At 35.3% G+C, this 72,089-nt stretch overlaps 1 protein-coding gene across 16 annotated transcripts; it reads left to right on the forward strand.

Annotated features, from left to right (window-relative positions):
- Positions 1-13,157: 13,157 nt before the first annotated feature.
- On the forward strand, positions 13,158-42,007 carry LOC107024437. 16 transcript variants are annotated; one of them, XM_027918596.1, is made up of 6 exons: positions 13,158-13,902; positions 24,132-24,205; positions 37,313-37,368; positions 37,840-37,890; positions 39,319-39,742; positions 39,834-40,455. In XM_027918596.1, the coding sequence occupies exons 2-5, from the start codon at positions 24,139-24,141 to the stop codon at positions 39,739-39,741; spliced, it is 597 nt and encodes a 198-aa protein (XP_027774397.1). In that variant the 5' UTR covers positions 13,158-13,902; positions 24,132-24,138; the 3' UTR covers position 39,742; positions 39,834-40,455. The 16 variants fall into 16 exon arrangements, 4 of the variants coding, with proteins under 4 accessions (XP_027774397.1, XP_027774398.1, XP_027774400.1 ...); XM_027918597.1 differs by having other exon boundaries at positions 39,995-40,455; XM_027918599.1 differs by having other exon boundaries at positions 39,319-39,394; positions 39,508-40,455.
- The last annotated feature ends 30,082 nt before the right edge of the window (positions 42,008-72,089 follow it).

The following is a 72,089-nucleotide window of genomic DNA, read 5'->3' on the forward strand; positions in this document are numbered from 1 at the left end:
CTCTTGGCTTATGACTCATGCTCACCAGGTTGAGGGTGATAAGCTTAGGGAACAGGATAAGGAAAATAAGAAGGCTAGTACTGGGAACTGTGACTATTCTCAATAGAAATCGGGTGGTGGAAATCGGTCGCAGGGTCAGCATAAGTTTTCAGCTCCAGGCCCTTCATCAACTAGTGTTCCATCGTCCAAGAATAGGTATGACCAGAAGGGCAGAGCACCTGGCTCTAAGTCTAAGAAAAGTGTTCCATGCACCAAAACTTACCCCACTTGCCCTAAGTGTGGTAAGAACCATCCGAGCGTGTGTCTTGCAGGAAAAGAAGGATGTTTTGGATGTGGTCAGTCTGATCAAAGGTTGAGGGACTATCCTTCACAGGGTCAAGGAGGTGGTAATGGTAGAGCTTAGTCTACAAATCCAGCAGCACCAGCAAGTCACCCAACTCAGCAGGGTAACTCATATGGTACAGGTGGCGGTCAGCGCCAGAACAGACTTTATGCTCTTCAGGCTCGCCAGGATCAGGAAGGTTCTCCTGATGTAGTCACTGGTACGTTACGAGTCTTTGACCTTGATGTTAATGCATTGTTAGATCCACGGGCTAATCTTCTTTTGTAACTCCTTATATAGCAGTCCAATTCAGTGTAAGTCCAGAAACTCTCTCAGAACCCTTCTCAGTCTCTACTCCAGTAGGTGACCGAGTTATAGCTAGACGGGTATACAGAAATTTCCCTGTCATAGTCTCTTAGAAAGTCACCTCAGCAGATCTAGTAGAGTTAGAAATGGTAGACTTCGATGTCATTCTAGGCATGGATTGGTTACACTCATGTTATGCCTCGGTCGATTGTAGAACTAGGATTGTTCGTTTTCAGTTTCCAAACGAACCAATCTTAGAATGGAAGGGTAGTAGCCTAGCACCTATGAGTCGATTTATTTCTTACCTTAAGGCCATAAAGAGGATATATAAGGGTTATCTCTATCATCTAGTTCGGGCTAAGGATTCTAGCCTTGAAACCCCATCTCTTGAGTCAGTTCCAGTAGTTTGTGAATTTCCAGAAGTATTTCCAAAAGATCTTCCTGGGGTTCCTCCCGAAAGGGAAATCGACTTTGGAATTGATCTTCTTCCAGATACCCAGCCTATTTCCATTCCTCCTTACCATTTGGCTCCAGCAGAGCTTAAGGAATTGAAAGAGCAGTTGAAAGACCTTCTAGATAAGGGTTTCATCAGACCTAGTATTTCACCATGAGGTGCACTAGTATTGTTCGTAAAGAAGAAAGATGGTTCTGTCAGAATGTGCATTGACTATAGACAGTTGAACAAGGTCACAATAAAGAATAAGTATCCCATCCCCAGGATTAATGGTATGTTTGACCAACTTCAGGGTGCTAGTCATTTCTCAAAGATAGACCTCAGATCGGGTTATCATCAGCTCAGGGTCATAGATAGTGACATTCCAAAAACAGCCTTCAGAACTCGGTATGGTCATTATGAATTTGAAGTTATGTCGTTTGGACTAACCAATGCTTCTGCAGCTTTTATGGATTTGATTAATCGAATGTTCAAAGAGTACTTAGACTTGTTCGTTATCATCTTCATTGATGACATCCTCATTTACTCTAGGTGTGAGGAAGAACATGCAAGTCATTTGAGAGTTGTACTGCAGACTCTCAAGGATCACCAGTTATTTGCTAAAGTTTAGTAAGTGTGAGTTTTGGTTGCAATCCATTGCTTTTCTTGGTCACACTGTATCTAGCGAAGGGATCCGAGTGGATTCCCATAAGATAGAAGCAGTGAAATAGTGGCCCAGACCTACTTCTGCTACAGATATCAGAAGTTTCTTAGGTCTAGCATGTTATTACAGAAGTTTCGTGGAAGGATTTTCATCCATAGCCTCACCATTGACTAGGTTGACTCAAAAGATGGTCAAGTTCCAATGGTCAGATGATTGTGAGAAAAGCTTCGCGAAATTGAAAAATAGATTGACTACAGCTCCTGTCTTGACCCTACCAGAGGGTTCAGATGGTTATGTGATCTATTGCGATGCATTCAGAGTTTGCCTTGGTTGTGTGTTGATGCAAGGAGATAAGGTAATAACTGATGCCTCTAGAAAGCTTAAGATACATGAGAAGAACTATCCAACTCATGACCTCGAGCTTGTAGCAGTGGTGTTTGCACTAAAGATATGGAGACACTACTTGTATGGTTTTTATGTAGATGTGTTCACCAATCATAATAGCCTTCAGTATGTGTTCACCCAGAAAAAGTTGGATCTTCGCCAGAAGAGATGGCTTGAGTTCATTAAGGATTATGATATGAGTGTGCATTATCATCCTAGAAAGGCAAATGTAGTGGCCGATGCTCTTAGTAGATTATCTATTGGTAGTGTAGCCCATGTTGAGGAAAAAAAGAAAGGAGCTAGTGAAGGATGTTCACAGGCTTGCTCGCTTGGGAGTTCGCCTTATGAGCATATCAGACAGCGGTGTAACAGTTCATAATGGGTCAGAATCGTCTTTGGTAGTGGAACTTAAGGAAAAGCAAAAGAGTGATCCGATCTTGCTTGAACTAAAGGGTGCAGTCAACAATCAGAGAGTGGAGGTTTTCTCCCAAGGGGAAGATGGTGTACTTCGCTACCAAGGTAGATTGTGTGTTCCTGATGTGGGAGAGGTGAGGCAGCATATTCTTGCAGAAGCTCATAACTCCAAGTATTCTATTCGTCCAGATGCCACTAAGATGTACCGCGATCTGCGGGAAGTCTATTGGTGGAATGGCATGAAGAGGGATATAGCAGACTTTGTGAGTAAGTGCCCCAATTGCCAGCAAGTCAAGGTAGAACATCAGAAACCAGGGGGTATGACTCAAGAGATCGATATTCCTACTTGGAAGTGGGATGTGATTAATATGGATTTCATCACAGGGTTACCTAGTACTCGCAGACAGCACGACTCAATTTAGGTGATAGTTGATAGGATGACTACGTCTTCTCGCTTTTTGGCGGTCAAGATAACATATTCGGCAGAGGACTATGCCAAGCTTTACCTTACTAAAATTGTGAGGTTGCATGGGGTTCCTTTGTCTATCATCTCAGATAGAGGTCCTCAGTTTACCTCTCATTTCTGGAAGTCATTTCAAAAAGGTCTTGGTACTCAAGTTAACCTTAGTACAACATTTCATCCACAGACGGATGGGCAGACAGAGCATACCATTCAGACCTTAGAGGATTTGTTGAGAGCTTGTCTGATCGATTTCAAAGGTAGTTGGGATGATTACCTTCCTCTTATTGAGTTTGCCTACAATAATAGCTACCATTCCAGCATTCAGATGGCCCCTTATGAGGCTTTATATGGGCGTAGATGTACATCTCCTGTTGGTTGGTTTGAAGTAGGTGAAACATCTTTGATAGGGCAAGATTCAGTCCTTATGCTATGGACAAAGTGCAACTCATTAGAGATAGACTTAAGACAACCCAAAGTGGTCAGAAATCTTATGCAGATGTAAGGAGAAGGGGCAATGAGATTTGGAAAGAAAGGGAAGCTCAGTCCTAGATATGTAGGCCCTTATAAGATCTTGAAAAGGATTGGCAAGGTGGCATATGAGTTAGAGTTGCCACCAAAATTAGCAGCAGTGAATCCGGTCATCCACATCTCACTCTTGAAGAAGTGCGTGGGTGACCCAGCCTCTATAGTACCATTAGAGATGTGGCGGTAAAAGATAGTCTTTCTTATGAGGATGTACCAGTTGAGATTCTTAACCGTCAGGTTAGAAGGTTGAGAAACAAAGAAGTCACTTCAGTCAAGGTTTTGTGGAGGAGTCGGTCCGTAGAGGGAGCTACTTGGGAAGCATAAGCAGCCATGAAAGCCAAGTATCCTCACTTCTTTCCTTCCGATTCCACTCCAGCTTGAGATAACAGTTCCTCTTCAGTTTTCCAGTCATTCATGCGTAAATTCAGTTTTAGAATCATGTTCCCTCAGTTTGTACTCGCATTTTTAGCGTAATTGCATGTACTTGGAACTCAATTCAGTTAGAAACTCATTTCTCAGTATGTAGTAGTGGGGTTTGCATCTCTCTCCCTCTATTTCAGCTAGTTTAGTCTTCATTCGAGGACGAATGTTTCCAAGGTGGAGATAATGTAACACCCCGTAACCAAAACAGACCAATTTTTCAGAAAAATGAACAGGTTCTACCAAAGGTGGCATCGACGGACCATAATCTGAACCACAGTCCATCCTGCACAACCGTCGATGGGATCACAAACTCCCAAAAATTCCAGCCTAGAAAAATTAGTTAAGTCTTGGACGACGGACGGACTTACGGTCCGTAGGTAAAACGACGGTCCGTAGTCCGTGACCTTCGATCAAGACTCCCTTCAACCACTCTCTGACAAGAGCTATGGATGACCAGCATGGTTCGTAGGTGGACCTACGGTCCGTAGGTCTGACCGTACGAGGAAAATATGCAGCCAGTTAAAGGGAAATGCAATTGGGTCAACTGAAAATGATCATAAATCTTATCAAAAAATGAATTAGGTCTCCCGTGACCTATCCAGACATAGATAATTGAATTATCTTTCCATATCCACCGACCTTGATAAAATCAGACCTCCGAGTAAAAAGTTATGCCCATTTTAGTAAAGGCTTGTCGAAAAGGCCCTCACGACGGACCCAACGACGGGGCGTCGGGCGCACGATGGACCGTCAGTCCTGGCCGTCGTGAGGCCCGACAGCAACCTTCTCAGGGGTCTTTTTGACCTTTCCCACTCTGTTTAAACCCTAAGTTACGTCATTTTTACCCTAAATCATCATATTTTAGTCAGTTTAAGCCTAGAAACATAATTAAAATATATCCAAGTCAAATCATTAAATCAAAACTTAAAAATTAGAAGCAAGAGAGGAGAAAAAAGCTCAAGAACCCTAGTTCAAGAACGCCACAAGCTCCAGCAGTTCCAGCCTCGAAACTTAAGTATTTTTCCGTGGATTTCATCACCAGGTATGTGGGATTTCACTAGTGGGTTCCTTTCACCCATTGGGTCTCTAGTTTACAGTCAGTTCGTGATTCTCTTATCATGATTGAACCTAGGGTTTCTAGAACATTGATATAACTTCATGAATTTATTAAATATATGTTCCAAATAAGATAATCATGTTATTACTCAATTATGGCATGAATTTCAGAACCCTAGCTTTGTATTTCTTTAGTTCTTGAATTACACATGCTAGGTAATATATTTCAGACACTTCAGATATATATGCCTCAGTTATAAATGCATAATTACCAGATTAATTGTTGCATTCTCAGTTTGCATGTTCAGTTTCGAGCTATCCAGTATTTATAGAAATTCAGATATAATGAGTTAATTTACATAATTCATTAGGAGTAGCATAATATTGAGTTGGACTAGGGTTTAGCGTACCCAATTGTCCCAGAACTACTAGCCTAGTAGGTTGTAAGTCCTATCTGTGGGCAATCAGTTTAGTGATCACGCCGTCATGCCTTTATACCTTTTGCAAGGTATATTGGGTCTTTCCGATGGGGCGTATACATCAGACTCCAAATTTAGCTCATGTGGTTTTATTATCGGTTATTAGTAGCTCCCACAGTTCAGTCAGACTCTCTGCATTGACCATTTATCTTTATATTCAGTATTCAGTTTCAGCATGTTATAAATTGGTCATTGCATCTAGTTAGCTCAGAAATCAGCACCTCACGTTCAGATTATTATCTTGTTTTTGTGCTTGTTCAGTTATGTTTTATTTCAGTTTTACTCTATCCTACATGTTCAGTACCTTTCAAGTACTGACGCATACGTGCGCTACATATTCTCCTGATTTAGGTTCAAGTTCTCAACATCCAGATCACGCATGGATCGATTTCCCGATCTCCAGTTTAGCAGATTCAGTGGTGAGTCCTCATTCTCCGAGGACAACAGTCATGAGTTTCATTTCAGTCTTTAGTCATTTAGTTTCAGTTTTTGCTAGATTTAGCTGGGTCTTGTCCCAGTATTTCTAGTCTTGTTTAGAGATTATTTTCAAACATACTTAGATTCAGCTTAGTATTGAGTTAATATTTCTTTTGTGTTAAACTCATTGTTTTCAAATATCTCATTTATAGAATATGGGTATTCCCCATCTTTTCATTTTAAGTATGATTTAGCTTCCGCAACAGTTTATTATCTTTAGTATGCTCATGATTATGCCAATAGGGTTAGCTTGGGATCAGTTGTGGTCCTAGGTTCCGTGTTTGCGTCTCGGGGGCAGCTCAGGGCGTGACATTTCAAATACTTACGCATACTTTGCGCTACATCTTATCGTGGTATAGGTTCAGGCACTTAGTATCTAGATCACGCTTAGATTAACTCTTGATCTCTAGTTCAGCCAAATCAGTGGTGAGTCCTCATTATCCGAGGACAATAGTCATAAGTTTCTTTTTAGTATTTTTAGTCCTTTAGTTTCAGTTTTGCTAAACTTACTTGGGGCCTGTCCCAGCATTTCTATTCAGTTAGGAGCTATAGTAATGATTCAATTCAGGTCCATCTTGATTGATTTCTCATTTTTCGGATCTGATTGTAACAATGGAGAAGTAGGAAGACTTTGGCGATTCATAATAGAAGGGGGTATCTAGAATATCTATGTCCCAGGACGAACATAAAGGATGAATAATGAAAGATGAGGAATAGTATACTCTACAGTGAGATAGTAGTTCTCCTAATCGACTACTTATTATGATAATGAACATTCCACTTAAAAACGAAAAAACAATTCTATTTAGACATAGTTAGATTCAACTTTGTATTGAGTTAATATCTTCTTCGGAAAAGGGTCTAAAATACCCTTTAAGTATTCAAAATGGTACAAAATTACCCTCCATCCACCTATTGGCTCCAAAATACCCTTCCCACCCACCTATTGGGTCCAAAATACCCTTGTCATCCACCTTTTGGTTCAACATTGACAACTTATTTAACGGTTTTATATTTAAACTATTTAAATATTTTTTAAAATACGTGGCGCTCAACTATTTGTTATAATTTGACTTATTAGTATAATTTATAAATCAATCCATTACCCACCCATTACTAATTAAATTCCTCTTAATAAGCCCGTCACGTTATTAATGCAAGCTACTACTAATTGAGTGTTTTTAAAAATTATAGAAGTAAATTATCATACATTCAAGTGGCTAAATAAAAATCACCGATAAACTTAAAAGTCTGACTATGTTCATCTTAATCACTCTTACGTCTCAATTATGTGATGTTACTTCATAGGTAACTTTTTTTCAAAATAATATATTAAAGGTTTTAAAACAAATCATAAATATTTATAAAATTATACTTAAAAAATGCATGAATTAATTCGGGATGTATTACTTCTTTACCTTCTCATAAATTTCTAATTCAATTTTGAAAGAAAGTGTCCTCCTAAATAAGCGGCTCAACCTAAATTTAATTGGGGCTTCGATTCGGACTCGAATAATTTTGGATGTCATTTTCATGAATCTATAATTTCATCGTGTTTTAGTAGTGTTTATGACGATTTTGATATTATAATTGGATTATTAATTGAGTGAGGTTTAGTTAATAATGAGCGGGTAGTGGGTTGGTTTATAAATTATATTAATAAATTAAAATTATAATCAATAGTTGAACGCCAAGTATTTTAAAAAATATTTAAAGAGTTCAATTTTAAAACAATTAAAAAAGTGGTCAATTTTGAACCCAAAGGTGGATGAGAAGGGTATTTTGGAGCCAATAGGTGGATGAAAAGGGCATTTTGTAGCCAATAGGTGGATGGAGGGTAATTTTGTACCATTTTCAATACTTCAAGGGTATTTTAGGCCCTTTTCCGTATCTTCTTTGTATTAAACTCCTCAATTTTCATATATCCAGTTATAGTATATAGGTATTCCCCATATTTCATTTTATTTAAGATTATAGCTTCCACATAAGTATATTATTCAGTTTATCTTTAGTACACTCACGATTATGCTAGCAGTGTAAGCTTGGGATCACTAGAGGACCCATTTCTGAGTCTCAGGGGTAGATCGGGGCGTGATAAAGTTTGTTTCAGAGCACTAGGTTTAAAAGTACTAGGATTTTCGAAAAGACGCAGTAAGTAGAATCCTTCTGATGGGCGTAAAGTTCAGCACATCTAACGAGATTGAGTTTTGAAATGCCAATTAAGCTTTTGGCTTAGAGTATGACTAACCAGAACAATCATCACGTCCCAAATCCTACTAATAAAAATGATGGATTAGTGGCAACTAGAGTTTTAAAAAAAAAATTGGATTAATCTGCCTATGTTTTTAGGGTCAGAAGTTGGTGAGGACCTACAAATATCATTGATGAGGTTAAGAAAATCTTTGGAGTGATCGAAGTGACTGGTAATGGTAGGGTTCAGTTGGCAACCTACCGGCTTAAAGATGTGGCTCACATATGTTACACTCAGTTGAAAGATCCATGGGCTAATTTTACCTCAGTAACTCCCTTTATAGTAGTCAAATTTGATGTTAGTCTAGAATCACTCTCAAAACCCTTCTCAGTATTTACTACAATTAGTGGCTCGATTATAGCTAGACGAGTGTACAGAAATTTCTTTGTCAAAGTCTCTCAAAAAGTCACCTCAATAGACCTCATAGAGTTAGAATTGGTATGCTTTAATATCATTTTGGGCATGGACTGGTTACATTCCTACTATGCTTCAGTTGATTGTAGAACTACAATTGTTCATTTTCAGTTTCCAGATGAACCAATCTTAGACTGGAAGGGCAGTAGCTTAGCGCCTCGGGGTCTATTCATTTCTTACGGTTAGGCCAAAAAGATAATCTCTAAGGGTTATCTCCATCGTCTAGTTCAGGTAAAGGATTCAAGCTTCAAAACCCCAACTCTTGAGTTAGTTCCTGTGGTTAATGAGTTTCTAGATGTTTTTGTAGAAAATCTTCCTGGAGTTCCTCCCAATAAGGAAATCGACTTTTGAATTCCGAGATACCCAACCTATCTCTGTTCATTTTTACAGAATGGCTCCAGCTGAGCTTAAGGAATTGAAAGATCACTTGAAAGACCTTCTAGATAAGGGCTTCATCAGACCTAGTATCTCGTCGTATGGTGCACCAGTGTTGTTCGAAAATAATAAAGATGGTTCTTTGAGAATGTGCGACTATAAGCAGTTGAACAAGGTCAAAATTAATATTAAGTATCTTTACCCAAGGATTTATCACTTTTTTGACCAACTTAAGGGGGCTACTTATTTCTCAAAGATAGACCTCAAATCAGGTTATCATCAGCTTTAAGTACGAGATAATGACATGTCAAAGACAACATTCAAAACTCGGTATGGTAATTATTAATTGGTAGTTATGTCATTAGGAAAAATAAATGTTCCTGCTGCTTTCATGGATTTGATTAACAAAGTGTTCAAGCATTACTTGGACTTGTTCATTCTCGTCTTTATTGATGATTTCCTCCTTTACTCTAGGAATGAGAAAGAACATGTCATTTGAGAGTTGTTCTGCAAACTCTTAAAGGTCGTCAGTTATTTGCAAAATTTAGCAAGTGAGAATTTTTGTTACAATCAGTTGCTTTCTTTGGGAATATTATGTCTAGTGAAGGAATTTGATTAGATTCCTAGAATATATAAGCAATGAAACAATAGCGCAGACATATCTCACCTATAGATATTAAAAGTTTCCTTGGTTTAGCAGGTTATTACAAAAGGTTCGTGGAAGGATTGTCATCTATAGCCTCTCCATTAACTAAGTTGACCCAAAAAAGGTCAAGTATCACTGGTCAAATGATTGTGACAAATGTTTCGTAGAATTGAAAAATGATTTGACTACAACTCCTGGCTTGATTCTACTAGAGGGTTCAAATGGATTTGTAATCTATTGTGATGCATCCAGAGTCGGCCTAGTTTGTGTATTGATGCAGTGAGGTAAGGTTATAGGTTATGCTTCTAGACAACTTAAGGTGCATGAGAAGAACTACTCAACTCACAACCTCGCGCTTGTAGCAGTGGTTTTTGCACTTTAGATTTGGAGGCATTACATGTATGGTGTTTACGTAAATATGTTCACAGACCATACGATCCTTCAATATGTGTTAACGCAGACAATGTTAACTCTTCACTAGCGAAAATGGCTCGAGTTCCTCAATGATTATGATATGAGTATGCATTTCCATATTGGTACGACCAATGTAGTAGCTGTTGCCCTTAGCAGGCTATCTATTGATAGTGTAGCACATGTTGAGGAAGAGAGAAAGAAGCTAGTGAAGGATGTTCACAAACTTGCTCGCCTAGGAGTTCGTCTTTTGAGCATATCAAATGGTGGAGTAACATTTTAGAATGGGTCATAATCTTCTTTGGTAGTGGAAGTTAAAGAAAAGCAAGATAGTGATCCAATATTTCTTGAGCTCAAGGGAGCACCACCAGCAGAGGGTGGAGGCTTTCTCCCAAGAGGAAGATGGTGTGATTCGTTACCTGAGCCGATTATGTGTTCTTACGATGGGTTAGTTGAGATATCAAATTCTTGAAGAATCTCATAACTCCAAATATTCTTTCATCTAAGAGCCACTAAGATGTACCGCGACAGACGGGAAATGTATTGATGGAATGGGATGAAAAGAGATATAGCAGATTTTATGGCTAAGTGCCCTAACTTCCAGCAAGTCACGGTAAAACATTAGAAACCAGGGGGTATGACTCAAGAGATTGACATTCCCACTAGGAAGTGTGAAGTGATCAAAAAGGACTTCATTGTAGGTTTACCTAGTACTCGTGGGTAGGATGACTCCTTTTGTGTGATTGGTGACAAGGTTACTAAGTCTTTATGATTTTTGGCGATCAAGACTACAGATTCAGCGAGGATTATGCCAAGCTTTACATTAATGAGATTGTGAGGTTGCATGTGGTTCCTTTGAATATCATCTCAGATAGAGGGAATCAATTTACGTCACATTTATAGAAGTCGTTTCAAAAAAGTCTTGGTACTCAAGTACATCTTAGCACAACGTTTCATTCGTAGACAAATGGGAAGGCAGAGCTTACCATTCAAACATTAGAGGACATGTTGAGAGCTTGTGTGGTCGACTTTTAAGGTAGTGGGGATAATCATGTTCCTCTTATAGAGTTCGTCTACGATAATAGTTATCATTCCAATATTAATATGGCCCCTTATGAGGCATTGTATAGGCGTAGATGTAGATATCTTGTTGGTTTGTTTGAAGTAGGTGAAGCACCATTGATATGACCAGATTCAATTCATGAAGGTATGGAGAAAGTGCAACTCATTAGAGATAGACTTAAGACAGCTCACGGTAGCTAGAATTCTTATGCAGATGCAAGGAGAAGGGAAATAAAGTTCATAGTTCATGATTGGTTTTCCTGAAAGTGTCACCTATGAAAGGGGTGATGAGATTTTGCAAGAAGGGGAAGCTCAATCCTAGATATGTAGGACCTTACAAGATCTTGAAAAGATTGATAAAGTGTCTTATGGGTTAGAGTTGCCAATAGAACTAGCAGTAGTGCATCCAATTTCCCATATTTAGTTGTTCAAGAAGTGTGTGGGTGATCCAACATCTATTATACCTTTAGAAAGTGTGACTGTGAATCATAATCTCACTTATGAAGAGGTACCAGTTGAAATCCTTCATTTCCAAGTTCGAAGGTTGAGAAATAAAGAAGTCGCTTTGATTAAGGTTTTGTGGAAGAGTCCGTCCATAAAGGGAGCTATTTGGAAAGTAGAAGCAGTCATGAAGACAAAGTATCCTCACCTCCAATTCCATTCCAGCTTTAGATTATAGTTCCTCTTCAGTTTTTTCAGTAATTCAAGCGCAAATTCATTCTTAATATTATGTTCTTTCAATTTGTACTTGCATTTTCAGCGTGTTTGCATGTTCTAAGAACCCAGTTCAGTAAAAATCAGTTTCTAGTGCTTAGTGGTAGGGATTGCAGCTCCTTCCCTCCATACTCATCTAGTTTACTCTTTATTCGAGGACGAATGATCCTAAAGGGGAAATAATGTAACACCCTGTATTTGAAATAGACCTAAAATGCAAATTTTAAGAAGTTGAATGTGCCACCAACGGAAGCGAACTACGGATCGCCAGTCAGCTCAGTCGATGGGCGAACCAACTTTCATTGCTTAGTTGTGAACGATTGTCAACCTGTAAGGACCGTAAGTCGACTTATAGTCCGTAAGTAAGCCCCATCTAAGGGACAGCCAACTTTCAGTCCTCAATCGCGAACAACGGTCGACCACTACGGACGGTTAGTCGATATACAGTCCGCAGTCAACTCTGTTAGTGATGTCGATAGCTTTTAAGTCATGGGTCTTTGGTATTTTTTTTGTTCGTTTGGCTCCTAGGATGCGTCGTTTAGACCTTAAATCATGAGGTTTTAGTTAGTTTAATCCTAAATATGTAACTAGAACTTACTGTTGTCATCCAATTTTGGCTCTCCACATTTATTAAACTAAAGTTTTAAAATAATAATAATAATAAAAATAATAATAATAAAAAAGTATATGTATATTATGAAAATTTTCTTTATTGTTTAAATTTATTTCATAAATACTATTATTTTTTAATAAAAATTAAATATATTATATAAATATTACTACGTACTATCTCATTATTCAATTTCACGTCAAAAAAGATTTTTCATAAAGGTTAACTCTATTTTTAAATAAAATATAATTTCTATTATTGCGACAAATATTTTTGACTTTTTTTAAAAAAGTTAGAAAAGCTTAATTAATTAATGAGTTACTAATTCATATTATTTTTTTTTAGAAATGACTAATTTTATCAAATAAGCTTATCTTATAAAATAATTATTTTCAATTTGACAAATTATGACTATTTAATAAAGGAAGGGTTACAATTTAAATGAAATTAATTTGAGCAATTTTGACAATTCAAATCTACTTAAACCGGTCGGCCAATTCGTGTGTGCCACGTAGGCGAGCACATGAATTATGCTTCATAACTTTTAATCTCAACATTCTATTTCAATCCAACGACTTTAATTAATTTATCTTTATATATATATATATATATGTGTGTGTTAATCGTTTTATCTCTCGATTAATTTTGACCATTTGATCAAACGATTAGACGGCCCAAAATAACGAAGACTTTTCACGTTCCCTAAATAGACTCCCCCCCCCCCGGGGATACTCTATTTTAACCCAGAAATCAGGTAGCTTCTCTTCCCCAAAGCGACCGTTTCTACCTGCGCACCACGTTGTACCTCAGACTAGTCTTTACGATTGCTGCACCATCGCCTATGGCCGCCCAAGAAGTCCTCTCCCATCAAACCCACCTCGTGATTCCCCAGACCCCCTATGCTTCTACGCCTGCCCCTTTCGATTTGTCCAATCAAGAACGGTCGTGAATGCCTGAAAGCAACAATATCCGACTGCGCTCCTCTGTCGTCCATCAATCACGACCCCCTCCTCTCAACTTTACATCTTCTCCATCACCTTTTTCTGATGAAGAACAGACCCCTACGCTGCTACACATCTGCTCTGCCTAGTTTTGTTTAAAATATTTTCAAAATTTGTAGTCTAAAAGAGTCCAAAAGATCAAAATTTGAAAAAAGGATGATTGATTTTTATATGCGGCGGCAACTCTCTGTTTTCAGCATTATTTTAATTTTCATGTTTTAAATTTGGACTATGTTTTTCACCTATTAAAAGATGGTGTCTTCCCGGATCAGAGAAAGGGACAGAGAAGCAGAGAAAAAAACGGGCAAAGAGATCCTTAAGTGAGAAAATTTTATTTGTCAATGTCCAAAAACAATCTAGAAAGGAGGGAGAAAACAAACAATCTGTTTTGGTTGTTTCTTCTTCGAGTTGAATTTCGTTTAGAAGTTGAAATCGCCTGACGTCAAAGATCTAGTTTGTTTCCCTATACAAGGTCAGTAGTCGTCATTATCTTTTTATATATTTTAAGTTTTGGTCTCTGAAACTTTATGGCCGTTTTAATATCCTCTCTTCATATAATCTGCTATTTCTAAATGTTTCCCAGAATCCATCTCATTTATTTTTCATTAAAATCAGCATGTAAATAGTTTGTTAAAGTTGTGACATTTGTATCCTGTTAGAGTTGTGAATTGTGACTTAAAAAATAACTAATGGCCTGTCTTAACTCTATTAACAATCAGTTAAATTTCAGATGTTTCCCTTTTTTAATCAAGCGGATTTTGTATGAAAATAGATTTCTGTTTCAAGATTGTTCATAGTCGATACTCTCTCGCATAGTATGTTTCACATAGCTGGAAGAATCTTCAACTTCATCTTCATTTTGTGTGTCAACCAGATCTCACTATCTTGTTGGTTCTTTTCAGTGATGATGACTTTTCCTAAAAAAGATATTTCTGTGTGAGCTGTGATCACATATTGCCACTATTTGTTTTTAAATTTGTCATGCCACAATATTTGAAGTCTCTTGATTAAAATAAGTTATGTTAATCCTACTTAGGCCTCTTGTCTAGATACGTATTTAATGCATAGTCATTTTGCTGTCGAGCATAGGGAACTCTTTTCTTATAGTAAGCTGAAGATGAATAACACAATTTGAATAGATGTTGCTGTTTTCTCTCTTTCGATTGTTCTTATATGATAATAATGTTATACAAACTAAAGTCCCTATACAACTACAAATGTAGCCCTTTTCTTTCTCTATTCAACCCAAATTAAATATCGATTTGTTTAGTGGATTCAATATTATTTAGGGGTAGCAACTTCAAATGAGTAACTCTTCAACTGGTTGTTTCTATGTTCACACGTTGAGTCGCAAGCATGAAGTTTCAGTAAAACTTGTTTTTATTTTTGGAATCTATCCTCCATAAACTGAGTTTACGGGAATTAAAGTGCCCTCCCACACTATGTATGGTTTTAATATTTCAGTGGTTATCCTTTAAATGTTATTTTCTGTTTTGCTAGCATGCTCCGATGAATACGGTGCTACAAACAAAGTACTCTTCCTATGTCTAGAATTACTCGTGTTAGACCGATAAGTTTGAAATTCGTTAGAGTAACTCCTTCTTGAGTGAAAATTGCTTTGCCATAATCATGTTTAATAAATTTGGTTCTGTAATATGAGTTTGCACCTATTTTAGCATCAAGGAAGATCAATTTGTCTTTCAAAAGAAATCTTAGAATCCCCCCCGACTCAATCTTGCATTCCCTTAACACTAATTATACATATTATTTCTTGAAGATATTTAATCCTATCTAAATTAATCTATTTGGATTTGGACTTGCTTGTTAAGATATGGTAGTGTTGAAACTTGTGTCAAGCTAAATCTGATCATTGAGTTTGATAAACCACGATTCTTGTAAGTCTCCGTAACATCATACATATTTTCATTTGATAGTTGTTTCTTTTAAAATCCTAACCCATCTTGAATTTGTCTACATGGTTAAATTTAGGAACTTTCAAATATTTTTACTCTTTCCATAGTGACTAGAAGAATTCTCTGTTAATGCATAATACTTTGAATCTGATGTAGTCGAATTTAGTTCCCTCTATTGATAATCAAAGTTATTTGTCGCTTAAGCATCTACAACATATTATTAACTTGACTCTTGTCTAGTGAATTTATCTTGATTGTGCTATAAAGTTTGACCCCACCTTGTATTTTTTACTTGGCTCTATTTTAATCTTTGTCATCAACTCCATGCTCTGTTTCAGCTTTTCTTTTTATAAAAAAAACGAAAAAACTTTTCCTTTCAAATTTTGATCAGTATGCTTACAATTTTTGTGTTTCATGAATGGTTCTGTGTTTAAGAGGATTGAAATATTCTCCTGTTACTAGCTAGTACAGTACTGCAAATATGACATAACAGTAGTCGTTAAGTTTCAACTTTATAAATCATTCAACTGTATGATAATTGTGCTTAACTTTCCCATAAATTAGAACATCTATAATGGAACGAGAACTCATTAATATGTTAGTTACGGTCTTCCTCTGGTTTAGTGTTTTTTTTATACTTTGTTAGCAAGTTAATTACTAGTTTACCGTGGAAATGGGATTAAAGGTGAAAAATATTCATTATCCTTTCTTTAGGAAGTCATGTGTGTTAATACTGTGATAATTATTTCTCTCATTTTTTTTACATGTACACTCGGGCCCCCTTTTGGAGTTATTATATGAGCCCTTTTGGAGTTATTATATGACTCCATCTCTTTCCAAACAGAGAAGTGAATAATAGCCACATAAACTCGTATCTAGCATCTTCATCACGTTAAATAGCGTCCAACGCTTCCTCTCCACTTCAATGTTTCACGTGTTTTATGTATACATGTATGTGTTGCTATCTTGACTAACATAATCCGTATCAATATTTTATATTTACATTTATGCTTGCTTTTATTTTTGATTTATAGAAACCAAATTGAGTGCGATAGACACAATCGTTCATCTCCCATCCCTCTAGATGTTGAGTTTAGTAAAGATCATTTGGCCTAGGAGGTTGCTTTCTAACTTAGTTTTTATTTGTTACTTAACATATCTTTTAGTTGTGAAAACTTTTATCTTTAAAAAGTGAACTTGGGAGTAACCTCTTTTATTTAAGATTTGTTTTAACAAAAGTTCGAAGACATTTTTCGGCAACTTAATGAATGCAGATTTTTGAGATTAAAAGGTGCATGTTTAAGCTTTTAAAATGTATATTTTTGAGAGGTAAAGCGACAACTTTTAAATGCCTGGCAACGCAGAGTTTTTGCTTTAAAAAAATTGGGGATTTTTTAGTGTGGAAATGCAGATTTAAACATGTTCTACCAAGCAGTTTTTTTAGCATAAAAAGGTGCAATTTCAACTTAAAATGCAGATTTTTGAGAATAAAGATGCACATTTTTAGCTTAAAAATTGCAGATTTTTAGCTTTGAAAGGGCGCAGATTTTTGAAATAAAAACATCAACTTTTAGGGGCTTTACAGTGTAGCAAATCATGTTTTGAAATCACTATCTTGAAGATAAGAACACTAATTTTGTAGAACATATAAAATAATAATTTAAGTTGTTAGATAAGTCACAATAATTAGGCGCAATCATCCCTTTATGAAGAAATTCTATTTACTATTATTACTGTCTCTATTTTATAATTCACATATCACTAGAATACTTTAACCTCTTTAACATGCTATTTTAAAAGATTTTAGATATGTCAAGAAGCTCAAAATACAAGGTACATACATATATGTCATATGCAAAAAGGTACAAATATTATGTTTTAGTTTTCTCTAAACGAGCATGACTTATTATTTTGAGACACTTTATATTGTTATATCTACTATCAGTTTTACTAATGTTATTTTTTTATAATTTATAAATCCTACACTTACATATTTTACATACACATTATTTTGTTGCATGTTTACGCTCGGTTACTATCTCATTTAATTTTTTTCTTTTTCTTTCACGTTTTAATTCTGCATTTAAATAAAATGACAAACTTTCATATCTTTTAAACTCTATATTTATTTTGGATACATTTATATAAGACACATATATATTATTCAACATATAAAATTGTCATTATTTTTTGAGTACATTTATTTATTTTTACAATGTGATAAACATACTAATATCAATTGTCGTACCTTATGTTTTACTTTTTTTTCTTAAAACTAATAAAATTTAAATACCATTGATTTTAAAGCAAGTAAATAAACAAGTTTTCCTAATTATATTTTCCTAAATTGAGTTTAAGGACTATCTTGGATAGGCTCTAAGGGATGCATAACATATTCACCTCGAGTGACCAAAACCTTTACTCAAAATTTCACTGGTTTCGCAAATCAAAACATAGTTTATATTAACATATTTAACAAATGGTTTTCTTAAAATATTCCTTAAAATTTAGATGGCGACTCAAAAACAACAATTTTCCAAAAAGTAGAGTGTCAGTCACATGTTGTGAATTGTTTTCGATTGGTTTTAAAATAGGGTGCAACAATACCTAAGTCAAGTCATTAATCAAAATATAGAAAATTAAAAGCAAGAGAGGAGAAAAAAAATCGAAATCCCTAGTTCAAGAACACAACAGTTTTTCTTCAGTTCCAACCCAGAAATTAAATGATTTATCCATGAAATTCGTCACTACGTATATGAGATTTCACTAGTAGGTTCCTTTTACCTCAGTCACTTTCTTGATTTCCCTATTATGACTAGACCTAAGGGTTCTTGAATGTTATAATTTTTGGGTTCTTAGCTTTTAGAATGATCCAAATCATTTTGGTATGTTAATATTCACTATATTGCATGAATACCAAAACCCTAGCTATGTATTTTCTTAGTTTTTCAATTATACATAATAGGTTAGATATCGCAGTTATTGAGTTATACATGCCTCAGTTATTAATGCATCAATATCAGTTTTATTGTTGCATTCTTAGTTTGCATGTTCAGTTTGAGCAATCCATTAACTTATAGAAATTCAGTCCTCTATATGTTAATTACATAATTCATTGGTAGTAGCATAATATTGAGTTAAGGTTCAGCGTACCCAAATAGTCTCAAAACTACTAGCGATGTAGGTTGTAAGACTCCTCTGTCAGCATCATTTCAGTGATCACATCAGATGCCTCTATACCTTTGGCCGGGTAATTGGGTCCTCTCGATAAAGAGATCACGTCGGACTCCCAGTTAGCTCATGTGGTTTTGTCGTTGGTTATTAGTAACTCCAAAGTTCAGTTAGAATCCATAGCATTGACCAAGTTTTAGTTTTTACTCTCAGCATTTTATAAATTGATCATTACATTCAGATTAGTCATGCTCAGTATTTCAACATCCTTATCATGTTAAGATCTATATCATTGTTGTATTTCTTTGTTCAGTTAATTGTTATTTCAAATATAATTTGTCCTGCATGCTAAGTACCTTCAAGTACTAACGTATACTCTTCTCTATATTTTCTTGTGATGTAGGTTAAGGCTCTTAGCATCTATATTACACTTAGATTAGTTCTCGATCTCCACTTTAGCCGAATCAATGGTGATTCCTCATTATTCGAGGATAATAGTCATGAGTTTCTATTCAGTATTTTTAATACTTTAGTTTTAGTTTTTCTAGACTTAGTTGGGGCATGTCAGAACATTCTAGTCAGTTAGAGGCTATTTCAAATATAGTTTGATTCAACTTAGTATTGAGTTAGTATCTTCTTTGTAATAGACTCATTAGTTTTCATATATCTCAATTACAGTGTATATGAGTATTTCCCATCTCTTCATCTTATTTGTGATTATAGTTTCAACATTAGTTTATTATTCAGTTTATCTTTAGTATAATCATGATCATGCTAGTAAGATTAGCTTGGGATCACTTGTGGTCCTAGGTCCCGTGTCCGTGTCTCAGGGGTATCTCAGGGCGTGGCATTTGTGTTTAATGTTTAGAATTTTGTAAGTTTTGAGTTTGAAAGACAAATATTGTTAAGATAATGGTTTTTGGTTTCTTTTATAGTTTTTAGTGTCAAAAAATTCCATCAATTCCATCCGTCCCGTAATAGGAAATCTGATTCGTGAGAGTTGTTTATTCTTTGTTTTGAGCCTTTTCTGAGAATTTGAAGTAATGAATTATGCAATAGTTGAATTTTAGCCTTGGGGTTGACCTTGGTCAACATTCGGTGGCCTGATCGTTAGATCAAAATTCTCAAAGTTCTATTGGATTAGGGGATTATTTTAGACCTAAGTGAGGTCTTGGTTGGCTTTTTTATGACAAAGAAAACCGACAACCGCTACTCTTTGGGTGCCCATAGGTTAAAACCCCATCTCCGATACAATAGCTCGAACAATTTTGAGAGGTCTCGAGCTTATTTTATCCATTTTAGGTGTTAAATTTGTTTCTTGCAGTTTCACATAAGCCAGGTCAAGGAGACCCCAAATTGATATTTCAACAATTCTATTGAGTCTTAATGTAGAGTATAATTTATTTGTCTATATGCATTGTGTGTACAAGGTTTCAACGAATATAGAAGGTTTATTAAATTATTTGAAAGTTGGCTAAATCTTTTAGTGTCTGCTGACTTCACTTTTGTGAAGGTTAGTTTGCTTAAGCTGTAACGACCCTAAAATGAACTAAGTTTATCTAGAGTTTCATCACTGTTCTAAAGGCTTATAAATAACTTAATTAATATGTTTGTGAGTTTTGAAGTCATTTCAATTGAATTTGAAGTCAAACATCAAGGGATGACCAAGGCGTTTGATGGTTAGTTGCTATGTGCTTGCATGTGATTATGTTTGGGTCATGCACTTATCAGGTCCTTATATGGTTAATAATAGTGTTTAAAGGCAGCATGTTGAGTTTGGTAAGTTTTGGAGGTCAACGTCCAAGAACGTCTGATGACATTCGAAAGTTAGCCTTTGGACGTGCTTGTGTGTTTGTGTGTGCCTTAGCATTATTTACGTGTTCCATTTGGTCGAATTTGATTTGCGGTGTTACGAAGACCTAGACGTGCATGTTATGGGTCCAACGTTTGGGAAAGATTCCACCTAGGACCAACAAGGGGCCTAGAAGAGGACCCCAAACTCAAGGTGTGAAGTGCCTGGCAGTGGTAGTCCACGACCCCCAAACGGCGGCCAGTCGGTCAACCGACGGCCCATCGATTGGTGGAGTTAATGGAGCCATGTGGACTTCAGGTTTGGTAGTTGTAGACCCAACCAATGGACCACAATTGACGGGGCGTAGTCCATTCGATGGTTTGTTGGTGAAGGGGCATCGATGGCACCTGCAATCTGCCTGCTTCACTATTTAAGAGTATTTAAGTTATTAATCTGTCATTTGGATCCTAACACCTAGATCAAAACCCCTTCCCTTCCAAACTCTCTCCAAAAACACATGAGAGCTCAAGATGAAGATGGAGCTTGATGATGGATATTTAATGGAGTTTCTTCTTAAATTCTCTTTGTATTCTTCTAATAAGGTATGGGAGTTCTTCATCTAAGGCTTGTTATCAACTTAGAGTCAATTTCAAAGACGATTTTCAAAGATTTTAAAAAGATGAAAAAGTCCAATTTCTACTTCTAAGTCATGGGTTCTTGCATGAAAAGCTTTCAAACATCAAGATATGATATTATTGATATATATTTGATGTTTTTCAATGAAAATCTCCATGAACCCTTTCCTTCTCAAATATCTATATTTGCCTATGTTATGGGTGATGTGATCATGAAGGAATTATGTTAGAATCATGACTAGGCTATCCTATATTGATGAATTCATATTGATTTACTTTGGATTCATTGTACATTATGATTATTGGATTGAATTGGTAATCATGACCATTCGTAACTGCCTTTGAATATTGTGTTGGTTGAATTGGCTATGGATTGAAGTTGTGAGTTTTGATTGGTAGTATGCTTCCCTAACTCTCTTTATATTATTTAGTATAACTCTTGTATTATAATTATGATTGGTATGGTCCACTTATGGTGGCGGTGCTTATGTGATATAATTGTGAATAATGTGGCCTTGTCGGCATTACTTTATGAATTGTGAAACAATATGGCCTCGTCGACATTACTTTATGAACTATAATATTATCATGTATAACTTGTCTATGTGATCATTGTAAATGTCTTGTTGACTTGTGTATATATGTTAAGTTAAAGCATGTGCTCTTCTATGTAATTATATGTGATCATGCTAGGCTATAGTGGTGCCTTATGTATGTGTACTTGAGGTTGAAGTGTGAATCTTCCTAGTTGACTATATGAGACGTGATGACTTATGTTGATGATGTTATGGAAGTGTGTAGGCTGAGTTGTAAGTATGCGTAGTTGACCTGTGTGCTTCTTGAATGATATCCTATATGTTATATGGAGAAGTATGTGTGTGTCTTGTTTAGGTAGACTTGGTGTCCCTTACTTGATACTTGTGTGATGTGAATATGACTTCTTGACTTTGTATGCTAAAGCTTCTTAGTCTTGTATGTGTGATTAATATGTGACCTTGAAATAAGTAAAGAAGGCCACTAACTTGGAACCTTTTTGTTGAAAGGTTATGATATCCTTGAAGTTGAAAGTCGTAATTGTATCCTTCTTGTGTGAATGGTAGACTTAGGGTTGGTTGGCTGGAACGACGCGAAATCATCCTTAGGAAAGTTATTGATTTATTCTCTTGACCGTTGTAGGTAGTCTTAGTGGACCTCTTTGGTAAGGTGTAATGTGATTGGGTTGTGAACAAGTTATGGCACCTCTTCATATTCTCCTTTATTGAAATGCTCTATGAGAACAAAGGCTAGCACCAAGTGACTATGCTTGGGGAGTTGCTCTAACTAAGATGACATTACAGAACAAGGAAATCGTTAGTATTTCTAACCATGCGCCTACATGGGATGTGTTTTCGTTCTACCATTGACAAGTAGAAGACCCTCCATCGCAGTAGGTTATAACTTCGAATTCCATGCTTAGCTACCATGGTATTCCTCGTGTGTGAAGAAAGTTTTAAATTCTTGCTCATTTTAGAGTGTATATTATGCAATGATTGATACGAGTGGCTTAAGTGAGACTTTTCGGAGTCTTATGTGCTGTGTGGCGACTCAAGAATGCTCCAACTTCTAAGGTGTACATGTGGGTCGTGACATAAGCAAACCTTCGCGAAAGCTAAAGGAGCTTAAGTTTTGTGAAGGTTCTACTTAAGCAGGGTTCACTTAAGCAACCAGAGTCTACTTAAGCGAACCCGAGTCCGCTTTTGCGGTATAAAAGAAGGTTTTAGATCATAAATTTTGGGGTTTTAGCCCCATTTCTATTTTTGATCTTGGGAAACCTTGGAGGCGATTTCTGAAGAATTTCTTGTGTTGAATCAATTGGGTAAGATTTTTTATCCCAAAACATCATTTCCCTTTAATTTTTTAATGGCTTTTTACATTAAATTTTGGATCTTTGATATGTAAATGAAAAGGTTTTTTCAAGTAATCAAGGTCTAAACTAAAATTGAGATTTTGAACTGATTTTAAAATCATTTTAGATGATTTTCACCAAGAGTTCCTAAGACCTTGAATAATGTTTTCAAATTTTGATTTTTGAATTCAAACCTTCTTGTGAAATCGGATTTTAGTTGAGTGGCCCATTTATCAAAGAAATTGATGTGGATATTGTTGTTTTCAGAAATCATGGCGCAAGTGTATCTTTTGTGAATCCTTTTAGTTATATGACTTTTGATATCCATACTTAGCGACTTCTTGAGCCCTTCAGTATTTATATAATTGTTGGTGAGTCTATTCTAGCTAAGAGTGTTTATCATAATTGTACCATTTCAGTCAAACACAAGGATACCACGATTGACTTAGTCGATTTAGACATGGTAGATTTTAATGTTATTATAGGTATGGACTGACTTCATGCTTGTTATGCCTTAGTGGACTATAAAACTGGAGTAGTAGAGTTTCAGCTTCCTAATGAGCTAGTTATAACATGGAGGAGTAGTTCAATAGTGCCTAAGGGTCCTTTTATTTCATACCTTAAGATGAGAAAGTTGTTTTGAAGGGGTGCATCTATCACTTAATCCAAGTTAATGACTCTAGTTTTCACAAACACCCTATTAAATCAATTCCAGATTTGATTGAGTTTCCGGAGGTCTTCCCAGATGATCTTCTTGGAGTCCGTCCTCAAAGAGAAATAGACTCTGGTATAGATATTTTTCCTAATACTCATCCTATCTCTATTCCTCTATATAGAATGACTCCAACTGAGTTGAAAGAGTTAAAAGAAAATTTTAAAGACCTTCTTGATAAAGGTTTCATCCGACCATGTGTGTCACATTGGGGAGCTCTGGTCATATTTTCAACGAAGTAAAATGGTTCTCTTAGGATGTATATTGATTACCGCCAATTGAACAAGGTTACTGTCAAAAGTAAGTATCCTCTTCTGATGATGCTCTTTTCGATCAACTTTAGGGTGACTCCTTTTTTTCTATGATAAAACCTCAAATCTAGCTATCATCAATTTAGAGTAAGAGAAAATGACATTCCTTGGACAGATTTTTTGACCTGTTATGGTCATTATGAGTTTCTCGTCATGTACTTTGGTTTGACTAGTGCCCTTATAATGCGTATGGATCTTCTAAAGAAACCGTTTAAGCCTTATGTAGATATGTTTGTTATCGTATTCATTGATGATATTCTAATCTATGCGAGGAATGATCAGGAGGATTATGCGAGTCATCTCAGAAAAGTCCTCCAAACACTCAATGATAAAGAGTTGTATGCTGAAATCTCCGAGTGTGTATTTTCTCTCGAGTATGTGATATTCTTAGGCCAAATTATCTCTCATGATAGGATTCAAGTTGACACTGAAAGATTGAGGTAATGTAGAGCTGTCCTAGACCCACATCTCCAACTGATATTAAGAGTTTCTTGGGATTGGTTTACTATTATAGGAGGTTTGTCGAGGGGTTCTCATCAATTCCATCCATTTTGACTAACTTGACTTAGAAAACAGTTAGGTATCAATGGTTTGAAGCTTGTGAGAAAATCTTTTAGGAATTGAAAATTAGGTTAACTATTGCCCACTGTGACCTTACTAAAGGGTATGCAAGGCTTTGTTGGATATTGTTATGCTTCCAGTCATTATAGAAGAGAGTGAATAGAGTGAAGCGGTAGGAATAAAATTTGACCAAGGACACAAGACAAAGATTCAGCAAGTGATGGTTTTTCCTAAGAGTTACTATAACCTCTCAAGGATAAGTACAAATGTCTCCTTACCATTCCTCGAGAATCTACTTACACTCGGCTTGTATACACGTGAAACCTAGGAACCTAAGCTCTGATACAATTTTGTCACGATCCGATACTGGATGTGATAACACTCATCTTATTCAACCAATACAAGTAAGACTAATACTTAAAAGTCTAATACATTAACATTATGCGACAATTCATAATCGACTTAAATACACCCTGAAACCTTGTTGTCACATGTTAAAGCCTCTAATGTGTTTTAACAAAATTTATAGAAAATAGAAGTCTTAAATGACATTTTTTTCTAGAATAGAACAAGACCATAAATAAGGAGAAAGAATGTTTGAGATGACAAGCAGCTTCCTCAAAAACCTCCACAAGAAGCCTTAGACTAGAAAAGAAGATAACTTATCATGAAAGCCCGGGATAATAACCTAAAAAAATTTAGAAGCAAGGGGTAAGTACCAAACCACACGGCACTCAACAAGTAAATATCTAAGCAAAAGCTAAGGGAATAGAATACAGGTACTCCTTACACCCAAACTGAACCTCCACAACTACTACACACATGAAAACAACTAAAACATAATAGCTTACAATTTACATAGCAAAAAACTAAACAAAATCACTCTAACACTCGCATATCCTCAACAACAAGGTATATTTATGAATCACAAGTTCTATAGAAAGGCACTCACAAGATCAACAACACAGAAGATCAAGTTAATTAATGATAAAAATATGCAATACAATGTCATGTATAGTGATGCATGTCTAACCAAATGATGCACACCCGATGTCTCACAGTCCAGGACCCATGAAGGACATATCTATCCATGCATCGATCGTGGAGTGCGACACAATCTTTTATAATAAAATTCGCTACAGTGTGCGACATGTCCCTATATAATAGAATCTATTGCACCGTGTGATACATATCTTGAAATATAGTATACGTTGTGGCGCGCGAAACGTCCCTCAAAATAATATTTTGCCTTTACTATCTTATTCTTACTCAATTCACATAACACTTATCATTACCATGTCTCTGAACCAATGCAAATGTCACGATCCGAAAGTACCCCCTAGAAGTTAGAGAGGATCCTCGGTTCGTGACAGGCGTACTTGACCCCTTTGGGGTCTTGTACAAGCCCTTTAACTATCGTTTATTACATAAGACATGAAAAGTAGTGCGGAATTAAAAATTTTCAAGGATATTTAATAAAAACTAGTCAATCATAATTATTCAAAAGAATTTCATCGTCACAAGCCAACTTAAAGACATGACATAATATCTTAGGGTCACGACCCTTTACATTGATATAAAATAGATATTAAGTCTTTAAATAAGAAACTAAGAAAAGGACTATGCCCTCGAATATATGAGGACATACTTTGTCTTGAGAGGAACTTCCCCCAGCTTCGCCTTCAAACCTTCAAAAGCTTCCAACCTATACTTATAGTATAGAAAAGTATGGGGTTAGTACTAATAATGTACTAAGTATGGCATATGCAAAAACAATCGAAAAGGGACATTTTAGTAAAATAATAATGCATGCCAAATAAGTAAAACATTCACGAATATAAGAGCAAAACACCATAAGAATCATCATTTAACACTTAGAGAAGAATTTCCATAATTTTAAACTCAAAAGAACACTTTACAGAAAAATTCCTAAACTTCACAGTAAAATCAAGTTGAACATTACATTGAATTACAAGACTCCCAAGTAGTGAACTTCCAAAGTATTGCCAATGAGGAATAAGCATCATTTCTGTCGGGGTTTTCCTTCGAAGGTCATCCTAAGACTCACTAAGGTAAGACATGAAGAAGGTTCACATATACCTCCTTCAATACACACCAAACCGATACTCAAGACTTCCTTCCATTCGGCATACTCACCTCGGGATAACAAGCACCCATTAAATGACAATACAATAGAAGAACACCCAACAACACACCGAAAAATCCCTTTCGGAATGCCTACTTAGTGCAATGAGTAGATGGCGTCCCATACCACCACCTACCCTAAGTAGTACACTATTTTAGAAGACTTAACACCAAGACTCCCCTTCTGGAAGGTCCTACCTAGTGCAATGGATAGACAACGTCCCATACCACTACCTACCGTAAGTAGTACATTCTTTAGGAGGCTTAGTTCGTTCAATTCAAATAAGACTCACCAAGACTCCTTTTGGATTGCCTACATAGTGCAATGGATAAATGACGTCCCATTCCACTACCTACCCTAAGTTGAACACTCCTTTATAAGACTTAGCACATTCGTTTCTTTTGTGGGAGTTATCTTAACCGACATAGACCATGATAACTAGAGATGGAATCCCGATATTAACCCCTATCGAATTAGGGATCCTCACTCGCCTAGATTTTACATGGCTTTCCTAATAGCTACACCTATGCGGGTGCATAGTTAAGGGATAAGGAGATTGCTACTAAGTAACTGATTCTCTACTAACAAGGAGTACTCATCTCAAGAGATACATTGGAATACTACATTTCAATCTCATGAAGTGTAACCACCTCTTCTTCATATCCTCTCGGTGATAAACATAACCCCCATGGATTCTAAACATTTTAAACTATAGGTTAAAGATAACTAGTGAACACCACATCTCAACTCATGAAGGGCATTCATCCTCCGACCTATATTAGAAAGCTCTTAGGATGTAGCGAGGTTGCTACTAAACACTTTATCTCAACTCACGAAGATGTTCACCCCAAACTCCTCTACTTACTCAACTTAGCTTCATATATTCATTTAAGTGTGTGTGTGTGTACTTGTGAGCACATTTTGCATATAAGCATCATTTGATTCACATTAGCTTCTATACATGCTTTAGACCTACATTCATCAGTTCACACACTTGACATGCTTCACAAAGTCATATACTTTACTTAGGCATAATCTAAGCCAAACATGCAATTCAACTTCACAAAACACAAGACAAGGCTTACCTTCAATATCACTTCATTTCATATACTAGGCCTTCAAAGCCACACTCACAAAACATATTAAGTAATATCAAGTTCATCAAATAAACACCGCTACCAAGAAGGTGGACCATACCACTCAAGAGAAATTTATCATAAGAATTACACAATATAAGCAACTCACCATATAATCAAACAGTTACCACCTATAAACGATTTCTCAATATTTCATCATACTAAGGCCCTTAGGGCAGTACCTAAACCAAAATAACAACATAAGAAAACCAAAGTTCATACCTTACCCAAACATGCTCATTTAACCCATTTCTTACCAAAAGTTTTAAATATGAACAAACATGAGTTCATTAGGTTAGAATAAACACATTTAAATCATTAGAACACTTTTACAAGAAGACCCATGCTTAAAATCAAAGATAGAAGGAAATAGAATTTGAAAACCATTTTAAAAATCTTTTGGAAATGACTCCTTGAATGGAAGTGGGTTCAAGGATAGATACCATACCTCAAATGCAAGACAAACCACTAATTTTTTATGAAGAACATGTCCCAAACAGCCCTACAAGTTCTTCTTGACTTCTATATTCCAAAGAGACTTGAGAGAGAATTCTAAGGGAGAGGGGTTTTGGGTTTTAGGAAATGAAGTCTAAAGTTTGATATAAGGGTTTGAAATACTTTAATATATATTAATAACCCTAAAATAAATGTCCAAGGTCCTTAAAAGACATGGGGTGAATTTACCAAATACCCCAAGCCAAGGCAACCACTTAAGAGCTTTTGCAGGCAGCATCCACGACCCACAAACGACGGGCCGTTTTTCAACCAACGCCTCATCGATGGGGTGACGTTGGTTGGAACTGCAACACCCAAACTTGCCGGCTTTCATGTCCAAACGACAGACCAGGTCGATGAGCTGTCGCCTGGTCGACTGGCCGTCGATTGGCTCGTCGATGGGCACTGTTTTTGGCAGTTTTGTCTAAGTGTTGGGGTCCTCTTCTAGGTCCCCTCGTGGGTCCTAGATGGAGTCTTACCTGGACTATAAACCCCTAAACTAAGTCGTCTAGGTCTTAGGAACATTCCACATTAATTTCAATTAAAATGAACACGTAAAACTCACTCAAACACCTCAAGACACACAAGTACTTTTTAAGGCATATCTTCCGAACGTCATGGACATTCTTGGACGTTTGACCTCCAAACTTCACACACTTCCTAAGAAAACTAAAGTAACTCATTTTAAAACAAAATTAACTCAAGAAACACTCACGAGGCTCTAGTTCACCATAGTTCGTTTTGAGGCGTTACAACAAATGACATGTTCACACAAAAAATAATGAGGAGATGACCATTTTCATAACAATGCACAATTCACAACAACACAATTATGATACAACATCAACAATGATTCAATAAGTCTTTCAAACCATTCTCAACACATCAAACACAAATAATAAATCACATTGACTTTTATTACCCCCTTTTAATCATTAGAATTAATAAATATGGATAATTCAACCCATCATCAATTTTCATTATTCCCCAACACATACCAAAAGAAAATACACAATTTTATGCACTTAACAAGAGTTTAGAAATACACTTGCCTCCAACAATCAAACAATTACTTTGGGACTTGAATATTCCTCTTTCATAAAGCCTCAAAGTTCTTTCAATCTATCAAATATATAGTCTTCATAAGAATATTAATCTAGTGACATCCATATTTTTATATTTAGGTTTTGCTCAAAAATCTAGTCAAAAAGTCATCGAAGCAAGCAAAATTTAAATATGAAATATTCTTTCAGATCAAGTTTACCTATGATAAAGTAAACTCCTATGAAATATTTTCGGAGAACCTACACCTATATTTTCTTAATTTAGCATAAATTATACACGACTGTAACCTAATAATCTGCTCATAAGTACATAAAAAAATTAATGAAAATGATGAGAAGCATTATCTCAACACTTTGGGATAAAAATCTCAATTTTCTCCTCCTTTCCCCCTTATTTTCTCCTTTTCTTTTCTTTTTTTTCGTAGGGGTAATTTTCCTCTGTTCTGTTCGTTCTTTTCCATTTTTTCTTCAGCTGCGCTGACTTTTAACATTGTAGGTCATTTTTCTCATATCTTTTATTACAATTTTTATTGTTTTATTTAATTTTCCTTTTCTATTTTTCCAATTATTATTAGCAACAAAATAATCCTTTATCACGTCAGTTATTCTTATAAGTCATAAATTATTTATAAAAGCTACTACAAATATTAATATAAAAATAATGCTTAAAACACATAAAACGACTAAGAGAGTTTTTACAAGACCAGTGATGCTTCAATAATCCATGGATGGGACCCGTAAATAAAGACTTCAGTACAAAAACTATTTTCTTCCTTTTCTATGTTTTTTAGGTGTTACAATATATTCCCCCTGGGGAACATTAATTATCGAATGGGACTCAAGGTAACATAAGAAAGGTAGGGGAAGAGGTCTAATAACGCAACAGGAACACAACTTCATCAAAAACACAATATAAAGGAAAAATGATTACTTTAATCTTAAACATAGTCAAAACATCATTTCATAAGGTATACATGCAAATAATTCTTAAATGCACATAATAATGAAGAAATAAATCAAATTTAAATCAAGATTTCAAAATCAAGTTTTCATGAGCATGCATGCGAAAACATGAGAGTAACTATGACTTGAAGATGGACCATGAGAAATTAAATGCCTCAATCTAGTTTAGGGTTAGAGGGAAAAAGATCGGGATAAAGAGATATCATATCGGCCTCAGTCTCACAACTAGCTTTCTCAACTCTTTTATTTCTATGCAAGACTTTCACGTATTCAACTTCCTTATTCTCAACTTCTTAACTTGCCGGTCCAAAATATCAACCGGAACTTCTTCATAAGAAAGTATTTTCCTTTATAGCATGATTCTCCATTGTCACAATGGATGTTGAATTATCAAATGCATTTCATCAACAAAGAACATGGAAAACCGGATGTACCGATGCTAAATAATTAGGCCAATAAAGTTCCTAATCAACTTTACTAATACGCCTTAAAGTCTTTTATGGGCCCACTAACAGGGACTAAGATTCCCTTTCTTTCTAAACACTTAGTGAATATTTCTTAAGGGTGAAAACTCTCGTACCTTTTACTCTTTTGGACCTCGAAGGAAGAGACGCCCCAACGAGACCTCATAAAAACAATCCCAACTCATAAATGGTACTCCCTTAGCCCTACCTTTCTTTCACTAGTCAAACAAAGTACTAGCAACATTTGTTAGTTAATAAGTAGCTAGCTCCACCAGTTTAACATTATCAACATGCATTACCTCAAATACAATTTGTAGTTCCTCAATAAAATTCTTTGAATTCTCAGTAGTGCTTGAACTCATGAAATTTGGAGGATTCATCCATATGAACTCTCAAATACTCAAAGTACCAGCAACTTTCTTTTTGGCCCCTCTTTGTTGCCCAACTTGGTTAGTCACAACTCGAGTTAGCATTCTTATTGCCTCTCTAAACGGAATATTGGTAACTTCTCCTTGTAGTTTTACTTTGGGTGCATTGGGTACCCATTGATCTTAAATATTATGCCTTGCAAGATTACCTCCGAGAGATCTTTAGGGAGGCATGATTGACTGAAAAACATGCGGAAGCACAAGTTAGAAAGAAACTTCATAGAGATTAACTCTATCGCACGAAATGAATATGAAAGAAGTGAAGGAAATTCCTAAAGGTTGCAACCATTATAGATGTGGCACGCTTCACACTGATAAATAGGACTCTACATATTCGACTTCATAGACTTACTAGGACACTCGAACTCTATAATTTGATATCAAGTTTGTCATGTCCCGAGCCTACACCTTGGATTGGACTGGCACTTCCAATTTATTGTTGGCCCCAAGCGAACCCTTCCTGACTTACTTACTTATTTGAAGACTTAACTTAACAAGATAAACCGATATAACTAAAGAATGTTAATAAGAAAAAGAATTCGACTAGCCTATAAGGTAAACTATTGTCTTTAAACAACATCTGAAATGAATAAGACTAAATAATTGTAACTTTCCATCTATGAAGTCTTTTAACAATTAGGGATGTCAAGACAAGACCCCTATAATCGTACAAATTGAAATACTAGAAAACAAAGTAAAAGGAATCCTTTTGAAAGCAAGGAGGCTGACCAACTGACTCTTAGTGCTCAACTGGATTAGAGAGGTGTTGGATGCTTATCCTGGTTACTGGGTCCTGCATCATAAAACGATGCAGGCCAAATGACATGGGTACATTGAATGTACTAGCATGCGAAGGGAATACTAAACATAACATAATCTTGAAAGGAATTTGAAAGAATTACTTACCTTTGGTTTACTTGACTCATGAATAATATAAATCAAATTCAAAATACACAACAATCATAGTGTGCAATTACACAAATTATTTAAAACAATAGGAAGCAATTCAATTTGTTAAAGAAATGCAATGAAAACTCAATTTTCTCATTTAACAAGGCAATATAATATATGTAGAGGTTTCTCTAACTTACAACCACCACTATAAGCCTAAGTGGTGATACAACATCTTGCCTACACATTCAGAACTTTCACATTATTTGCTGTCATATAAGATATCTTATCTAACTTGATCAACTAGCTATGCTTAAAATTTCTACCGAATCATCTAAAAAGTGTGATCACTTTTCTACCCATGATGACTACATGGTTTATGAAGACGTGAGTTATTATGAACTTGCATTTCCATATTGGTGCTCAATACTACTCACTAAATATACTTAGCTCATATGTTTTTAAAACAATACTCTTTCTTTGGTTTGAGAGAATTACTCAAAACTTAGCTTAAAATGTCTTTTGGGAATTGGTGTTTCCTTTCTTGCTCAAATTTGATAACACTTTAACTCTTGGGAATACTTAGTTCACGTGTAATCTTTAAGGAAATGAACTTTACTCTTACTCTTTACTCAACTTAAAGCTTAAGTCTTGAAACAAAGTTAAATCATTTTTGAAGGACTTCTGGAAAATTCTGTGAACTTCTCTTGACTTGGCTCTTGAATTCTCTTGACTTGAGCCTTAACTTTCATTGAATTGAATTATGGATTCAAGGATTGTGATTTGTGATATATAAGGTCTCGTGATGTTTAAGAGTGCTTTGAGATAGTTAAACATTAGAAAAGATAAAACAAACTGTCTAGAAGAAAGTTCGTGACTCGGAGATGCATTTAATATTTGATCGCCAAAATTTATTTTTGAAATAGATAAGTACATGTCTTCTCTTGATGCGGAAGTGGTTTTTGTTTATTGGGGGGATAAAGTCCGCGTTGCGGATTTGCGTGCCAAAACCTGCTTGACTTTTTCCTTCTTCATTTTCTCACCCTATTTTGCCTAAATCAGATTTATTTTTAATCCATCTTTAGATTTAAATACCAATTGTACACAAGAATCTAACTCAAAACAACCATAAATTGACACGATTTCATCAAGAAATCCGCAATCCCATCAAATCTCAAGAATTAAAGCACACTTCAAGAACATAATTGAAGAACATCATACTTTCAAATTTCTACAAATGAATTATGCTTTAAAAACATGTTTGGCGCGTGGGTGAATGAACCCAACGCTTGTGAAAGTCTTATATATCTCGTAGGATTGAATCCTTGGTGAAATCCACAACAAAACTCGCAAGAACTTGATGAATCTTGAACTTATCTTCTCTATTCTCCTCTCTTCTCTTCTCTCAAAGACCTAGCGTATCTATTAATTGCGTAAACTAAACTAACTTAGTTTAGACCCAACATAACTTACTAAAAATAGAATAATTTAATTGGGTAGACAATACTGAACTACCCTTTAAAAATCTGGATTAAACTTTCCTTACTCGAACAACCAAGCTTCAAAAGAGTCCCACTCATACGAACTCGGAATTGCGCAAAACACGGCAACTTTTAAAAAGATAAATCCAAGATATATCCTACGGTATCTAGAAGCATAAATATCTCATTCTGAGCTAGGGGTTATGGTCGTTTAAAATTGACCAAAAAATCAAACTTAACATAACTTAACAAATATCCAGGTTTTTCATTATTTTCTAACATGCCTATTTCCAAATTCAAACTTATTTTTAGTTCGTTCAAATAGAGAGATGTTAAATCTTCTCTCTTCCATGTAGAAATACTAATATCTTTGGAAAAACCTCTCAAATTTTTATGCTCAGCTTTCACTTGTTTATAACTAGAACACTTAGCCACAAATTTTTCAATATCCTTCTTCATCTCATTCCACCAATAGAACTTCTGCGAGTCATGGTACATCCTTGTGGCTCGTCGGTGAATGGAATATTGTGAAAAATGGGTTTCTAATAAGATTTTCTATGTGAAGTTATCAACATTAGCAACACATGTATGACCTTGATATCTAAAAATATATGACCTTGATTTCTAAAAACACTATCTCCCCCTTGGGAGAAATTATCAATTGACTTTTTAAGAACAACTTCCTTCAACTCAACCAAAATAAGACCAAGACCTTGATTTGCTTTCACATTTGATACAAAAGACAACTGAGAATCATCATGAACCATAATACCACCTTCACTGGAATCAACTAACGAAACACCCAATCGTGCCAATATATGAACACCACGGACATACTTATTTTTATCTTTCTCGTCACGAGTAATACTACCCATTAGTAATGAACTAAGAGCATCCACCACCACATTCACCTTACTAGGTGATAGAGAATACTCATATTGCAGTCTTTTAGTAACACAATCTTCCTTCTTCAGTGAAGATTTAGATCCTTTTCTTGAACACGTATTGCAAGATCTCTTGTTCGATAAAGAGATAATCATGCATACCATATAAGTAATTCCTTTAAAACTTAAGGAAAACACAACCGCTGATAGCTCCTTGTCATTGGATGGATACTTATTTTCATGAATTTTCAGTAGTCGTGAAGCATAATCAATAACCTTCAAAATTTTCATAAGGACACATCTTAGTCCAATCCTTGAAGAATTAGTATAAAGAACAAACCGATCAGACCCTTCCAATAAATTCAGCAGTGGATAGGAGGCAATTGTATCTTCTAAATCTTGTAAACTCTTGTCACACGCTTCTGACTATGAGAATTTAACTTTTTTCTATGTTAATGCTGTCAATGGAGAGGAAATCAAATAAAACCCTTCAAAAAACTTTCTATAAGAACTAGTAAAACCCAATAAACTTTGAATATCAAATGGGGATAGAGGTCTAGCCGACTGTTAACTGTATTTGTCTTCTAAGAATCTACCTCGATACCATTACTAGAAGGAACATGACAAAGAAAAGTACATATCTTAACCAAAAGTCACCTCTACTATACTTTGCAAAGAGTTCTTTGTCGTTGAGGATTTTCAACACAATCCTCAAATTATCAATGCGCTCATCCTCACTCCTCGAGTAAATAAAGATGTCATAGATAAACATAATCACAAATATATCTCGGTACTCTCAATATAACATATTAATCAAATCCATAAATCTTTCAAGAGCTTTAGTTCAACCACACGATATTACTAAAAAACATATTGAACATACTGGTTCTGGAAAGGCGTCATGAGAATGTCATTTTCCGTCACCCTCAATTTATGATAACCCGCAAGAAGGTCAACTTTAGAGAAGTGAATTTCTCCTTGGAGTTGATCAAAACAAATCATCTATCCTTGGAAGTTGATACTTATTATTAATGGTAACCTTGTTCAATTTTAGGTAGTTAATACACATGCGAAGCGAACCATTCCTTTTACAAACAAGAAAAACTGGAGCACCCCATGACAAAATACTCAGTCAGATGAAACTTGTATCACACAAACCCTTCTATTAGTTTGTCAATTCCTTAAGTTCTACTGAAGACATACGGTAAGGAAGGATAGAGATAGGTTGTACATCAAAGAGAAGTTCAATACCACGTCTATTTCCCATTCGAAATAAAGTGGGTAAGTTATCAGGAAACACTTCGACAAACTCATTTATAATGGGGACCTACTCAAGAGTAGAAGTTTTGGAACTTGCATCCCTAAAATGAACTAGATGACATATGCAACCCTTAGAATGCATTTAACTATCTTTAAAAAAAGAAACAAACAAACCCTTAGGCATATAATTTCCTCATTTCCACTTTAGGACAAGTTCCTTTAGAAATTTAATCTTGACCAATCAGGTTCTACAACCAATATAACATACCAAGAATAACATCAAAATCTAACATACCAAGCTCTACGAAATCAACATGAGTAACACTACGGAATAAGGAGAAAGTGATTGCTATACGCTTTCTTAGGCATAACTGATTTACCAACATGCGTAGAAAAAAAAAGGTCTATGAACACATCTGAAAGAACATCAAAACTCATAGCCACGTATGACGTCAGAAAAGACAAGGTAGCACCATGATTGAGAAAAATATAAACATCAAGATGAAATACTTTCAACACAGCGGTAACATATAGTAGCTACTATAGACTACCCCATTTTAGCCTCTACCTAAAGCCTTCTTGGTGCTAAGTCTAAAGCATAACAAAATAGTTAAAACCCAAATATCATTTTAACATAGGAAAGGCAAATACCAATACCAATCAAGAATTTTGAGATCAAAACATAGAATATGTCCTTAAACAGAATACAACATAGATGAGAGAACTTTTTAACAATGTGAATTTATTTGTGCAAAGTACCTTAAACAATGATGATAATCAAGGTAAGTGAGAAATGCTTTCACAATAGAATTTCTACTTTCCTTTTAAAGCATCTTTAAATAATTTATAATAATTTCATGAAAACATGCATATCTTCAATGATTCATTATTTATAGTACATAACATTCATCATGGGTTCTTAATAAAAAATCATGGATCATGCATGGGTAACCATAATTTCATCTGAACATCATGAATTAACATAGAATCGTGCACTAGAAGACTTAATCAACTACAATAAGTCATAATTGAATGAAGCTCATAAGATTGATTTGAAACCCTAACATGAATCAATTGAAATTGAAGGAGGAAACTTTAAAACCTTGGAGATCCCATGGAAGAAAGGACTCCATGGGTGAATACACATATACCTTGATTCTAGAAGCCTAAAAAGAATGGAGGATTGGAGACTTGAATGAATCCTGGATCTTCAAAGTTGAGAGATATTAGAGAGTGAATTTGGTCACACTACTAGAAAACATGCCTGTAGCAACAATTATTTATATGTTGCAATAGATACTCATTTGCAATGGTTATAACCTTAGCAATAGATAACTGGACCTAATTTAATACTTTTAAGAGTTATTTCGTTGCATTAGTACTACAAATGTTTCCATAGTATCTCTATATTACAAGTTCATGAAAATCGTCGCCTTAGGTACTCTATGGCAACGGTTCCGCCAATTATTCCCTCAATTATTCCCCTCTACTTATTTCACTACACCCGCCAATTTTTTAATTAATTGTAAAATTAAAATAAAAGGTAAATATATCACATTAATTAGGTCAATTTTTTTCTTCAACTCCTCTCTCTTCCTCTTAGGTATCGACTCCTCTCTCTTCTCTTTGAAGAACGAAAACACTCATCCATGGCTTTGCTTTAACCATTGTTCTTTGACTTTTCTTGTAGGAATCTGCATTTTTTGGGTCTTCTTCTTCGTGATTTGTACGTTTCTGCAGCTACAGGTATATTGTGTTTCATCTTCTTCAAAGTTAGAAATTTATTAGAAGCTACATTTCTTAGAATCTAGGATTCTTGAAAAATGGTTTCTTTAAAGTATTTTTTGCTAGAGTTTATGTTTATAATGTCATCTTTTTGTGCATTAGAGAGTGTATTTAGATTTTGGTGAAGATTGAGAAATCTCTACAAAAATGTTTAGATGGAAATTTTTGATTTAGGAAGAGTTAATGTTATGAAAGATGAGTTTCGATTCTTCAAACTGCTTGATAGTTCTTATCAATTGAAAAATCTTTTGTTTGTGAACCGGAAAAAATATTTCTAAGAATAAAATCTTCAATCTGCATGATAATTCTTACCTAAGTATTTTTCTACTGTAAAAGTCATTGAAGTCGATCATTAAGTGATTTTGTTTCTCTCTTTCGAGTACATTATTCAAGATCTAAGATTATACTTTCTTCCTTGTCTGAATTTTTTAGTGGACAAACTACAAATTGGTCATCAAGCTCAGCTCACTGCTCAAAAAAGAGGTAATGTTCCTGTTTCTTTTTTTTTTCCTTTTTCTTTTTTTAACTTTGATGTACATCTGCGTGTCTGAATCTTTTTCCTACTTAAAAAGTAAGTCTTTCCAATATTGAAATAACTTACCTTCAATTAAATGTAATTCGAAGCTACATTTGGAATGTAGATGCATCTTTTGTTTGAATGTTATAATACAACGTGATGAGTAAATGTTTTTGCATTTCTTATCATAGTGTGATGTCTGAATGTATCTTGCACCACTTGTTTTCAGTATAGGCTTATAAAATTATGAAAATAAATAGAAATATAACGTTTCATTTATATTGTTCAACTAGTGTCTATAATAGATACAACAATCATTTTTGTAATTGTGCTCCACAAGGTTTTGTGGTAGGAAGGAACAGAAAGATATGTAATCGTAATCACTTACATTTGTCAGTGACCTGCACATTTATTGATTTAATGTTCTTGTGTGTATTAACTTTGATGTAATGTTCAAGTTGGTAATGTTCTGGTTTCTCTTACTAATCTCTGTTCGTTAGTGCTTATTCATTATTCAATTAAATTATTCCATATGACTGTGTTTTCAAATTTAAGGTTTGTATTGTAAGTTCAGAATGTTGGAAAATCTTCAATTTATGCTTTTACTATAAAAAGAAATTCATGATAAATTTTCTTTGTTATGAGTTAAGAGCTTCGATAACTAGATCATTCATGTTACATTCTGCCTCAATGAACTCCATCTCATCCATTCCTTTCCCAGTGTGTATTCTTCTTGAAATGAAAACAGAAGTCCTCAACTTATTAACTCAAATTTGCCTACTTAGTTATGCTTATCTTAAATTTAAAAGGTTATAACTAGTATAGTTTTCATGTAGTGAGCTATTCACTGCTTAAGTTTTTGCATGTAAAGATAGTTTAGAGTGTTGGAAAGATTTCCCTTTTATGTTACATTCCTATTAGTCTTTTTTTCTGATTCATGTTCTTTTTTGTGACGATTGCTGATTCTAGAATTGATTTAGTAGATACTGGTTCTGGTTGAACAGTAACTCATCCTCTCAAGGTAGATTCTTACAATGTGTGTTGCTTAGTTTCTTGTGTGAGGTTGTTGTGTCTAACAAAATAATATTATGTTTTGTATTTTTATATGAAATTCATTACATCTTGTAGGTGTTTAGATTTATCAAAATTGTTTGATTTTGTTGTCGTGTCTTATTATCTTTAGATTGAGTTTTTAGATTTTAAATCTTTTACTTTTTTTTCTCTTTTAACTAATTGAAATTATAAGTAAAATTGGTATTGTTAAGTAAACAACTGATTATGTATAACAAATAGTTCAAGGAAAACACACATTTCAGTTATGTTGTTACATAAAATAATATAGAATCTTCTTTTTTTATGTCTTATCTTTGTAATTTGATTTTGGTGTCATATAGGATATTCCATATTTAATGGATAGTGGAGATAAAAGTTGGATGAGTTTCCGGAGATCCACCAATGAGTATATCAGTGGTGTGAATAACTTTCTTTATACAACTTTTGAATTAGCTTCCAGAGGATATTATATATTGTGTCCTTGCAAAAAGTGTGCTAATTGTAAATGGCATCAACAAAATGTTGTACAGGAACACTTGGTTGTTTTTGGGTTTGTACAAGGGTACACCAAATGGATTTTTCATGGGGAAAGTATTTCCTTGAGAAATATTCCAGGTCATAATAAGGAAGGTTCCAACATGCGTGACAATATTGATGGCCTACTTTATGATACTTTTAGAGATGTTGCAGGTGATTTGGGGCTTGAGGGAGTGAGAGAGGGTTTATCCGAAGATGCAAAGAAATTTTATAAACTACTGGAGTAAGGTAAACAAAAGTTATATTCTGGGCGTAAGAATTTCTCTTTAATGAATTTCACCATTCGATTATTCTTGTTCTAATGCATTCATGGTTACAGTAATGTGGCCTTTGGAGACTTGCTAGACCTGTTAAGAGAGGCATTTCCATTTGCTCATATACTCGAGTCGTTTCACAAAGCAAAAAATGTGATGAAAGATTTGGATCTTGATTATGAAAAAAATACATGCATGCCCTAATGATTGCATATTCTTTTTGAAGGAAAATGACAAAGAAAATAATTGTTGTGTTTGTGGCTCGTCGAGATGGATGACTGTTAGTGATCCTTTGACTAATGAAAGCACCAAAATTCCTGCAAAGGTTTTAAGGTACCTTCCCTTAAAACCTAGGCTTCAAAGCTTACCCATGTATCCTGAAACAGTTTCAAATATGAAATGGCATGATACTGAACGACCGAAAGATGGAAATATAAGGCATGCGGCTGCCGTGGAAGCTTGGAAGAATTTTGATTCTTTGCACGAAGATTTTGCTAGAGATCCTCGTAATGTTAGATTGGGTTTTTCAAGTGATGGTTTCAACCCGTTTCGAAACATGAATATGAATTTGTTTTTCATATTTACTCTTTATGTGTGTACTTGAATTCTATTGTTTTTTTAATAATAAAACTGCATTATATCTAAGATGGAGAATATTGAAATGCAACAAAAAGAAAATGGAAATGAGACAATTGATGCATTTTCTTCTATCATGGGATTAGAACATCCAGGACGTTTGAGATTATATGGAAGAAGGGTTACAAAAACTACTTTAAAAGGGAAAGTGGGACGTTTTGAAGCCTTGTCAAATGCAACAAATGACCTTGTGAAAAAGATGGAACAAAGACTGATGAGAATGGAGGAAAAAATTGAGGAACAGAAAGAACAATAGGACCAACAAAAGACCACGATGCGACAAGAATTGTAGAAGATGTCATAAAAAAACTTCAACATTCAGGCCTACCAATTGATGCTAATGTTCTAGCAACATTACTTGATGTTTCGTCAACACAAAAAACAAAAATTCAATCAGTCCATCGTTCATCAATCTGTAGCAACAATTAAGGTCAGAATCCCCCTCCTTCTTCTTCATTTTCTTCTACTACTGCTTTTGCAGTTTCTTGTTTGGTTCATCTTCATCTATGGATTGTTATGTTAATCTTCTTCTACTTCTTTTTCTTGTTCTACTACACTTGCAATCTTCTTGTATTCTTGCTGGTGCAACTGCGATGATCCTTTTATTTTTATCAAAGCTGATATTATCTAGATTAGTGTTACTGTTATTTCATAGTTTAGGTGTTGTTGATTTTTAGTAACTGGAGATCATCATTTTCCTTTGTGATTCATCATTTGTTTCTGATGTATATGTTCTTGCATTTACTCATGATGTAGCCCATATTTGTTGCTTTGTCTATTGTGTTTAACTGTTATATATTGATCAACAAATATCATGTTTATGATTGTGCAATCTTTCTAGTTCTGATTCTGAGGATTGTAATTTGTGATTTACTGGAATTCAATGTCTTCCATCCTTTGGTGGGGAGAGTTCGAAAACTGTGGTAGTTGATTGAGTTGTCTTGTTCAAGTGCAAAATTATAATGTAGTTAGCTAACTGATTTGTTCCTGACTTAGTTGTTCCCAATCAGACCTGGTGTTAATTCTTGTATCTGTTTAGTGGCTGCTAGACTGTCCTCATCCGGGTACACTTATATATATATATATTTTTCGAGTTGTTTACTGATAGGTTTGGCTCCTCTTCATGAACATTTACAACTTCTATTTCTATGTTAGAGTCTTGGTTTCTTGGTAGATTTTTTAATCATGGACAGAAATAAAAAAAATTAGGAATTGTGTGTCTTCTTTTACCTTTTCATTTTTGAACTTCCTCTTTCCTAATTGTTGGCCCTTTTGAAATTGTAGTTGAACAAAATGATGAGACAAGCGGGGATGAAAGCAGCGAAGACCTTACTTAAAAATTGGTTTTTACAAATATTCTAGCACTATTTAACTTTTTGGCCTAATTTTGTGAACTTAAATGAATGCCAACTCTTGGACATTCTAACACTATTTTTACTTTTTGGCCTAATTTTCTGTAGTTGAATGAATGTCAACTCTCAAACATTCTAGGAATATTTTAATGTTTAGACTTAGTTTTTGTGAACATCAATGTATGTTAACTCTTGATGTACAAAGATCATATGTTTTTATATATAATATATGAATTCTACAAGTTGATGTACATATTGGTTTAATATGTTCTATCATTGTATCATAGTTTATTTCTAAAATGTCTACAATATCCGGCAATAACCATTAAAAAGGTCAATTGCAATAGCTTAATAACATTGTTGCAATAGTTAAGAAGAACCGTTGTAATAGGTCATTTGCAACGATTTGCAACTATTGCAGAAACTGCATAAAAGTGTCGTTCTAGAATAGAAAATAATTATTGTTATAGATAGTGTGTTGCAACAGTTCACAATTGTTGCTATAAAACCTTTTGCAACGGTTTGTAACTGTTGCAACAACCGCAGAAAAGTGTCGTGTTAAACTAAAAATTAGTTGTTGCTGCTGTGGATAGTGTGTGGCAACGGTTTATCACCATCGCTATAAACTCTTTTGCAACAGTTTGGCAACTGTTGCAACAGCTGCAGAAAAGTGTCATCCTATACTAAAGAAAAATTGTTGCCATAGATGGTCTGTGGCCACGACTTTCAGCTGTTGTTAGTAAATTGTTACTATAGATATATCGCAACAGCCTTATATGCAACACACCAGTTTCCTTTGCCATAACTCAATTGCAACATCTTTGATTTAATGGCAATAATTATTCTTGTGTTGCAAGAGACATGTTTCTAGTAGTGTCAACTTTAGAGAATTTTGGAGAATGAGCTGAAAATGGATAATTTGGGGCTTAAAACTTTTATATAGATCTTAGGGTAAAAGCAAAATGATGTAGTATTGGGTTTAATAATCAGGAAAAGACCTAAAATCCCCATTAATGTAATTACTGACTTGATCTACGTTCCAACCTATGAACCATACATCTTTCTATGGTCCATACTAGTCGACCGTAGACCAAGTACTAGACCATGATTTAACATATCTTATTAAGGCACATTTATGTGCTTTGTAAGAATTTCAAAGCTTCTTTGAACCAACTTTGACCCTCAAAATTTCACTAAGTTTGGACTCACCTACGAGACTTATCTACGACTCGTACCAGGAATTTTGGACCGTCTTGGTAAACCATACCAAGGGTACTAGGACTTGTTTTTAAAAACTTTATTTCTCCTTCTATCTACGGTTATCATCTACGGCTTTTAGAAGTTTCTATTCCGTTGATGCAACCTATGTAACAAGACTTTAGTCCAAACAAATTTTTTATTTTCCATGTTTCGAGGTGTTAGATGTCTATCACAAGGCTATTCATAAACATTATTATCAACACAATCTTTCATTTGACCCTTTTTATTCATTACGCTCAATCAAGGAGAATAACAAGTCCATCACCTTATTTCCAATTGCTCCCAACACACAAATAATGAAGGGTTTACATGAATTCTACTATATTAAAAGGTTTAGAAGATTCTTGTCTTATATCTAGAGGTGGGAATGGAATGGTATATAATAAATTACCATACAATACCGAAACATTTAATATCATAGTTTAGTATTAATATATTTCATATAGTATTGTTATGCAGTATATATTTTAATTTTTTAATATATTCGGTATGGTATTTTATATTTAGAAATAATTTACCAAAATATCGAATACCATACCTAAGTATATAACAAACTCACACACACATATATATACTAACAAATATGTAACCTAGTATTAGTGTAAACTAAATGTTTCGAAGTTAAAACTTTGACTACTCTATTTTGCTTGAAATGCATTTGAAATATAATTGACTAACAAATGACTTTTTTTTACTTTATTTTGAATAAATATTTCTACATGTGTAAAGTATTAGTATGATACTAAATTGTCGATGTCATAAAACTCTATTATACGAGTATATATTAGATGAAGTTGAACAAAGTATGGTTAACCATTTACCATACGTAGAATGCATAACTAACTGAACTACAGCAAATTAAATTGGTGTGGTAATGGTATAATATTTTCAAAACCAACACCGAAATTATGGTATGAAACTTTCAAATACCCTATTGTACCATACCAAGCCCACCCCTACTTAAATCAATAAATTAATCGCTTTAAGAATTGAGTCTTCCCTTTCTGACAAATGTCCACAGCAACACAATGTATAACAATCAATTATTTAAAATAAATGCATATACAACAAAAGTAAATACTTTAACCATACTAGTGAAAACATCTAACAAATTCTCTTGCTCTTGGCGACTAGTGATAGCATACAAATCGTTTGCTCCTCCACATGTTCCTAAAGTAGATCTCTAGGTGCAAATTTTTTTGGCGGAGCGACCGTAGAATATTGGTCTCTATTTGCCCCATTGCCATTACCTTTATTATTTTAAGGCACTCTCTCATAAAGTGACAATTCTGACCACACTTGAAGAAACCAGTGGAGCAATCACGATACATTCCTACAATACATAGCATATGCAAAAGTCCCGTTACCTCTTTGTGCCATACTATGTTGAGACTGTATAGGCCCAGCTCTGAAGTTCTGCAAATTTTTATTCTTAAAGTCACCTCTGTTCCTTGGTGCAAGCGCACTACCATATGATGTAGCAGGTCCATTTTCTTTTGTTTAAAATATGACCTGTTCACTTTACTCTTCTACAGTCTGGACTCATTTTCTATTGTTTTAGCCTTCTTGTTTCGAAACTCTTCTCTATCCCTCATCATATATTCCTCTATAATGACCCGAATTGTCATTTTTATAAAATTTTAAAAAAAAAATTGTTTTACCCCTCTTAGTTGTTGAATCAAGTAATTTTTGGCTAGTTAGTGGAATTGGTTTGAAAATTTTGAATTATTCGTTAACTACATTTATTTAATTGATGGTCATATATTAAATAATTTATTTATTTACATGGTGGTTAATGGGTCAATGTCATAATATATTAATACCTTATACTATTTCACCCATATTAACATAAGTCAATAAGGTTTTTATAGTGGTAAGAGACAAATTAACAAGAACAAACATAGCTTCCCAGAAATAATACTACGGCGGCACAACCTAAGGGAACGACAAAACATTTAGGTAAACATAATTATCAACCACACCTATATTAGCTTTGTGTTGTACATATGAAAAGGCGTCCTAATATTAGTACATAAAATGTGGGATCAAGATCTGCATGTGAATGAAAAAAAAGAAGCAAATTTAATTGAAAGAAAAAAAAACAAATATATAGAAATTGGTATATATATGATAATGATACTTTTGTTACTTGGACGGGGAAACAAAAATGTTTCTGAGAATATGGATGTAATTGTTGGGTAATGATTATTGTCAATCATTGGGAAATGACCATGGCTTATGATTGGAGAATCATATACTTCTGCATGGCTAGTATATTGGGTGTATATACTTATGTATTTTGACATTGGAGATACAATTCTGCACTTTGGGTTTCTTGATATAACAATTGGACGTCAGTTTCTCTTATTATTAATAATATTATCTTCTTTCAGAATTTTCTTATCTCTATAATATAATTGATACATCGAGATAGGAAATTAAATATTTTATGAAGTCTATTGAAGTTATGGGCAATTGGAGGATTTGAGACTTGATTCTAGGCTTGAAACCAACTGGGTTGTTACTACAGATTTAACGTTGTATTGATATTTGAGAAACCAACTAGGTTGTTACTGTGGATGTCTGTTGTTTAAGAATTATTCATAAGGAAGCTTTTAGTGGTGGATCTTTGGTATGGTATTTATTGTGTCTACATTGTGAACTATATATCGAGAGTTTTAAATGAGTGGTGGTTTCATCATAATCTCCATGGAAATGGATCGATATTAGAATTACAAACTAATGGGTAAGGGAAGTCCCAAAGGATATACTTGTATGAAGGTAATTGAAAATTTTAGTAAAACGTACATATAAAAGTTGGGTAAGTCCTTTGGATTTGATTGATATAACTGGGTTTAAAGTGTCATATTGATGAAAATGTTGACTTCATGATGATGAAAGAGCTAACTGAGCATGATGGTAATAAGAATTCGTGATGGATGGTGATTGAGATGCAACTATATAATAAAGATTGTTGGTTATATGAATTTTGTATTATAATGATGACTTGCGAGTATTTAAGGTTGTGGTTTGATACTATTGAGTAGCTTGATTGCATGAAAAGTTATAAGAGATGTTGAGACACTACTTGCATAGAATTGAAAGGATTGTGAGTTAAAATTGAAAACAAATTAGTGTAATGTAGTTTTGTCTTTGGAAAGAGGTGAGAACAATAATATTTATTCCGATTGCAAAGGCTAAGAAGCTATCTTCAAAGGAGTTGAAAGTTGGGTTCAGAGACACTGGTTTCCTTCATTTTGCTCTTCTTATGGTAATAGTTTAACATGTTCATCCAATTGATTAAATACTATTGGATAAGGCTTTAAAAAGGAGTGTCAAGATATACGTTTAGCTCGAGTTTGACGATAATTTTTTATATGTTTTTGAGTTTGAAAATGAGTATGGTTAAATTTTTAGTGAATTATATGATAAGGTCGATGGAGAGGCGATCATTATAGGCTAAGATATGTGAATTCATAAAAATCTTCAAGGTATGTGTTAATGTTGATAGATAAGAGATTGGATTACACAATTGGATTCAAAATTCATGGTTTTCATTGTGAGCTTAGATTTGTGGAATAATGTTTTGTCAAGTTATGAATTGATAAGGTAAGAAATGATTGATTACATTGAGTATGAATCACTTGGAAGGACCTAAAAATAATTTGAGTAGTAAATTTGGTTACTTTTGATTGTTATACGTTAAGGGGGTTTCACTTAATATTTTGGTCTAAAGGATAAGGTAAACGTATCATGTGTTGTTTGTCAAAGGATAAGATTGGTAAGCAAATCATGGACAAAGAAAAAATATCTGGTGTACTAAAGAGTTCAAGGCATTTAATACATGTTTCATGAGTATTATTTAAGAGATGTGCAGGAATAAGACCTCTCATATAGACTCTTGGTTCAACTTTTAAGGATATATGGATTTTCATACACAAGTTCTAATATGACTATGGATGCAAATTAGTTCGATATAGATTCACTAGGGTTTTATTGTCAACATTTATAAAGATTGCATTTTGCTTTGGGTTACAAGTAATGATGTATGGAAGATTCCATGTGATTATGTCGAGCTAGAATGTTCAAAATATGATAGATAACTTATGAATGTTAAACGGTGTGGACCTACAGTTTTACACTGTTAGTGAGAATTTTGAGGAGATTGAAACTACTTTCTTGATGGAACGATGCAGACTGATATAATGTGTTACATAAGAATTTGATGGTTAGTAGAGATTATGAGCTTATAGTATACAGAATTATTGGAGGTACCAAGGATTTCTTTGAGTTTTGGCACGAGGTACATGATGGTATAAATGATTGTTAAAACATAGTATATGAAAATTGGCGTGAACTTTACTGTGGGTGTGATTTAATAGCTTTATCTCGATGGAAATGGACTATCTGATTTCAAATTATTGCTATCAACCCTGTGTGGATATCATATTTATGATAAAATGCTTACTTGGAAAGAGAATGCCATAGTCTTAAAATTCTGAAGGCGATAATGTGCATGCTAAGATGACTTTAATACAAATGGCGGGTTTAGAGTAAGGTAAATAACTGGAGTGACTATGAGGTTCTGTTAGTATTAAGAGTGTTGACCCTGGTGAAGGGTTGTAAAGAACTTAAATTGGTTCAATAAAACAAATTTGTGAGTAATTATAATCGGGACTAGATTGGTGATTATCGATAACTAGAATATTAAAGAGATTCATATGAATGAAAATGTTTGGTATAGGCTTTATAAGAGAAGAATCTAGTGTTATTTGACTTTTGTTCAGCATACTTTTATATCAACATCTACTTCGTTTTGGATATGATTTGGAGTGTGATTCGCTCTATACCTACACATGTTTTCATATCTATGAGTGAATTCGTAGTTGTGGATCGGGTACACCGACCCTGGGAGTGTCATCCTGGAAAGATGACATCCTTGGTTAGAATTGTTCATGTCAGTTATGGAAGATCTGGTGTTGTTAGGGATAGTTGAAGTATAGTACTGATTCTACACGCACAACCTTGCTTATGAGAACTTATATAAGAGCTCCTATATATGAAGAGTTACAATTTTCTAAAAGTGTTCTTAAAGGTTCTGCATCTTAGGGTGTACCGCTTGTTAAATGGTTACTTGATCTTAATATTCTTTGGGTTAGATAAGTTGGATTCTTCTTTGATAAGTACTCAATGTCTAAGATCATATTTTTATAGCTTAAGCTCATGAAAAGATTATGTTGTAGATGAGAATCTTGATAAGAGTTGTGATGGTTTGTTTATTATAAGTATATGGTGGTTGGTTCATGTTTACTTCTGTTTGTAGCCGGCATCAATTCAGAATGTTATCTTTGTTATGTGAGAAAAGATTCGTCATAATAGTTGTGTGATGGTCCAACGGGTTTAATTTATATTGGGTTCATGAATTAGTTTGTGGCTTGATAATCACTCTTAATTTATAGATCTTCTGAAGTTTGATTGGAAAGTTTGGTTCTTAGTAGTTGACCTTGATGACATTGTCCGAGAGGAGCTCCCTTAGGGAGATGAACATCGACTGGTAGGTCAAACCTCAAAAAAATTTTAATGTTGGATGTTCTTCCTTTTTTTTTCTTTTTATTCGAGGACGAACATGATTTTTAGTGGTTGATAATGTAATGATACGAATTGTCATTTTTATAAATTTTCAAAATAAAATTCCGTTTTACCCCTCTTAGTAGTTGATTCAAGTAATTTTTGGCTAGTTATTTGAATTGATTTGGAATATTAATTATTCGGTAACTACGATTATTTAATTGATGGTCATATATTAAATAATTTATTTAATTACTTGGTGGTTAATGGGTCAATGTCATAATATATTTAATACCTTATACTATTTGACCCATATTAAAATAAGTCAATAATGTTTTTATAGTGGTAAGCGACAAATTAACGAGAACAAACATAGCTTCTGGGAAAGAATATTACGATGGCACAACCTAAGGGGATGACAAAACATTCAGGTAAACATAATTATCAACCACGCCTATCTTAGCTCTGTGTTGTGCATATGAAAAGTCGTCCTAATATTATTATTGAAAATGTGGGATCGGAAGCCGCATGTGAATGAAAAAAAAAGAAGCAAATTGAATTGAATGAAAGAACCAAATAAACAGAAATCGGTATACATATGATAGTGATATTTTTTTAACTTGGACGGGGAAACAAAAATGTATGTGGACATATCGATGTAAATTTTGGCTAATAATTACTGTCAATCATTTGGCAATGACCATGGCTTATGATTTGAGAATCATATACTTCTTCATGGCTAGGAAAATTGGGTGTATATACTAATGTGTTTTGTTTCTATTATTATTAATAATAATTCTTTTTTTGAATTTTCTTATGGTTATAATATAATTGATATATCGAGATAGGTAATTGTAAGACACCCAAAATGAGTTAGGGTGTCTAGAGCTTCACTTGTTCCTATGAGCTTGTTAATATGTTGATACGATGTTTAAAGTATGCTTGGGTGATTTGAAGTCATCTGGAAGTCAAATGTCAAGGAACGACTAGGACGTTCGACGACTAGTCACCTAAGGGGCCTTATGTGTTTTTATGTGATTATGTGTGTGTCATGAGCTTATGAGGTCCTTCTATGATTAAAATTGATATTTATAGGCAGTGTATTGAGTTTCATGAGGTTTGGAGGTCAAACGTCCAAGAACGTCCAAGACGTTTGAAAGTAAGCTCTTGAGACGTTCATGTGTGTCTTGAGTTTGCTTTGCATGTTTGGATGTGTTTTACGTGTTCATTTTGGGTGAAACTTGCATGGAAGGTCTAAAAGATGATAAGGTATATATGAACATTGGAAACGCTCGGGTACAACTTCCAAGGGCCGCCAAAAAGGGCCCACAAGAAGGACCAAAGGCTGTCGAGACACTGCCTTGGCAGTGTCAATCGACGAGCTCAAATGACGTCCCGTTGGTGGACTGACGCCACATCGCTGGTAGGCGTCGATGGTAACTTATCCTAGAGATGGCTTGTCCACATGACAGCCTCAGACCCAAACGACGGAAGGCACAGAATGGTCCGTCGATGAACCAACGTCCCGTCGTTGCTTCCGTCGATGCAGGCCTTGTGTCACAGCCTGCACACTGTTTCATTAAAGGGGTGAATGGAAAATTCACCCCACGTCCTAACCTGACCCTACCAGGTTTTTTTAGTTATTTTTTAGTGTATTAAAGGGGTCAAAAACGTGATCAACCCATTCCCAATCCAATTCACTCAAATTAGACTTTCCCTCCAAAACCAATTCTCTCTAGAAACCTCCATTGAAGGTGAAGCTCAAAAACATCTTGGATCTTGGATTCCTATGGTTTCTTCAGCAGGTTTTAGAGGTATTCTATTATATTAAGGTGTGGTGATCATTCATCTCAAAGTAACCTTTCACTTGGACAGTTAATCACAAAGTTTTCAAAGAGAAAATATGATAAAAAATCTCTTTTTCAATCTAGCCATGGTTTCTTTATAAAAACGTTTTCAAAGGCTTAATCATGATGAATTGATGTAAATGTATTGGTTTAAATGTAAATTTCAATCCAATTGATTTAGCCCTTACATGGGCATTATGATCATGGCTTGATATTGATGAATTGTCATTCTATTACCTTTGAATTGCTTATATCTACTGTTTATTGTTTATATTGATGGTGAAATGTTGATGAATGATCCAATTGAATCAATGTATGAAAATTTTAACATGACTAGCCTATGTCTCTATATGATCACTTTAACATTGTCATTATAATGCTTGAATGAGGAATTCAATTATGTTAAATTGATTGATAACCACTGTATATCATATATATAGATTACGAATCATATGTAATGGATCCAATGTGGATCAAGTCTTGAATATTAGATAGTATTGATGCATTTTCTCCTATATACTATAAATTGCTACTGTAGTTATATTTATCTCGACTCCATGGTAATTGATTCATGAGTTGGTATAGGGTTAATTGTACTTTAGGTACTACCTATAATATATGATAATTATGAATTGTGTGTTGGTATCCAATGAGGATTGACACATAAAGACTTGATCTCTAATTCCTCTCTATGGTAATTCTATGATGCTCACTGTACTTTCGATTTCTTGGCAATTGTTATAGGATTTCGTTTAATCCATGGTATGTTTAACTACTTAATTCTATGTGTATTATTAATAAATTTTCAGTATTATTAATTGAAAATCAAAGCGAGGAAGAATTGGTAAGTGATTAACTTCCCTTCACATTGTATAAATTGATGATGTAATGGACTTAATATTATCTCAATCTTGTTATGATGTATGATTTCGACTTCATCATGATGTCCTTAGATACTGTCCTAGGTTGACACTAATGATGAAATACGATTGATGCTCAATGCAATTGAATTTGGTTAATGATCTATGCCCTTCCACTTTCTAGTATATTGGTGATGTATTGTACTAGTTATAGCATAGTCTCTAGTGGCTTATACTTTGTTTGTTTTATGATTAAAGAATATTTAGCTACTGACTTATACTTGCATTGTTGATGAAAGAGTAGTAATTGTCAATGATGACCAAAGCTTAAAGGATTAGTAAGGATTGCCCTACTTCTCCACTTCTTTATAGTATTGTTGATGAAGCCTTGTATGACAATGTGTGGTATGGTCCACTTATGGTGGAGGTGTTTACTTTGTTGTCATTCTATCTGTTTTGACCATGGCCTTGAAGGAGAATTGATAATATATGAATGTGTGGTTATGATGATCACCTTATGTGTAACTTGTGCCTAGTCTTCTACTCTAGTTGTGAATCTAGGTTATGTTACTATTGTTATGAGCATGAGAATGATTATGTTAGGGTTACGTGTAGGTGCTTCCATTAATGATATTAAGGAATGATTATCCCTACCTTTGTACCCCTATGTTAATGATTGAATAGAAAAAGTTAGGAGTCTTAAGTTTAATAGGAAGATTGGCTTGTCTCCTATGCTATTGTGTGTTGTGTGGTCTATGCTTGAATGTGTAATGTGGTCTTAAAAGGGTGGCTGCCTTAATGTGTTGTTGATAGCCATTATGTGATCATATTGACTAATGTACACACACCCTCAATGTACGTGCATGCTTACAAGTAGTATATGATCATAGTGTCTACTGAAAGGTTGTTCTCATACTCACTTATGTCTTCTACTATGCATGTTAAGCTTATGTTTATGAAAGTATGTTATGTGTTTCCTTAACTAGTATGACTTGATAAGTGTATTTTATGTGTTTCCTTAACTAAGATGACTTGATAGGTGTACCAGTATGGGCGAGAGTATAGGTCAGTGTCTATGCATTGCACATGTGTACCTTGAAAGAATAGTTCCTTTATTTCGTCTCTTATGTACATGGATATGAATTCATGAGTATGTTATGAACATGTCTTATATGCTATAATGTCAAGTATGTGGTATGATGAAGTATGATTATACCTAGTGTTTAAATGTGTTTATATGAAAGCATAAATCATATAGTTACACTTGTACACTTATGCATGAATGAAGTAAAGTATGAATATGCGTGGTCTAAAGGTGTTATGTGAAAGGTTTGCTTACAAGTATGTACACACACATATGTAAGATAATATAGTCAATACAGTGGCTCTTGAAAGATGTGCTCAAGAGCATCCTAAACTAGATAGATGCTTACATACACTATGTCCATGTGAAAGGTTATCTCACATGATATAGGTTAATGAAAGCACTTCTCATCTATAACCTATGAGCTAAGCATATGGGGAGTGAATCTCCTAAAGCCTATGTTTTATAATGTAATGTAGTTAAAGGCTTTTAACAAATGGAACTTAGCTTAGCATCGAGTGAACTTAAAGATGAGGGATGTCCCTTCCCATTGTAGAAAGGCAGGTCACCATAGACCTCACGGGGTGGATAGCCTCATGACCCAAAAGGTGTGTTAGGGTGATGTTTTCATGATGCCCCTAAATTCCATTACTATGTTGCCCCATAGGATCTAGCGAGTGATATCACCGAATATGCTAGAATAATACTCATGTCTTACCTTGGCAAGTACGGCATCCTCTTTTGGTGTGAGGGGATGACACCAAATTTCATGTGTGGCTTACATGCTCTTATTGTCGATTATGGCTATAGTTTCCCTAAAGTAAAATGGACAGTGAAAGTAAAGTAAGGACTTTATCTAGGATAAACTAAGGGTAATTGCTTATTGTAGGTGGGGGTATGGGACTTCACCTATGCATTGCACAAGGGACTTTTGAGGGAAGTCCTATAAAGGTGTTCTAATGCATGTGTCTATGTATGTATTCCTTATGCATGACTTTGTAGTAATTGTCTACTTATTATGATGAAGTGCGTGGTATGAATTCAAATGGATCTATGTGATGTGGTATTGTCTTATATGCACAATGTTGGTCTTAATTACTATATGATGAAGATTTTGTTGACTTGAATCTTCACTTACTTGTTGATGTATGAATTGGATATGCAGACTTGTGGTCTCGTGATAGGTCTACTAAGTATGTGTGAGGTTATGGGGCTTCACATGTACATTTCACTTGTAGATTTAGATTGGGATTATGAGTAAGGTTACATAATGTTTTATGTGAAGCAAAATAAGTATATATGCATAATGACAAGAGCTTGCTGTAATGTTCTTATGTCTTAGCCTAAGTGTGTATTTTATGTATAATACTTCTATGATGGTATGTGTTGGCTTATATAAGTTGTATGAATGACTCCTTGTGGCCTTAAGGTGATGCATTCTACCAAATGTCACTACAGGGTTACTTGGGAAGTTAATGAGTTAAAAGAAGGATTCACTATAAAGAGAAAATAAGCTCACTGTAATGTGAAAGTGCTTACTGTAATGTGACTCAAAAATACCCTAAATTATCTGTGTGATTTTATATGATGTTTGTCTTTTGAATATGTCTATATGAAGCAAGTGAATGATATAAATTCTATGGTTTAAGGATTTTATGAAGATTTACTAAAAAAGGCATGAACTGTGATTTCAAGAAAATGTCCCTTTTAAATGCATGTTTTTGCATGGTTGCCATACTTAGTGCATTCTTGTACTAACTCCAATCTTCTATACTTTTTACACAAAGTGTAGGTTATGGATGCTTAAACGATGTCTTTAGATTATGAGGAGCCTTATATGTGAATTCCTAAGCTCAAGGAAGGAATCCCTAAGTTCAAGGATCTCCTACTTATGTTACTGTAAAGTCTTATAAATCGTATAGTTAAGTATTATGTTAAAAGGGTTGTGTCCCTTTTGTACTCTTATGATGAATGATAACTATGTGCTTATATAAGACCTCTGAGAGGTCAATTATGTCTTGTTACTTCTAGGAGGTGCTCCACGGATGTGACAAATGTGGTATCAGAGCATGAGGTTTATGAAATTGGTTTTAGGTTCTAAAAGTCTCATATTGCCACGTCTAGTAGAGTCTCGTATCATTGGTGGTGAGTCGCGCCACATCAAATGGTACGAGAGACTATAGGACAATAGAGTTTCCCTTCTTCATCATTCTCATGTCGTGCCATTGAACTTAACTCTATAAGATCTCTCTCTTATGTTTTCTTGTCCGGTGGTCTTTGAAATGTGATTCTTGGATGAGATTATATCTCTATGCTTGAGGGAGAAAAGGTGAGTTTTAATGCTTATCTTGGTTTTTATGGTTTCATGAGTATGTGTAAAGGTGAATTTGGAAATTATATGTTGATATGATGTCCCTTGTGGTTACACGTGAGACTTATGTGAAATAGCATGTTATGTTTGGAAGTATATGTTATGATATGATTAAATAATGCTAACAATATGTTAAGTGGTAAAGGTGCATGCTACCTAAGAATGTATGTATAATTGTTCAATGTTGCCCTTGTTTATATGTGTGAACATTCATGATTGTCTTTGTATGGATTGAAGTCTTTGTATAGGCTTGGTCTTAGAAGTAGTGGTAGCATGTTATCCTTGTAGGGTGATGATGTAGGTTTGATTGACCTAGAAGTCACCTTACTGTAAGGTTGAATGAAAGGAAAAGTCCCTATGGTTAACTCTTCTAAATTGTTTTCTCTAATATTGTTTGACCTTGGTGTCTATTGTATTGTTTAAAACCTTATGTGGTTTGGTACTATGACCTATCTTAATGAATTGGGATAATTTGCGTAGATGATAAGGTTTATAATGACTTGGTTGGCTTACTGTGATTCCTTTTAAAGTGCTAATCACTTTTAAGTCATGAAATTAAGGGTGTTACGTTAAGATCCTCTTAAGGTTGGGTTAAGCTACTCTTAATTGGGTTTACCCTAAGTGGGGGATGATGATGTGAGTAGTAAGGTTGTAGATATTTCCATCTTATCCTTCTATTCTTCCTTCAACTTGATACTAATGATTTATGAGTAAGCTTATTCATGCTAGGAGTTTTGTATAAAGTATGAATTGCATGACCTCCATATGTTTGGTATGTCTTATTGACACTATCTTAAGAGTATTTGGAAGATTATAAAGTACTTGAATGGGAACTTTTGATTAACTTCATGATTTTGTCATGTTGATTGTGCATCTTGACATGCTAGTAGTGCATTTAACTTCATGAGATAAGGTAAGAAGCATATTTGAAGTCACTCTTACTGTGTAACGCTTAGCCTTATGATGAAAAATTTGAGTCTCCTTAACATGAAAATGATGAGTCTCTTGAAAACTATGTGACTTTTAGGATTTGGGAAACATGATTATAGGCTAACTCTTAAAAGGGAAGGCATGATTAGCTAGTGTCCTTGTGAGTACCTATGACTTGTGTTATTTTTTCCCAAATGATGCTTACTATGAAGGTTATCGCTATGTTACAAATTGACATTATATGAAATGGCTTCCTATTTTTTGTGATGTGCTTGATCTGACCTACCATTTCGACTTCACTAGGAAGAAAACATGAGCATGCCTTGGTTTAAAAGTTGAGAAACTCTCATGTTAAAGTAAAGATGCCCTTTGTGCATTTTTTTGGGTATGAACTCATAAGACATGTATGTGTGTTGAGGAGAAGGAAATTCCTCCATGTACACAACTAAACATGGTATGGTTGAGTTTGACCATCATAGCACTAGGTCTAACTAATCAGCATTCACTGTCAATCTAATTAACTCAAGTTTATATGCATTGAAGTATGAGTGCCTACTTGTTATTGAGTATTGTTGAAACTTCCTAAGTGTGACTTAAAGATGGTTGTAAAATGAACTCTTAATGAGTTGAAATGAAAATACCATGTTATGATTAGGAGAAGGATGTTTCTCCTTTGAACATGGGAAGTTCCTGGGTGTTTGATGCATTAAAGAGTAAGTGAATAAAAGTTTTGCTTGCTTGTATGCATTGAAAACAAAATGGTTTGAAGTGTGTTCCTTGTAAGTTTTGTGCATTAGCTTCTATATGATGATGTTATGACTGTGGTGAGCTGCTCTATGGTTCATTGAAGTCCTTGTTGTGATTAATGTTTTCTAAGTGTCATTCAAGGACGAACGTTCCCAAGTGGAGGATATTGCAAGACCACCAAAATGAGTTAGGGTGTCTAGAATCTCACTTGTGCCTATGAGCTTTTTAACATGTTAATACAGTGCTTTAAAGTATGCTTGGGTGATTTGAAGTCATTTGGAAGTCAAACGTCAATGGACAACCAAGACGTTTGACGACTACTCACCTAAGGGGCCTTATGTGTTTTTATGTGATTATGTATTTTTCATGAGATTATGAGGTCCTTATATGATTAAAATGATGTCTATAGACAGTGTATTGAGTTTCATGAGGTTTGGAGGTCAAATGTCCAAAAACGTCCAAGACGTTCGAAAGTTAGCCCTTGAGACGTTAATGTGTGTCTTGAGTTTGCCTAGCATGATTGGACGTGTTTTACGTGTTCATATTTGTTGGGATTTGCATGGAAGGCCTAAACATGTTAAGGTATACATTCACATTGAAAATGCCCGGGTACGACTTCCTAAGGGCCCTACAAAAGGGCCTACAAGAAGGACCCAAACGCCATCGAGACACTGCCTTGGCAATGTCAATCGAAGAGCTCAAATGATGTCCCATTGGTGGAATGACGCCCCTTCGATGGAAAGTCATCGATGGTCACTTACCCTGGAGAAAGCTTAACCACATGAAAGCCTCAGACCCAAACAACGGAAGGCACAAAACGGTCCGTCGATGGACAAACGCCCAGTCGTTGGGCCCGTCGATGCAGGCTTTGTGTTGGCCTGTGCACTGTTTTATTAAAGGGGTGAATGGAAATTCACCCCACATCCTAACCTGACCCTAATTTGTTTGTTTGGTTATTTTGGGTGTATTTAAGGTTGATCACATTTACCCTAATAGGTTTGTTTAGTTATTTTTGGGTGTATTTAAGGGATCACAAATGTGATCAACCCATTCTCAATCCAAATCACAAAATTAGAATTTCCCTGCAAAACCAATTCTCTCTAGGACCCTCCATTGAAAGTGAAGCTCAAAAACAGCTTGGATCTTTGATTTCTATGGTTTGTTCATCAAGTTTTAGAGGTTTTCTTCTATATGAAGGTATGGTGATATTTTATTCTAAGTAACATTTCACTTGAAGATTTAATCTCAAAGTTTTTAAAGAAAAAATATGATCAAATCTCTTCTTCTTCAATCTAGCCATGGATTCTTTCTCAAAACATTTTCAAAGGCTTAATCATGATGAATTGATGTTAATGGATTGGTTTTAATGTAAATTTTGATCCAATTGCATTATGAACCCATGTCCCTTCCCAAAATCGATTTTGCCCTTGCATGGGCATTGTGATCATGGATTGATATTGATTGAATTGTGATTCTATTACCTTGAATTGCTTATATCTATTGTTTATTGTTTATATTGATGGTGAATTGTTTATGAATGATCCTATTGAATCAATGTATGAAAATTTTAACATGACTAGCCTATGCCTCTATATGATCACTGCAACATTGCCATTATAATGCATGAATGAGGAATTCAATCATGTTAAATTTATTGATAACAACTTTCTATCAAGTATATAGATTATTAATTATATTTAATGGATCCAATGTGGATCAATTTTTGAATATTAGATAGTATTGATGCATGTTCTCCTATCTTCTATAAATTGATAATGTAGTTCTATGTATCTCGATTCCATGGTAATTGCTTCATGAGTTGGTATAGGGGTGATTTTACTTTAGCTACTGCCTATAATATATCATAATGATAAATTATGATGTGGATTGAGCTTAAAGACTTGATCTCTAATTCCTCTCTATGGTGTTTCTATGATGCTCACTGTAATCTCGATTTCTTGGCAATTGTAGTAGGATTTCGTTTAAGCCATGGTATCTTTAACTACTGCCTTCTACGTGTATTATTTATTAAGTTTGAGTATGACTAAATGAGAATCAAAGTGAGGAAGGATTGGTAAGAGATTAACTTCCCTTCACATTCTATAAATTGATGATGCAGTGGAGTTAATATGATCTCAATCTGTTATGATTAATGTATGATTTAGACTTTATCAATATGTAGTTATATACATCCCTAGATTGAAACTAATGATGAAATACGATTGATGCTCAATGCAATTGAATTTGGTTAAAGATCTATGCCCTTCTACTTTATAATATGTTGGTGATGTATTGTACTAGTTGTAACATGGTCTTGTTGTGGCTTATGCATGGTTTCTTTTATGATTAAAGCATATTTAGATACTTCCTTATACTTGATTGTTGATCAAAGAGTAGTAATGGTCAATTATGACCAAAAGTTAATGGCTTGGTAAGGATTGCCCTACTTCTCTACTTCTCCACTTCTTTATAGTAATGTTGATGAATCCTTGTATGGCATTGTATGGTATGGTCCACTTATGCTGGCAGTGATTACTTTATTGTGATTATATGTGTGTTGACCATTGGCCTTGAAGGCAAATTGATGAATATATGAATGTGTGGTTATGATGATCACTTTATGTGTAACTTGTGCCTAGTCTTCTACTATAGTTGTGAATCTAGGTTATGTTACTATTAGTATGAGCATGATAATGATTATGTTAGGGTTATGTGTAGGTGCGTCCATTAATGAAATATTAAGGAATGATTATCCCTACATATGTACACCTATGTTAATGTGTAAATAGCAAAGTTAGGAGTCTTAAGTGTAAAGGAAGCTTGGCTTCCTCTTTTGCCATTGTGCGTTATGTGGTCTATGCTTGAAAGTGTAATAGGATCTTAAGAGGGTGGATGCCTCAATGTGTTGTTGATAGTCATGATGTTACCATATTGACCAATGTACACACACACACACTCTACATGCATGCTTACTAGTAGTATAGGATCATAGTGTCTAATGAAAGGTTGTTCTCATACTCACTAGTGTCTTCTATTATGCATGTTAAGCTTATGTCTATGAAAGAGTAACACTCCGTAACCAAAATAGACAAAAAAATAGTATTTTTTTCAGAAAAATCTGCAGGTGCAACCAATGGTGGCATCGACGGTCAGTAGGACAGGCGACGGTCCATCCTGCACAACTGTCGATAAGATCAGAAACTCCCAAAAACTCAGGTGGGGAAAATTGGCTTAGCCTTGATCGACAGACGGACCAACAGTCTGTAGGTCAGACGATGGTCTGTAGTCCGTGACTGTCGATCCTGACCCCCATTCACACACTCTCTGACAAGAGCTACGGATGACCAGCACGGTCCGTAGGTTGAAAATTTGGAGACAGTTAAGGGGAAATGCAGTTGGGTAAACTTCAAATGGTCATAGCTCTTAGCACATAATTAATTAGGTGTCCCATGACTTACCCACTGATAGATAATTGAATTAGATTTACATATCCACCAACCTTCTTAAAATCCGACCTCCGAGTAAAATGTTATGCTCATTTTTGTAAAGGCCTGTCGAACAGGCCCTTAAGACGGACCCAACGATGGGGCGTCGGGCAGACGACGGACCGTCAGTCCTAGCCGTCGTTTGGCCCAACAACAATTTTACCAGGGGTCTTTTTTGACCTTTCCCACTCTTTTAAAACCCTAAGTTACATTGGTTTTACCCTAAATCATCATATTTTAGTCAGTTTAAGTATAGAAACATAATTAAAACATATCCAAATCAAATCATTCAATTAAAACCTAGAAAATTAGAAGCAAGAGAGGAGAAAAAGCTCAAGAACCCTAGTTCAATAATGCCACAAGTTCTAGCAGTTCCTGCCCTGAAACTTAAGTGTTTTTCCGTGGATTTCATCACCTGGTATGTGGGATTTCATTAGTGGGTTCCTTTCACCCATTGGGTCCCTAGTTTCAGTCAGATTTTCTCTTGTCATGATTAATCCTAGGGTTTCTAAAACTTTGTTAGAACTTCATGAATTTATTACATATTTGTTCCAAATCAGATTATCATGTTATTACTCAGATTATCGCACGAATTTCAGAACCCTAGCTTTGTATCTCTTTAGTTCTTAAATTAGACATGCTAGGTCAGATATTTCAGACACTTCATATATACATGCCTCAGTTATAAATGCATAATTACCCGATTAATTGTTGCATTCTCAGTTTGCATGTTATGTTTCGAGCTATCCAGTATTTACAGAAACTCATACATAATATATAAATTTACAGAATTCATGGGAGTAGCATAATACCGAGTTGGACTAGGGTTAAGCGTACCCCAAATAGTCTCAAAATTACTATCCAAGTAGGTTGTAAGTCCTCTCTGTGAGAAATCAGTTTAGTGATCATGTCAGCATGCCTTTATACCTTTGGTAGGGTATATTGGGTCCTCTCGATGGGGCGCATACATCGGACTCCACATTTAGCTCATGTGGTTTTACTATAGGTTATTAGTAGCTCCCACAGATCAGTCAGGCTGTCTGTATTGACCATTTATCAGTATATTCAGTATTCAGTTTTAGCATGTTATAAATTGGTCATTACATCCAATTAGCTCATAATTCAGTTTATCATGTCAGATTATTATACTTGCTATTTTTCTTGTTTATTTATGTTTTATTTCAGCTTTACGCTATCCTACATGCTCAGTACCTTTCAAGTGCTGATGCATATGTGCGCTACATCTTCTCATGATGTAGGTTCACGTTCTCAGCATCCTGATCACGCATAGATCGATTTCCGATCTCCAGTTCAGCAGATTTAGTGGTGAGTCCTCATTCTCTGAGGACAACAGTTACTAGTTTTATTTCAGTCTTTGGTCATTTATTTCAGTTTTTTCTAGATTTAGCTGGGGCTTATCCCTGTATTTATAGTCTAGTTTAGAGGCTATTTTCACACATAGTTATATTCAGCTTAGTATTGAGTTAATATTTTTTTTGTATTAAACTTATTATTTTCAAATATCTCAGCTATAGAATATGGGTATTCCCTATCTTTTCAGATTAAATTATGATTTAGTTTCCGCATCAGTTTATTATTCTTTAGTATGCTCATGTTCATGCAAGTAGGATAATCTTAGGATCACTTGTGGTCCTAGGCTCCGTGTCCGCGTCGGGGTAGCTCGGGGCCTGACAAAACTTGGTATCAGAGCACTAGGTTCAAGAGTCCTAGGATGTCTTAAAAAGCCGCACTAAGTAGATTCCTTTTCATGGGTGTGAATTGCACCACATCTAATGAGAGGGAGGCTATGAAGTGTTTTAGGAAAAACTTCACTTTCTTGGCATTCTTATCATGCGTGAGGTATGATCTTATTCCATTCTAACTTGACGTTCTACGCTTAAAATCATGCCTTCTCGTAGAGCTTTGGCGTGGAATGCTAATGCACGTAATGCTAACGCAGTTCCACTAGTACCAGATAAGGAAATTCTAATATAGAGTTTCAGAATGCCAATTCAGCTTTTGGCTCAGAGTATGACCAACTAGAACGATCAATAGGTTCTAGTTCTTACTAATAAAAATGACCGATTAGTGGCATCCAGAGTTTGTGATTTTGTTAGGATGAATCCGCCTATGTTTTTAGGGTCACAAGTTGGTTAGGACCCACAGAAATTCATTGATGAGGTCAAGAAAATATTTGGTGTGATGTCAGTAACTGGTAGTGAAAGGTGAGATTGGCATCCTACAAACTCAACTCATATATGGTTCACTCAGTGGAAAGACAAGAGACATGACTTTGTATTTCGTAACTCAGTATAGCAGTCCAATTTAGTGTTAGTCCAGAAACTCTCTCAAAACCTTTCTCAGTCTCTACTCCAGTTGGTGACCTAGTTATAGCTAGATGGTTATACAGAAATTGCCCCGTCACAGTCTCTCAGAAAGTCACCTCAGCAGATCTAGTAGAGTTAGAAATGGTAGACTTCGATGTCATTCTAGGCATGGATTGGTTACACTCATGTTATGCCTCAGTCGATTGTAGAACTAGGATTGTGCGTGTTTAGTTTCAAGACGAGCCAATCTTAGAATGGAAGGGTAGTATCTTAGTGCGTATTGGTCGATTTATTTCTTACCTTAAGGCCAGAAAGATGATCTCTAAGGGTTATCTCTATCATCTAGTTTGGCTTAAGTGTTCGAGCCTTGAAACCCCAACTCTTGAGTAACTTCCAGTAGTCTGTGAATTTCTAGAAGTGTTTCCAAAAGATCTTTCCGGAGTCCCTCCCGAAAGTGAAATCAATTGACCTCCTTCCAGATACCCAGCCGATTTCTATTCCTCCTTACTGAATGTCTCCAGTAGATCTTAAGGAACTGAAAGAGCAGTTGCAAGACTTTCTAGATAAGGGATTCATCAGACCTCGTATTTCACCATGGATTCACCAGTGTTGTTTGTAAGGAAAATAGACAGTTCTCTCTGAATGTGCATTGACTATAGAGTGTTGAACAAGGTCACAATCTAGAATTAGTATCCCATCCCCAGGATTAATGACTTGTTTGACCAACTTCAGGTTGCGTGCCATTTCTCAAAAATAGACCTCAGACCGGGTTATCATTAGTTTAGAGTCAGAGATAGTGACATTCCGAAAACAGCCTTCAGAACTTGGCATGTCATTATGAATTGGTAGTTATGTCGTTTGGACTAACTAATGCTCCTCAGCTTTCATGGATTTGATGACCAGAGTTTTCAAACAGTACCTGGACTTGTTCGTTATTGTCTTTATTGATGATACCCTTATTTACTCTAGGATTGAGGAAGAGCATGCAAGTCATTTGAGAATTGTTTTACAGACTCTCAAGGATCGCAAGTTATTCGCTAAGTTCAGCAAATGTGAGTTTTGGTTGCAATTTGTTGCTTTCCTTGGTCACATTGTATCTAGCAAAGGGATCCGAGTGGATTCACAAAATATAGAAGCAGTGAAACAGTTTCCCAGACCTACCTCTGCTACAGATATCAGAAGTTTCTTAGGTCTAGTGGATTATTACAAAAGGTTTTTGGAAGGATTTTCATCCATTGACTAGGTTGACTCGGAAGATGGTCAAATTCCAATTGTCAGATGATTGTGAGAAAAGCATTGCATAATTGAAAACTAGATTGACTACAACTCCTATCTTGACTCTACTAGAGGGTTCAGATGGTTATGTGATCTATTGTGATGCATCCAGAGTTGGCCTAGGTTGTGTGTTGATGCAGCGAGGTAAGGTGATAGCTTATGATTCTAGAAAACTTAAGGTTCATGAGAAGAACTATTCTCATGACCTCGAGCTTGCAGTAGTGGTGTTTGCACTCAAGATATGGAGACACTACTTGTATGGTGTCCATGTAGATGTGTTCACCGATCATAAGAGCCTTCAGTATGTGTTCACCAAGAAAGAGTTGAATCTTCGCCAGAGGAGATGGCTTGAGTTCCTTATGGATTATGATATGAGTGTGCATTACCATCCTTGTAAGGTGAATGTAGTAGTAGATTATCTACGGGTAGTGTAGCCCATGTTGAGGAAGAAAGGAAGGATCTAGTGAAGGATGTTCACAGGTTTTCTCGCTTGGGAGTTCGCCTTATGAGCATATCAGACAGCGGTGTAACAGTTCAGAATGGGGCAGAATCGTCTTTGGTAGTCGAGATTAAGGAAAATCAACGCAGTGACACAATCTTGCTTGAACTTAAGGGTGCAGTCCATAATCAGAGAGTGGAGGTTTTCTCTCAAGGGAAAGATGGTGTACTTCGCTACTAAGGTAGATTGTGTGTTCTTGATGTGGGCGAGTTGAGACAACATATTTTTGCAGAAGCCTATAACTCTAGGTATTTTATTCATCCAGGTGCCACTAAGATGTATCGCGATCTGCGAGAAGTCTATTGGTGGAATGGCATGAAGAGGAATATAGCAGATTTTATGAGTAAGTGCCCCAATTGCCAGCAAATCAAGGTAGAACATCAGAAACCAGAAGGTATGACTCCAGAGATCGATATTACTACTTGGAAGTGGGATGTGATCAATATGGATTTCATCACAGGGTTACCTCGTACTCGCAGATAGCATGACTCCATTTGGGTGATAGTTGATAGGATGACTAAGTCTTCTCGCTTTTTAGCGGTCAAGACTACAGATTTGATGGAGGACTATGTCAAGCTTTACATCCATGAAATTGTGAGGTTGCATGGGTTTTCTTTGTCTATCATCTCAAATAGAGGTCCTCAGTTTACCTCTCAATCTTGAAAGTCATTTCAGAAAGGTCTTGGTACTCAAGTTAACCTTAGTACAACATTTCATCCAGAGACGGATGGGCAGGCAGAGCGTACCATTCAGACCTTAGAGGATATGTTGAGAGCTTGTATGATTGATTTCAAAGGTAGTTGGGATGATCACCCTCCTCTTATTGAGTTTGCCTACAATAATAGCTACCATTCCAGCATTCAGATGGCCCCTTATGAGGCTTTATATGGGGGTAGATGTAGATCTCCTGTTGGTTGGTTTGAAGTAGGTGAAGCAGCTTTGATAGGGCCAGATTCAGTCCTTTATGCTATGGAGAAAGTGCAACTCATTAGAGATAGACTGAAGACAACCCAAAGTCGTCAGAAATCTTATGTAGATGTAAGAAGAAGGGAACTAGAGTTCCAAGTCGATGATTAGGTTTTTCTGAAAGTCTCACCTATGAAAGGGGTGATGAGATTTGGAAATAAAGGAAAGCTCAGCCCTAAATATGTAGGCCCTTACAAGATCTTAAAAAGGGTTGGCGATGTCGCATATGAGTTGGAGTTGCCAGCAGAATTAGCAGCAGTGCATCCGGTCTTCCACATCTCACTTTTGAAGAAGTGTATGGGTGACCCCCAGCCTATATAGTACCATTGTAGAGTGTGGCGTTGAAAGATAGTCTTTCTTATGAGGATGTACAAGTTGATATTCTTGACCGTCAGGTCAGAAGGGTTAGAAACAAAGAATACGCTTCAGTCAAGGTTTTGTGGAGAAGTCAGTCCGTAGAGGGAGCTACTAAAAAGTAGAAGCAGCCATGAAAGGCAAGTATCCTCACCTCTTTGCTTCCGATTCCACTCCAGCTTGAGGTAATAGTTCCTCTTCAGTTTTCAAGTCATTCATGCATAAACTCAGTCTTAGAATCATGTTCCCTCAGTTTGTACTTGCATTTTCAGAGTATTTGCATGTACTGGGAACTCAATTCAGTCAGAAACTCGGTTCTCAGTGTTTAGTAGTTGGGTTTGCAACTCTCTCCCTCTGTTTCAGCTAGTTTAGTCTTCATTCGAGGACGAATGTTCCCAAGGGGGAGATAATATAACACCCCGTAGCCAAAATAGACCAAAAATCATTTTTTCAGAAAAATCAGAAGGTGCAACAAATGGTGGCATCGACGGTCCGTCCTGCACAACCTTCGATGGGATCAGAAACTCCCAAAAACTCAGCTGGGAATAATTGGCCAAGTCTTGATCGACGGACGAACCGATGGTCAGTACGTCAGACGATGGTTCGTAGTCCGTGACCTTCGATCGACACCCCCATTCACCCACTCTCTGACAAGAGATACGGATGTCCAGCACGGTCTGTAGGTCTGACCGCATGTGGAAAATTTGCAGACAGTTAAGGGGAAATCAAGTTTGGTCAACTTCAAATGGTCCTAACTCTTAGTACAAAATGAATTAGGTGTCCCATGACTTACCCTCATATAGCTAATTTAATTAGCTCTCCATAGCCATCGACCTTGCTAAAATATGACCTCCGAGTAAAAAGTTATGCCCATTTCAGTAAAAGCATGTCGAAAAGGCCATGACGATGGACCCAACAACGGGGCGTTGGGCAGACGACGGACCGTCAGTCCTGGCAATCGTTTGGCCCGACATCAACTTTCTCAGGGGTCTTTTTGACCTTTCCCACTCCGTTTAAGCCCTAAGTTACATCTTTTTTACCCTAAACTCATCATATTTTACTTAGTTTAAGCCTAGAAACATAATTAAAATCAAATTATTAAATCAAAACCTAGAAAATTAGAAGTAAGAGAGGAGAAAAAGCTTAAGAACCCTAGTTCAGGAACGCCACAAGTTCAACAGTTCCACCCCAAAACTTAAGTGTTTTTCCGTGGATTTCATCACCTAGTATGTGGGATTTCGCTAGTGGATTCCTTTCACCCATTGGGTCCCTAGTTTTTAGTCAGATTCTTGATTCTCTTGTCATAATTAAACCTACGGTTTCTAGAACTTTGTTAGAACTTCATGAGTTTATTAAATATATGTTCCAAATCAGATTATCATGTTATAACTCAGATTATTGCATGAATTTCAGAACCCTAGCTTTGTATTTCTTTAGTTCTTGAATTAGACATGCTAGGTCAGATATTTCAGACACTTCAGATATGCATGCCTCAGTTATAAATGCATAATTACCAGATTAATTGTTGCATTCTAAGTTTGCATGTTCAGTTTTGAGCTATCCAGTATTTACAGAAACTCAGACATAATAAATAATATACAGAATTCATGGGAGTAGCATAATACCGAGTTGGTTCTAGGGTTCAGCGTACCCAAATAGTCCCAGAACTACTAGTCAAGTAGGTTGTAAATCCGCTATGTGGGCAATCAGTTTAGCGATCACGCGGGCATGCCTTTATACCTTGGGCATGGTATATTGGGTCATCTCGATGGGGTGTATACATCGGACTCCACATTTAGATCATGTGGTTTTATTATCGGTTATTAGTAGCACCATTAGATCAATCAAACATTTTGCATTGACCATTAATCAGTATATTCAGTATTCAGCTTTAGCATGTTATAAATTGGTCATTGCATCTAGTTAGCTCAGAATTCATTTTATCATGTCAGATTATTATACTTGCTATTTTTCTTGTTCAGTTATGTTTTATATTAGCTTTACTCTATCCTACATGTGCAGTACCTTTCAAGTACTGACGCATATGTGTGCTACATTTTCTCATGATGTAGGTTCAAGTTCTCAGCATCCAGATCACGCATAGATCGATTTCTGATCTCCAGTTGAGCAGATTCAGTGGTGAGTCCTCATTCACTAAGGACAACAGTTATGAGTTTCATTTCAGTCTTCGGTCATTTAGTTTCATTTTTTGTTAGATTTAGCAGGGTCTTGTCCCAGTATTTCTAGTCCAGTTTAGAGGCTATTTTCAGAAAAGTTAGATTCAGCTTAGTATTGAGTTAATATTTCTTTTGTATTAAACTCATTGTTTGAAAATCTCAGCTATAGAATATGGGTATTCACATCTTTTCATATTAAATTATGATTTAGCTTCCGCATCAGTTTATTATTTTTTAGTATGCTAATGATCATGCCATCAGGGTTAGCTTGGGATCACTTGTGGTCCTAGGTTCCGTGTCCACATCTGGGGGTAGCTCGGGGCGTGACAAAAAGTATGTTATGTGTTTCCTTAACTAGGATTACATGATAGGTGCACTACTATGGGCAAGGGTATGAGACCTTGTCTATACATTGCACATGTGTACCTTGAAAGAATAGTTACAAGATTTGGTCTCTTATGTACATGGATATGAATGCATGAGTATGTTATGAACATGTCTTATATGCTATAATGTCAAGTATGTGGTATGATGAAGTATGATTTTACCTAGCATTTAAATGTGTTAATATGAAAGCATGGCTCATATAGTTACACTTGTACACTTATGCATGAATGAAGTAAAGTATGAACATGTGTGGTCTAAAGGCGTTATGTGAAAGGTTTTCTTACAAGTACGTACACACAAATATGTATGATGATCTAGTCAATAGAGAGGCTCTTGAAAGATCTGCTCAAGAGTATCCTAAACTAGATAAATTCTTACATATTTTATGTCCATGTGAAAGGTTTTCTCACATGATATAGGTTGATGAAAGGACTTCTCATCTATAACCTATGAACTAAGCATATGGGGAGTGAATCTCCTAAAGCCTATGTTTTATAAATTAATGTAATTAATGGCTTTTAATTAAGAAAACTATCATAGCACCGAGTGAAATTAAAGATGAGGGGTGTCCCTTCCCATTAAGGGAAGGTAGGTCACCATAAACCTCACGAGTGGATAACCTCATGACCAAAAGGATGTTAGGGTGATGTTTCCATGATGCCCCCAAATTCCATAACTCTGTTTCCCCATAGAATAGCAAGTGATATCACCTAATATGCTAGCATGATACTCATGTTTTATCTTGGCAAGTAAGGCATCTTATTTTGGTGTGAGGGGATGACACCAAATTCCATGTGTGGGTTACATGGTATTATTGTCGGTTAAGGCTATATTTTTCCTAAAGTAAAATGGACAATGGAAATAAAGTACGAACTCTAACTAGGATAACCTAAGGGTAGTTGCTTAGTGTAGGTGGGGGTATGGGACTTCACCTATGCATTGCACAAGTGACTCTTGAGGAAAGTCCTAGGAAGGTGTTCTGATCCATGTGTCTATGTAGGTATTCCTTATGCATGACTTTGTAGTAATTATGTATTTATTGTGATGAAGTGCATGGTATGAGTTCAAATGGATCTATGTGATGTGGTCTTGTTCTTATATGCACTATCTTGGTCTTAATGACTATATGATGAAGGTTTTGTTGACTTGAATGAAGTAATCTTCACTTACTTGTTAATGTATGAATTGGATGTTAAGGCCTGTGGTCTCCTGATTGGTCTACTAAGTATGTGTGAGTTTATGGGGCTTCACATGTACATTGCACTAGTAGATTTAGATTGGGATTATGAGTAAGGTTTCATAAGGTTCTTTTGAAGCAAAATAAGTATATATACATAATAACAAGAGCTTATTGTAATGTTGTTATGTCTTGGCCTAAGTGTGTCTTTTATGTATATACTTTTATTATGGTATGTGTTGGCTTTTATAAGTTGTATAAATGATTCCTTGTGGCCTTAAGGTGATGCATTGCACCAAGTGTCACTAGAGGGTTACTTGGGAGGTTAATGAGTTAAAAGAAGGATTCACTGTAAAGAGAAAATAAGCTCAGTGTAATGTGACTCAAAAATGCCATAAATTCTACATGTGATGTGATATGATGTTTGGCTTTTGAATATGTCTATATGAAGCATGTGAATGATATAAATTCTATTCTATACGGATTTTATGAAGATTTACTCAAAAAGGCATGAAGTATGATTTCAAGAAAATGTCTCTTTTAAATGCATGGTTCCCATACTTAGTGCATTCTTCTATTAACTCCATTCTTCTCTACTTTTTACATAATGTGTAGATTATGGATGCTTAAAGGATATCTTTAGATGATGAGGAGCTTGATATGTGAATTCTCAAGCTCAAGGAAAGGAATCCTTAAGTTCAAGGATCTCCTACTTATGTTTATTGTAAAGTCTTATAAATCGTATAGTTAAGTACTATGTTATAAGAGTCGTATCCCTATTGTACTTTTATGATGTTGTGGCTACGATGGCAAAGAGACTTAAGGTTTAAATATGTACTTCTAATATTACATATATAAATAGTTTTCCAGATTTGTCATTATTTCTGAAAATGATTATTTCATGTTCTTAACTTCTTCCTAGCTATTTCCAATTGCGAGATGTTACATGGTGACCCTCAGCTGTACTCTTATTCCATTGATCCTACCACACTGTAGAAACACCCTTTAGTATGTATGCCTCTAGTTTCACTCACTCAACATCAACCACATGCACAACCTCAAAAACTTTTTACAACTCCTCCACAAAGTTTCCCAGATCCTCAATGACACTTGGATCATGAATTCTAGAATATTCATAATTAGGAACTCATGGATACTTGAAGTATCAACAACTTCAAGTCGTTTCCTCTATGTTGACCCGCTTGGTTGGTCACCACTTAACTAACATCCGGGTAGAATTTCAGAACTCAACATTAGTGACGTCTCTTGAGGTTGCATTTCTAGTGCCTTAGGGATGTACATTCCTCCTAGCAAGAAGACCTCGAACATCTCTTCATGGAGGCATGATCCAAATACGCGCAAGCTCAAATAATAAATAAACTTTATGTAGTTAAACTCCATCGCACGATAAGAGTATGAAAGACTTGAGATAGTTCCTAAATTTGGCAACCTGCTAATTATTGATGTGGTATGCTTCACAACAATAACTAGGATTCTAAATACACTACTTAATAGACCACATATAACTCTTAAGCTCTGTACTGTGATACAAAGTTTGTCACACCCCAAGCCTATACCCTAAACGTGGCCCGCACTCGAGAACCATTACTAGCCCCAAGCGAACCCTTGGCCTGGCTCAACTCTCAGCAGAAGACTTACTCAGCATGAGATGAACTATAAAAGTAAATTTTACTCAACTGTCTAAAAGGATAAACTCAGAATATGTTAGAAACAAAACCATTCAAATTGGCCTCAAGGGAAACTCAAGGCTAGAATATTACAACTGAAAATAAAAAATCATGAATTACTGTCTATCTATCTATGAAGCCTCTACTAACTAAGATGGACATTTAGACAAGACCCACGACATCATAATAACAAAACTGAAATGAGAAAACATAAATGTGGGATCCTCTGTAATAAAGGAGACTTACTAAGCAACTCCTGAACCGCAACATCATGAACTACGCATCAGTTGATGATCTTGGTTACCTGTATCTGCATCATAAAAGATGCAGACCAAGTAGCGTCAATACACGGAATGTACAAGCATGCAAGGGGAAATCTAAAACATGACATAAGCTTGAATTAGAACTGAAGAAACAACTTACCTTATCTCAGATCAACATAACCTAAAATCCATATTAACTCATTTTAATATAAATGCAATAACAATAATGTGATATAAAGATAAGCTTTTAGAACGCTAGATAAAAACTCAATGTACTGGAAAATAAAATAGAACTCACTTAGTAGGTAAAAATAAAAAATCAACTATGTTTGGGAGATTCTCTAACTGATAACCATCACGATGAGCTTTGTGATGATCAACCTCTCGCCAGCGTTTCCAGAACTGTAATATACCTTGTCGGAATATAGAACTCCTCAACCAAGTGTATCCACTAACATATGCTTAAAATACAATAAGGAATCATCTAAAAGGTATGTCGATTTCTACCAACATGGGCTACATGGTTTATGGGGCAGTTAGTTCTTTCCCCCATATCAGTCCTCAATACTACTCCCAAAATATAACTTAGATCATATGTTTTATGAAAAAAAGTTCCTCATCCTAAAATTAGATATTATTACTCAAAAGGTTTCTCTTAAATGAGATAATACTCAAAACTTCTCACAAACTCTTTTGGAAATCGTTGTTTACTCTCTTATTAAATGTAAAAACATTTACTCTTGGGAATGCTTACTCCACATATATTCATTTTAGAAAAAAAAAGAAATTTAACTTCAATATTCCTCATAATCAAGTACTTAGGTTTAAAAACAAGATTAAAAGACTGTAAAATACTTCACAAAAAATCTCAAATAACTCTCAATACTTTACTCTTAACTCTACTTTAAATTTGAATCATGAATACAGGTTTGTAGTTCATGTTATGAATGGTCACTACATATTTGTATGTAGTTTTGATAGTTATAATTGATAGGAAGTAAAGTTACACTTTAAAAGGACTAAGACAGAGCAAATGATGGGCAAAGTGTGGGGGGCAGGCGACGTTGG

The sequence above is a fragment of the Solanum pennellii genome, chromosome 7 (assembly GCF_001406875.1).
Source record: "Solanum pennellii chromosome 7, SPENNV200".
Taxonomy (NCBI): Eukaryota; Viridiplantae; Streptophyta; class Magnoliopsida; order Solanales; family Solanaceae; genus Solanum; species Solanum pennellii.

Excerpts from the sequence above, each read along its gene's own strand:
- LOC107024437 (XM_027918596.1), top strand. The coding sequence starts at position 24,139 with ATGCGAGTCATCTCAGAAAAGTCCTCCAAACACTCAATGATAAAGAGT. Across the intron at positions 24,206-37,312 it reads TTGTATGCTGAAATCTCCGA|GAATCTGCATTTTTTGGGTC; the intron begins GTGTGTATTTTC and ends CTTTTCTTGTAG. Across the intron at positions 37,369-37,839 it reads GTACGTTTCTGCAGCTACAG|TGGACAAACTACAAATTGGT; the intron begins GTATATTGTGTT and ends TGAATTTTTTAG.